The sequence below is a fragment of the Coloeus monedula genome, assembly GCF_965178545.1.
Source record: "Coloeus monedula genome assembly, contig: HAP1_SCAFFOLD_150, whole genome shotgun sequence".
In the NCBI taxonomy this organism is placed as follows: domain Eukaryota; kingdom Metazoa; phylum Chordata; class Aves; order Passeriformes; family Corvidae; genus Coloeus; species Coloeus monedula.
The window spans coordinates 211,440-281,730 of record NW_028120762.1 but is presented as its reverse complement, the minus strand read 5'-3'; the positions used below and the strand labels follow the sequence as shown (position 1 = coordinate 281,730).

Sequence of the window (70,291 nt, the reverse complement as noted above, 5' to 3'; positions counted from 1 at the left end):
TCCTAAAATACAGAGAAAGAAGACAGGGCAGAAAGCAAAGAAGAAAAACAGCTTTGTCCTCATTCACATGATAGCCCTGTAAGGCTTTAACCCAAAAGATGTAACTGTATAGTGAAACATCTATGGGGGACTCTCTTGCCTGGCACAGAGGGGTTCTGCAGATAGACTTCCAGGGTGGGGAAAGAGTACCAAGTCGGCAACACAAATTACTTCAGGCCAAACTCCAATACATAACTAGAGATTCCATAGATACATCCAGCCTTAAGCCCAGGAGCAATACAGGTGGAGAGAACGGAGCCTGGGTGATTAAAACTACCTATTTAAGCAGTTCAAGGCAGCTGGAAGCAGCACTGGTGCCTCTGGGTTTCTCTGTTCATTATTTAAGGTGAACATAAAAACACAGAGTGCAGGAGCCCAAGGATGTTCCTCACTGGCTTCAAGCTGGCAGTTTGCTAAAAGCAGCGCTCCTTGGTTTCCTTGGTTTGCCGACCAGCAGTGCCACCTCCCCTCCCTGCTGCCACGGTGCTCAGCCTTCCCCAGGGTTAACAAAAGGGCACGTTACTCTGCTTCGCCAGATTTCAGCTCTGAGAATTTCATTCTGAACAGTTCAGCATCTGCTTTAGCCAAAACAGTTCCGCTATTTCCAGGAATATTATTAAAGGAAAAATATACTGCTTGGCACACGCTACCTAAATTCAGGCAACCTTTTACATGAGGATCTCTAGCTCCGGAAGGGAAATTTTGGAATCTGGCAGAGAGGTGACCTTTGTGGTAGAAATGTGTCTATCCCTATCAAAACCTACCTACCTTTGGCCAGATTACAGAGCAGGGAAATACTGCAGTTAAGGGCACGGTAACGAGTTCTGAGAACTGCAGTTACTTGCTGTTTCTGCTGTGGGCAAGAGGTCCCTGATCTCCTGCAGAGCTGCAGCTTGTGCTCACCCACTGCCTTGGCCAGTTACGGCTGCACAGGTCCTCCATGGCTGGATGACGAAATTACAGAGCCAAGGGTGAGTGGAGAGACCAGCATTCCATCTGACGCCTACATACATTCCCGTAACTTTCGGATACGGGACAGCCCCATCTGCCACACAGCCCAGGGTCAACGTCAGCATCACGAGTGCTGCGCAGGCACGAGGGCACTGCAGGAAACAAACTGCGACCAAAAAACCCAGGGCCATTACAATACATCGATGCACAGCTGGAAGAATTAATGTCAAGCAGACAACGGCATTGCAGACGTCCCCTAATAACGAAGGCTTGAATCTGCTGTCTCAGTAAAACTCTCTAAACGAGGTTTGTGTGCAGCTTATGGGGAGTTTATGAAAGAAATATAAATATAGGCCATCATTCTGCAAAGCTTCACAAACCCAAACCCTTGCATTCAGGTGCCATCTCTCGGACTTTGCTGCAAAATCAAGGCCATTCACGTTAAAAGCACAGACAAGAACATCTGCTCAAACTGATGTGTTTTAACTGTATTAGTTAATTATCCAGACAACTCTTCTTATGTCATGGAAATGCAGTTTGAACACTGGCAGATAAATGCTCTTGCATTAAAAAGGGAGAAATCAGTATTTGCTGTTGGATGTAAGCAGCCATTAGAAGAAACAGTCCCACCTTTCACCCAAGCATACCTTCTCCCCATCTTCAGCACATTATGCAGTCCTTCTGTGTATCCGTGTGTGGGATCTCAGGACTCATATCCATATACCGAGAACTGGCATGTCATCATCATCCTGGAGAATGATTTCAGTTCATTAAGTGCTGCTAGGAAAAAGATATAATTCCTCTCACCAAAAGCCTCAACAGGCTACAAAGGAAGAGTACAAGGAAAAGTTAACTTCTTTCTTCATTATATGTATGCCCTTTCCTCATGCATAAAGCAGGAGCAACACAGAACTTCTATACATATAAAGAAGTTCTATAGATAGATAGATTATATACTTCAGTACATATATGTACGTAGATAGATATAGATCTATGTATTATTATGTACATACTTCAGGTCTGGTTAAAGCACAGCGGCGAGCAGAGGGGGTCTGTGGTGCTTTCATTCCGTGAGAGAAGAAAACCGTACCTCCTGCAGAAGGCAAACTGTCCGTGCAGACTGCAGAAGGCACTCAACAAACAATTTTGGTTTGTCACTCAAGTGCTTGGTTAATGATTCACCCTGAACAACCAGGCAAGGAAGAAGCGAGCTTGTCCTCCTTCAGTGCACTGGCTGCATTAAGAAGAAAGAGCTCAATGTGGAGCCAGTGCAAGAGAGAAACTTCCCACCTGCACTGCTGCAGGAAACTCTTCCCAGGAGTATGAACTGGGATTATGTATCACAACAGCAGGTATGGCTGGAACTATGGAACCAACCCAGCCACACACGGACCTTGTGATATATTTTTCATTAGCAGAACCCAGATCCTTTACGCAGTAGTTGCCTCCCAAATGTGGAAACTGCAAGATAAAAAGCACATTTGGGTGACTTCTTGATGGGTGACTGCAGAGCCACAGGCTCATCTCAGATCTCCCACAGACCCAGCCTTGGAGTGCCTGCAAATTCCTTTTTTCCTCTTATGCTTCTGAATGGTTAAAGGCAGCGTGGCGAGCCATTTTACAGGGGATTTCAAGAAAATGACACGCTTGATGTTTACATGTTTTTGCCCATGAGACAACTTTGATATGCCTTGTGAAACACATGCTTTCACAGAAATCTGAGGAGGAAAACGACATCACCAAGAACAGTAAAATCTTGTTCTGTTTGGAACAGACAATTTTAACAAGACTGTTTTAACGGGAATAGCATTTGGTAGATATTTTTAAATGTTGGCAGCAGGTTTTGCTAGACAAAATTTTATGATATCATTCCTTGGATAGATTGCTAATCTGCAAAAACCCATCATTTGAGACCCATTCTAACATTACAGAAGTCCCTTGATTTCCATGTACACAAGGTCAGGCCATTTATGAGTGTAAAGTGTCCCCAGTACTTAATTTTTCCAGGTGACACCCGGTGCCACTTGGCTGTTTGAAAGACAATTTGAGCCAGTACACTTCCACATAGGACTGCACAGAATGGCCATGTTCTTCTTCCCTTCTAAGAGTTGCATAAGCAGATATAAATGTTTCTGTGTTCAATAACTAAAATTAAGATTCCCTTTGCTTGTAGCCTCCTTCGAGAATGTCACTATTCTGTTTGAGAAACCACATCCTGCTCTGCATCCTATGTGGATTCATTCTGTCAATCCAGGGAGATCAAGTTCAGCAGCCTCCCCAGGACTGCTGATAATCTCCTGAAAGTCCACAGTAAACATTTCTTTACACACTGGATCAGATCTGATGAACTATACAACTTCACACCAGCCAGGAAAGTGTGTGGGACTGACTTTTTAACCAATGCAGACGTGGGGGTACACTTACAGGCCAACTATAATTTTCCCTAGAGAATGCTGAGCATATATTTTTTCCACTCAGAGCTATTGTTCCATGTTTTCCCAGGACTTCAGAGTATGTCCAGCAGTGACTGGAACCCCCATGCAGTAAACCCACTCAGGCTTACCAGGAAGCTTCTGTGGGAGCCTCAAGTTTCGGTGCAGCTCAGAAGCTGCACGCGCCTAAAGCATCTCCACGGGAACACGAAGCTTCCCTCGTGCATTTCATTTCTTTATCCGAAATATTCTTCCCACTCAGCCACAACCTAGAAAGGAAAAAAAAGGAAAAGAAGGAAGATCAATTAATTTTGACATAAGGAGTCTTGACTATCCCAACACACTGCCAGGTGAAAAAACATCCCTGCCCCTCTAACAAATCCCCCTGATACTGTCTCCATCAAGTATCAATTATTTAAACGCTGTATTAAGGAGAGTAAAGACACAATGCTTGGAATTCTCAACAACGGCTCAGCTTGGCTACTCCAAGCACTTTCCCACCCGGGGAGCTGAGCAGTTCCAGATTTAAACACCACATTTAATACAAATCTGACAGCAATTTGATTTGATTTGGCTGCCAGCATCGGAGCTGCTTCCACACAGACACACGAGGCTGCTCCGAGCTGCCATTTCATCGGCGCCTGGGGACAGGAACAGCACCCGCACCGGCCACCTGGCTCAGCCCGGGCTCCATCCAGCACCCACCGAGAGCCGCTGCGAGCTGAAATCCTCCCGGCCCCTCCTCCCGGGGAAAGCCTGCCTCCGGCTCCGGCTGTCCCCAGCTCCCACCTCCCGGGGAAAGCCTGCCTCCGGCTCCGGCTGCCCCCAGCTCCCACCTCCCGGGGAAAGCCTGCCTCCGGCTCCGGCTGCCCCCAGCTCTCACCTCCCGGCAAACAGCAGCTCCATCCTTGGTGGCCGCTCCCGGCTGCGGGCAGCCGCCGCCCTTCGGGCAAGCCGATGGCTCGGGCAGCTCCGGTGCCCGCTCTTCCTCGATGCTTTTGCGTTTTCCTGCAGCTCCCCGGGCCGGCGGGAGCGGGGGGCGGCGGGGGCGCGGCGAGGCGGCGGCGGCGGCGCGGTGGGGGGGGGGGGGGGGGACGAGAGCCCGGCACGGCACCGCGGGGCGCGGGGACCTCTCGTGGGAGAGGCGCGGCGCGCGCGGCACGGAGGTGTCCCCGCCGATGCCTGCTGGCCGGCGCCCACGCGCCTCCCGCCCGCCCCCGACGCCGCTGACCCCACAGCCCGCAGCAGCCCCAGGTGTGAGCGGCCAGGATGAGGAGGGGGCGGCTCCTGCCAGAGGCCGCTCTCCGAGGGTTCCCCGGGCACAGCTGTGCAGGGAGCTGCTGGTCCAGAGGGGCAATGGGGGCATCCCCAGTGTCCCTCCAGGGACAATGGTCGGAGCATCCGGCAGGAGCTGGGGAGCAACCGGAGGCACCTGGGCACAGAGCACTGCTCCCAGAAAATGCCCAGGGAAAACCCCTCGTGCCAAGGGGCAGCACCTGAGCAGGCAGGGCAGCATGTGGGGTCCCAGGGAAACATTCCACTTTCCCCTTTCATCTTGGTAGCCCTTCCCCAGTGCCCCCAGAAAAAAAGGGGGGTTATGAGGAGAAAAGGGATTTAAACGGAGGGAAAAAAACTTCCATAATTGTCTGTGTTTAAATTGAGGGGGAATCCCCTTCCTCTGCAATTTTAAGGGCATCAGTTGAAGAAAACCCTGCCTTTTCCATGCTCTTAGGGGTATCACTTGACAGGGAATCCCCATTTTCCATTATTCTCCAGTTTAAATAGAAGGGGAAAACCTTGACAATGCTATTTTATTGATTGGAATTGAGCATAACTCCCCCATTTTCATCATCCCAAGGTTTAAATTGAGGGGAAAGCCCGGTTGTCCCTCCTTTATAAGGGTGTGAATTGAGGGAGAAATCCCCCTTTTTCCATCACTGGAGAGACCTGAAGTAAGGAAAACCCCTCTTTTTCCAGTATTTTAGGGGATTCAGAGGAGAGAACCCATTTATTGCTATGGCATCTATTTAAGTAGAGACAAACACTCCCTAGTCTCTCATTTTAAGGGGTTCAATTGAAGGAAGCTCCCCCTTTTTCAGCATTTTAAGAATTTCAATCTGTACTTCAGGGCACTTCTAGCTGTGTACTGGCACCTAATCTCTCACAAGGGAGCAAGCCCAGCACTCACAAAACCTTCCTGCTGCCAGAGAGCCCATTATTTTTTCAGTTTTATTTATAATGAATACATCCCTAATTAGAGACCCCAACAGGAGTTACACCATGTATATTATTACTATTCTTCTCCACCCTCCGTAGTCCTGTGACTCAATAGCCACCAATGAACAATTACAGAACTTAACAAGGAATCATGCAACTCATGTGTCTACGCTGCCAAAACAAGAAGCTTTTTTACCCTTTCAGTGGATGCAGCTGTAGTGAAACAGAAGGCATCTACAGAGCCCTTTAGTCACCTGGAATTTAAGGCAGAGCAGCCAAACAGCTGCAGCTCCTCCCAGTGCTTTTATCCCTTCTGGTAAAATTGCCTCCTCCCTTTTCCCGGGCATTGTGGGAACGAGAGGCGGGCCCGGCCAGGGGTATATTAACCCCAGCCCTGGGTAAAAAGAGGCTCATTCTTTCTGTGGGGTTAGTTGGGTTGAGGGTGTCTTTTTATTTCCATGAAGGGGGGGTCATTCAGGTTTTCTCAGCTTTCTTTCAGCAGGTGCTTTTGGCATCTAAAGCAATAGAGGCTTTGAAGACACTGTGAAGAAGATAGCATTGAGTGCATAGTTTGTGATTTTTGGATCGAGTGTTCAAGGTTGTTAAGGTGCTTGGTGCTTTTTGTATTTTTTTTTCCTTTGCCTTGTTTTTCTTAGAAGCACTGCAATTTCCTGAAATTCCAGATTGTGTCAGTATTACACTCCAAATGTTTCAGCAGGTTCATTGTGCTGCAAGAGGGAGCTACCCTGGGTCAGAGATGACATCGGAGATGGAGGCTTCTGATAGGTAAGTTAAAGACTGCAAGTATGAGTGGGAGCGGGAGCAGGGTCCCAGTTAGTAGCTGACTTGTTGGGATTTGGCTTGTATGCCACTACACTGGTGGATTGATTTTGGTTTTCTTTGTCATAGCTGACTAAGAGGCCAACCTGGTGATCCCAGTGCCTTTGGAGATGGCTGAGGTGGACTCCTTTGCATCCAGTGTGGATTCTCATCACCGGTCATCTGAAAGCTAAGTTGGGGGCCAGGGCCTGGAGAAGGGATGATAGCAGGGTAGTGGGTTGGAAATTGCTGGGAGAGATTTAAAAAGTAGTGTAGGGGAAAGGGATGCTCTCCAAGGGCCTTCTTAGGTAAGCTAAAGGGAGTAGCCCTACTTTTGACTGCAACTGTAGGGTGTGCAGCGCAGAGCAGTTCCAGTGTGTGTTGTCTTGTCCGATGTGTGTTCTGTGTCTTTGGCTTCCCTTGGATCAGATCTCTCTGCCTTTTACCCTTAAGGGGCTCATCATAAGCATTGGCCAATCATCTCTAGCTTCTTGATCTTTCGTACTTCTCGGTAGGATGCCAATATCACTTGTTCTTTTACCAGTGGGCTTGGCCACATCTTGGAATCACATCTTGAAAGCATTGAGTCGCATCTCTTTGGAGGCCTTGTTCCTGGCTGTACTGCCATCCATCCTTTCCAGCCTTGAGCTGTAATGTCCTGGAGCTTGTAAGATTGTCAGGATATGGGAGCATTCTAAATGTGGCCTTGTCTCTCACAGCCATCTTGATCATTGTGACTGACAGTTCTTAGAACAGGTCACTGTTCCAGTCTTTTCTTCTGCTCCTTAGAGCCTCTTTCATCCACCATTGCCATATCATCAGTTGTCTCTTTTGGCGTCGTCCCTGTCCTTGCCATTGTTCTTCTTGCCGAGAGCTTTTTTTATCATCCTCATGTCACACTGCTTGTAGTATAATGTGTTGTTTGAGTTTGTGTCTAGCCTGGAATTGCTCTGCTCTGTAGAGTAGTCTTGGGGGGGGGGGGTTAGGTGGAGAAGAAAGGAGACTTTACAGGGAGCCTTTTGCTTTGCTCAGCCGCCTGAGCCACGCCTCGGATGGAGTGACTGTGGCCAGTCTGTGTGGTGTTCAGTGGAGATGTGGGAGTGGTGCAGTGGTGTCTTGCAGTTTCATAGTAGTTTGTCGTAAGGCCGACTACTGTGGGATCCTAGGCAGTTTGCTTTGAGGAATGAGAACTTGGGAGAGGCTAAGCTTTCCCTGTCTGTCTGGGTAACTTTGACAAATAATTCTTTTGCAGAGGGAGAGCATGTAAACCTGATATGAATGGAGGAGACCAGAGGAGCACAGCAGCGAGGTGGGTCAGTGCCTGAAGTCCAAGCTACGGCCTGACTTTGGGCTCTATGTTTACCTCACTGTTGGGATTTTCATTTTGAAGATGCGAAGCACTTGGCACAGCAGGTTATTGGCACCGGGGGGACCATGAGCTGGATGAGTATTGATTCCAGCACAGAACTGGATGCTACTGGAGTTGTTGTATTAGTGATGAAACTATAAGTAGCCTTTGATTTTTTTTTTTTTTTGTGTTTTACAGGTGGTCTGCAGCATTCAAATCGCTACTCCAACATGACAGACACCCTTGCAGAAAGAGGTCACAGTCGAGCACTTTCAGGTGGAACCTATCTCGGCAATGCAACCCTTTTGGACACTACATGGGCATGTGCCTTTCCATTTTGTTTTGCCCCTTCTCCCCTGGGAAGGTTGGTCATCATTCAGCTTTTCAGGGGTGGTGTTTCATTTTGGTTATGTTGCAGGGCTGTTCTTTGTCTTTATTTTTAGGAAGTAAACCTGGATATCAGCAGTCAAGGTCAAGTGAGTGAGGTAAGCAGTGACCAGTGGATGCAACCAGTTATTGCTCGGGTGCCAAATTCTGGGGCAGCTCAAAGCATGCATTGTCTGAGCATCCATTTGTGTGTTTTAGGTGGCCCACTTGTATTATGCCTACAGGGGCTGAACCCCCTCATGGACCAGCTGATGGAGCCAGTTTATCACCCTTGAGCTGCCTGTCCCTGTGAGCCTTCCAGAAGTATTACAGGGCTCTGCGATGAAGCCTGTACCTTTTCTGTTTGAAGGTGCCATCTGGGCAGCCTTTGGCAATGGCTGAGGAGTTGTGGAGAGTCGGGGAGGGAGGGAGGAGCGAGGGTCCCCTCAAGTTTCAGCAATGCCACATCACCTTGTCTCCCCTTAACCCAGGGATACCCTGCGACGTCGGCCTCGGAGTGCGGCCCCAGCGTGTGAGCCGAGGACCGGGGTGTTCTCAGGAGCCGGTGAGTAGTGGAATTGTTGGGTTTTGGCTGATGTGCTGCTGAGTTCAGGCACTGATGTTTGGTTTTCTTTATTGTAGTAGACTGAGAGAGAACAGCCCTCTGAGGGCAGGAACTTCCCAGATGATGAGGTGGCCTTGTTTTGCACCTGATGAGGATTTGCATCCCTGGATATCTGAGAGCTAAGTCGAGGGCTACACCTCAGGGAGGGGGATGAGAGTGGGGTGCTGGGTCAGGACTTGGTGGGAGGGATCTTTGAATTAGCTTTGGAGATGGGGATGTCCACGAGAGGGACCCTTAGGCCACGTAAAGGCAAAGTCTCGCTGTTGATCACAATGCTGAGGTGTGCACGGCAGAGCAGTCCTGGTGCGTGTTGTGTCACTTGTCTATTGTGTGTTCTGTGTCTCTATTGTGGGCATCTTGTGTCACATGTCTTTTGCCTTACCCCTTTGAGGGGCTTATCAGAAATGCTGGGCATCATCCTCAGCAGCTCCTTTGCGTTCCTTGGCCCGACGCTGGTACCCTTGAACCTTTGACTTGCAGGCTCGGACATGCATGGGAATCGCATCTCTCTTTAGCACTATTGAGTCAGACACCTTTTACAGTCTTGTTCTGAGCTGTATTGACAGCTGTGCACTGCAACGATCCCTTATAACAGATTAGGACTTGGGAGAATGTGAGGATAGGTAGAGGATTCCAACCGTACGATTCTCGGGCGTCCATCTTTGCGGTTCTTGGCATAAGTCCTTCTGTTAAGGTCTTTTCCTGCCAGAGTTCTTTGAGCTTCATCTAGGTCATGTCATTGGTAATTCTTCTTGCTGAGACTTTCCTTTCCTTGTTGCATCCCCTTGTTTGTCATCTCCTGTGTCACAGGTGTCTGTGTGTTTGGCCTGGGGCTGCTTTGCCCTGCTACATAGTCTGGGTGTAGGTGTAATAGGATAAGTCCTAGGGACTTGACATTTGTAATGTAGGGATTAGTTGGACTCAAGATGGTATTTCTAGATTAACACAAAATGTTTGGAGCTGCTAAGTTATGATGCAGTACTTTGACTTTTGTCATCACTTTCTTTCAGATGCAGATGGATTGAATCTGTGGCAGAGTGCCCCATACCAGGTGAGGTGGTTCCCACAGGAAGGTCAGTCACTGTTTGTCTTTGCACGGCAAGTGTAAATGGTGACTATGTTACAGCTTTGTTCTTCATCTTTATTTGTAGGAAGTAATGCTGAAGATCAGTGGTCAAGGTTGATGGAGCGAGGTGAGCGGTGACTGGTGGCCAGAATGAGTTGTTACTGCTTGGGTATCAGTTTCTGGTGCAGCTCTAAGCATCCGTTTTTGTTTGTGCATTTTAGGTGGTCCACTGGGAAGGTGTCCCGGCCCTGGGGATGCTGGAGGCCAGGTGGGTGCAAGCTTAAGCTGTAGGTGTGGTGTACTTGAGTTGGAGCGGGGAGGCTGTGGTTTCAGTCTCTCAGCATGTTTTTTTGCTTTGCTTCTCTGCAGGTGCTGCTGCTGCCCTGGGCATGCCAAGGGACAGAGGCGAGCAGGTGAGTTGGCATTTAGGTGGGGCGACTGATAGGTGAGAGGTACGTGGCAGCATGCGAAGCGTGTCCCTTTTCGCTTTGCGGGTATCGTCCGGGCCACCTCCGGAGTCGGATGGAGATTTGAGGTGAGCCTGGGCCAGTGGTGCAGAGGGAGCCCAGCCCGTGCATTTATTCTTCTGGAGGGCAATAGTCGCAGTTTCTGTTTTGTTGTCTTAGGTACCACAAGTAGGTGCAGAGCCTAAGTTTGGAAACGGCTGGTGAGCGATGAGCCTCAGCAGTTATGAGGGAGAGAGGCATTGTGCAAGGGGTCACTTCTGGGACATGTCATCACAGTCTGAATTTTGTCATTATTCTCCATCTTTTGCAGCCACCCAAGTGGGCTGTGGGCCATGTATTGACATCCACGGTGCTGAAGCGTTCTTTTCTGTTGAGGATGGATTTCGTCTGCTGGTCTTCAGAGAGCTAAGTGTGGGGACTGTTGGTTGGGAGAAGGCAAAAACCTTTGGAATCACAGGAGGCAATTTGAAGTTAGCTGAGAGGAGAGGGCTGTAGTGGGCCAGGCCCCTTGGAGGTTAAGGGAGAGAGGGTTTCTCTTCAGCATCACTCGAGCCTTTGCCGGGCCGGGCAGTTCCAACCCATCTCCATGTTCTCGTGAGCTTTGCATCATTGGATTTTGAGTCTCGATGTCATTGTCCATCTTTTCACCCGAGGAGCCTGCCTTCGGGTCTGGCACGATTGCCATGGTATAAATTGTGCCTACTCTTCAGTGTAGCCACGCTTTTGAGCACTTTTGAGCATAGCAAGCACGTGGACATCTTGCATCTTGGCCATTTGTGGGTCGGTCATGTTTTGTGATGTCACTTCAGCCTTTGGCAGCAGAATCCTTCTCTAGGGATCCCTTTGTATCAGCTGGCAGTCGTTGCCTCCTTCTCTAGGCCTACTGCACTTCTTGAGCATCCTCTTACCAGCTTTGGCACTAACTTCTCATAAGGAGTTTACCTTTTACTGTCACGTGCTATTGCCATAGAGCCTTCTTTCCTTCGGCGTCATCAGCCTCTGGCTCATCTTGCACTAGCAATCTTGGGTCCATCAGGTAAAACTGCTGGGCAGTTTCAGTTTGTGTCTATGTGATGTGGTCTGTGTCCGTTGTCTTCAGTGTCATAGGGCTTTGTGATGTCTCAGTGCTTTACAGGCATCGTTATGGGCCATATCGGCAGCAGGAGCACTTGCATACTTTCCTGGATCGGGCTTATTCTGGCATCTTTCTGGTTTTGCTTTTTGAGACCAGAAGAAGTACACAAGGTGTTCCTATCCATCTTCCTTCTCAGTTTTGGTAGTATCTTTTTTTTCATGTGCCGTTCCCTTGGACTTCTGTATGAAGTGTACTAGACCCTCCTCACTGCAGTAGTTTCGTAGCTTCCGTCGCCTCAAAGCATCCTGGTCTCAAAAATTTATCTTCTGAAGCGTTATCTCAAGTCTTCATGTCATCTTTGCTTATATTTGATGCACTGTGTGTCCATGTGCCACTTATGCTTGGAGCTGCCCTGCCCTGGCACATTCAGTCCTGGCTAGTTTGAACAGTTTTAGAACTCTCCTCTCCTGTCTATGGGCTTTTGGGTAGAAAGTTTATGGGGCTGGTGTGGGGATAACTCCTAGCTGTCAGCTACTTGCAGACTGCCTCATGCTGTCTTGCAGGTCCCTGAGGCAAATTTTGATCCCTATGGTCACTGATGCTACCAATTTTCCCAGGATCTACTGTTCCACATCAAGGAGCAGCAGATGGAAGAAGATGTTAAAGCATCTTCTTTAGGGGGGAGTGTTTCTAGTAAGAGCTGCAGTCAGCGTGTAAGCTGAAGAAGGGGTGTCTGAGAGTGTGTCTGTCTGTGTGTGTTGACTGGCTCTAACCTTATATGTGTGTTGTTTTTTGCCTTTCAGGTTCTTCAGTTCATTTTAAAATTTAGAATATGAAGCACCCAGCTGGTCCTGCCCATGCTGTGGGGTCAGTCAGAGGGACACAGGGTTCCTCTTCTCCTTTGTGCTGGGATGAACTGCCTAGGGAATACCATTTCTGACAGCCCAGTCCTACCTGTGTCCTTTGGACAAGGGCAGAGGTGAAGAGGCGACTGCCAGAGTTCCTTGGGGATGATGGAGTTGTGGTGTTTGGCTGTGCCCAGAGGGGCAGGTTGGGCATTATTTGTGTGTCTGAGGACTGGGGAGCCGAGCTCTCAGTGCATTCCCAGCTCTCCCAGGGGTGGGAGCTGGTGCAGGGCTGGGTGACAGCCTCTGGTCGGGCTCGGGGCAGGCCCTGGCCCCGGCACAGACACGCTGGGGTGGTTTGGGGACGCTTGGGGAGCCGTGGGAGGAAAATGAGGGATGGTGCTGGGCGGAGCGATCGGCCTGTGCTCGTGTCAGCGCAGCCGTGCAGGGCACTGGGATCTGGGTAAAACTCCAGCTCTCCTGGTGTTCAGGGATGCAAGGTCTGAGGGACTGGATTTACCTAGGGCTTTTCAGGAACAAGGGGAAATGTGGTGCCAGAGCTGTGCCCTATCAGGTTGTGTTTCCCTTTGGGGACAGGGAGTCTCTGGGCTGAGGTGAGATTGCTGTGTGAGTGGCAGGGAACAGGGAGCTCAGAATTGCAGGCACTGATGGAATAATTGTCTTAGGTCTGTTTGGTTTGTGTTGGTGAAAACTGGGATTTGGGCTGGAGAGGTGCTCTTGGGAACAATGGATAGAGTACATTTGCTCCATGGATGTGTCAGGAAGGACAGGGAAGGGGAGTATTTATAACCTGTTCTCAGTATTTCATGCAAATTTGGGGTGGAGCAGCAATGCAGGTGGGTGGGTTTGGCCTGGGCCTGTCAGGACTAACCACAAAGAATCCAGCCAAGCCCCTGACCCCTTAAGGCATCTGTGAAACACTTCCACAGCAACCCAAGTCAGAAATCCAGTGATTAGGGAGGTAAAATTATAGGTAATTGCCTATGATCTGTGGGGAATTTCCTTTGGAATTATCAATCAAGGCAGGGCCTATCTTTCAGCTCTTTTCCTGGTGTGCGGTTTGCTCTCTGGTTTAAATGAGTTTGTGTGCTCCTGTTAACAAGCAGTGTGTTTTCACCCTGAAATTTGGGGTGATAGTCTTTCTTTAGCGTTTTTCCCACAACTGAATCATCCCTTCCATGAGTAGTCCATGTTGTTCTACACAGCTGCTTTGGCCGTGGGTCAGAGAGAGAGAAGGGAAATGACTTTTTAGGGCATTGAAATTTCTCCAGGCAGGAGTGGGAGGTCGTCTTCCCCCTCCCCAGAGCCCTGCAGGTGCATGGGAGTAGCTCAGTGCCAGCGCAGCTCTCTGAGCAATAACAACGCTTGGGAGGTTTGAGTGTTGATAGCAGCTCTCCTGTCTCCTGGTAGCAGTCCTAGGCAGAGGAGGGGAAAAAAGGAACTTGTGTTATTCATGGAAAACTTTCTGCTGTTTCTTGTGCAGTGTTTTAGATCTTTGTATGATTTACTATCCAGTGTCTGTAGGTAGAGAATGACTTATTGGAGGTAAAAATTGAGATAATCACTAATGGAAATGGTAGGGAAAACTTTTGAAGTGAACTTGAGGTGACCTGTAATGGAGAGCATGAAGATTTTGAAGTAAACTATAGCAATCAGTTGTGCACAGGTAGGGAAACCTTTGGGGGTAAAATACAAGGTCACCTCTAGGTGAGGGAATGAACACTTTTTGAGGTAAACTGAGTGAATCAGTTGTGGAAGTATTAGTAAATTCTGGGGGTGAAACTTGATGTAACCTCCATGGTAGAAAATAAATCAATCTTTTGAGGTAAAAAGGAAGTAATCAGTGTTGGAGAGGCAGGGAGATTGAGAGTAAACTTGAGTCTGTAGTCCAGAGAATGAACATACTGAAGTTAAATGGAGGTAGTAACTTGCAGACAGGGAAAAAATGTGGGGGTCAAGTCTGAGGTAATCTCTAGGGGAGACAACATTTTTGAGGTAAACTGAGGCAGTCACTAGGTGACAGGTTGGACAAGTTTTGGGGGGTAGAAATTAAAATGACCTGTTGGGCAGAGAATGGACATACTGAGGTGAATATCAGGTAATAAGTAGTGGACAAGTAGCAATAATTTTGGAGGTGAAAGCTGGGGTGATGTGTGGCAGGGAGAGCGTACATCCTGAGGTAAAGTGAGACAGTACTGGAAAGATAGTGAAATATTTCAGGGTAAAACTTGATGAAATCTCCAGGATAGAAAGAGAATATTTATAGGTCAAAAAGAGTAAATAGTTAGTGGGCAGGTAGGGAAAATACTGGGGGTAAAACCTGAGGTTATCTCTAGGGGGAGAGAATGAACATAGTGAGGTAAAAATCAGGCAATGACTAGTGAATGTTAGGGCAATTTTGGGGGGGTAAAACTGGAGCTAATCTCCAGAGTAGTGAATGAATACTTTCTTGTAAAAAAGAAGAAATCAGAAGTGCACAGACAGGGACAGCTTGGAGGGAAAATCTGAAGCAATCCCCAGGGAAGAGAATGAACAGCATGAGGTAAACTGAGGTAGTCACTTGCAGAGACACAGTGAAAATTTTGGGGATAGACACTGAGACATTCTGGAGGACAGAGAAAATTACTTTTGGGGGTAAAAATGGGATGATGGGTAGGGCAAAGCTTGTGGGAAAAACTTGAAATAATCTGTAGGAAAGAGCATGAGCATTTTGATGGAAAAATGAGATATTTATTCTTTGCTTCCCTTTGGGATAACTTAATCTGCACCCTTCCATGAGCAATTCCTTGGCTTCTCCTGGAGAAAACCCCCATGGCAGAGGCAGTGTGCAAAGGAGCCCAGAGCTGTGCTTGGAGCAGAGAGTGCTGAGAGCTGCGTGTGCCTCTGCTGCCCCAGGCTGGCAATATCCCCATGGAACAGACTGGGCAAATGGCATTAGAGGGAGCACAATCCCTTCCTGGAAGAGGTTTTCTCCTGTGCAGATCAGGCACAGGGCAGGAAGGGAACTTTGGAGATCAGCTGCTTTCCCCCAGAAAGCATCACTCACACCAGCATGGATGACATGACCTGTGCCCACTGCTCACCATGCACCTGGCCAGAATCAAGAGCAAAGGTGGGTTTGGGTGTGAGCACTTGAAATAACTTTGAAAGAGAAGCAATCACCTTTTGCTGCTTCTTTCTTTCTTGCAGATGCTGGGATTGCCTCTGGGCACATGTGCTGAGCTCTCCCTGCAGGGAACTGTCAGCCCTGAATGCCTGTGCAATAACTGCAGCTGCCCAGGCAGACACAGGAAACTATTCCACACATGAAATTGCCATGACCCAAGGCACTCCTGGAGAGAGAGTGTAGAGAGTTAGAGCACTGATCCTGCTCCCTGCTTTCCCAGTAGTGCATGAACATGATTTCATCCTGATCCTGAGAGCTCCAAGGACAGTAACAACTGAGGTGCCACTGATGCTGCCACTTTCTGATGGGCCTGGCCCAGAACCATAGCCCAGCAGGGGTCTGTGGGAGCAGTTCAGTTCCCCCTCCCTTCCTGCACTCTGGGCAGTTCCAGGAGCCATCTGATCCCTTTCTGAGGTTGCCACCACAGCCTAAGCTCCCCCCCCCCCCCACTGGGCCATGATGGCATCTGCGTTCCCAGAGCCAGCGAACGGCTCCGGCCCTCGCACCACTGCCGCACATCAGGCCCGGCCAGGGGAGCTGAAATAAAGCCTGGAACTCTCAAGGGTAAACTGGCACCACAACCACAAACCTCCCTCAGTTGAGAGTAAAGAGGTGTCCCTGTATTTACACATGTCCAGGAACAATACTTCTCTAGAGCAGTTGTGGATTTACTTTTTTATCAGTTGAACTGGCACTGCTGCCACCTGATGCCATTAAATTCTCCATCCCCACAATCCCTGGTTCCCCTTGGCTGTGGGGTTTTTGCTGTCCCACAGTGAGTTAGGAGGGATCTCTGGCCAGCCTTGTTGCCCAAGAGCATTCAAAATCCTAATCCTCACTTCTCTGACTACTGAATACCTTAAACGCCACTCTGCGTTGTGCAAAAAAGTGCCTTGGTCCCACTGGGAACTGCACATCTCTAACAGCTGTTCTCAGTTATTCCAACTGAGTAAAATAATTATTAAGGAAAAGAGGAACCAGTTAAACCTAACAACTTTTGCCTGATGTTTTCCTCAGGAATGAGTTAGGAGCGCAGTAGCAAGGCCTTCAGACAGGCACAGTGTCTGATATAAACTATATCTGGGCACACATAAAAAATAGGTTATATATAAATAGATAGCTATATGCCCTAATATATAATACATATTTATATTACAGAGTTATGTAAGGCATAAATATCTGCCCTACATCTAACCAAAAATATTTATCACCAACTACCTCTAAATTACCCCCTGACCCCTGATGCTAGGAATGTAACATTTTTAGGGATCCTAAAATCAAACAGATGCAGGAAAATAAACCACGATTTTATGCCATTAATTCCAAGATGTTTCCTGGATGTGTGCTGCTGCGTCTGTTTTTCTGTAAGATCTTGTGCCTTATCCCTGAAGTGCACTCAGAATTGTCAGGATCATGAAATCCATTTGGGATTTTACTGTTGCTGCAGTATCCAGTGAGATGAGTTTTTTCAAAATTATTTCTCTTGGACCGAGCACATCTCCTCAAGTTCCTTCTCACTTTCTGCATCCTGGAAATGCAAAAAGGGAAAAGATCAATGTACAGCTCAAGTGAAACAAATAAAAAGCATCATTTCCCTTCTTTCTCTCCAACCCCAAATCAGTTTTTAAGCATATCATGGAATCCTGGAATGGTTTGGGTTGGAAGGAGTCTTGAAGCTCATCCAGTTCCACTCGCTTCCACTGGGCCAGGCTGCTCCAAGCCCCGTCCAAGCGTGAGTCTGAAAAACCCCAAACAAGTCCCAGATCTAGACAGCCCACTGGAAGAAAACCCAAAATTAATTAGAGCAGCAGAGCCTGGCTTCAGTCTGGCACTTCTCCTTGACAGCACGCAGAGCTGAACGGAGTGGTCAGGGCACACCCGAGGGCAAACTGGGAGAAATCACGGCGGGGTCTGCCCTGGGATGGAGACCCAGCGCCGTCCCGCTCGCCCCCCCTCCGGCCCCAGGGTGGGTCGGTCCCCGCAGCGCGCGCCCCTTCGGCCGGGCTCGCCCACTCTCCGTGAAGAGGGGCGGGAGAGGGGGCTAGGCAGAAGCTGCGGAGACAGGATCCCCTCATGCCGCTTCTCACCGTTGAAGTCCCCGGTGTCGCCACCACCGTGGTGTGGTGCTTGAGCTGGTCCAGCGCCGACTCCACCTTCTGCCGCTTCACGGGGGACACCGACACGTCCGCGGCTCCGGGGGACTCGCGCGCCCAGGAGGGACGGTACGTGCCCGAAGAGCACCGGCCCGCGCGCTCCCGCCGCCCGCCGCCAATCCCAGCCTGGCTGGGCGGCAGCGGCCAATCAGGAGCGCGGACAGGAGACGGACGAGGCCGCGGGAGGGAGAGCGATTCTGATTGGCTGGTTCGTGAGGGCCGGGCGGGGGTTCGCCTTGGCGACCGTGACGCCGCCATCGTCCCCGACGGAGCGTATCGGGGGAGTCTCCTGGCCCCGAGATCTCTCGGGCCCGGAACCTCCTGTCCCCGGAGTCTCCGTGTCGCCAGAACCCCCGGCAGTCTTCCCCGCGGCCGCTACGGCGCCCGACCCGCCCCTGAGCCACCCGTCCCTCGTGGCCGCGCGGGGCCCGGGCGCGGCCGGTGCCGCAAGGTGGCGGCGGGCAGCCCCTGAGGGAGGCGGCCGTGAGGGAAGGCTCGGGGCCGCGTCGGTGGTGCCCCGCTGCAGGAGCTGAGCGCTCTGGGCTCCCTTCCCCGCCGTTGTGGCAAGGTTCGAAATGGTTTATCGAGTGCAGCTCCAGGCGCTGAGAGAGCCCTCGGCCCAGTAAGGCAGGTGTTTTGGGCTCGTGGTTCGCCTGAACTTTATTTAGGCTGTAAAAGAGGTGATCTTGTTAGTGTGGGCCCACTTGGAAATTGAACTCCCCAAAACATCTACAGAAGGAATTACCAGTTATTTCAGCTGGGTAATTTAATTGTTAAGGAAAAGAGAAGACAAACTTTTGCTTCTGGAAACAGGATGGCTCTTGGCTGGAAATGTTGGAGAATCCGTGTAACAGGCTCCTAGTCATGGGGTTATGCTGTTCCCTCTTTCTGTATGGTTCCACTTGGGACAGCTGCCACAGTCGTTCCCCTTCCAGAGAGGCAAGAATGTGCTTTTGTGCAGCCTTCTCATGCTTTGCCCCTATTCTTAAGACACAGCTATCCAGGCCGTAACATCCTTCCTGTTGAATGTCAGTCCCCAAACCCAAAAGGAAATGTGTGGTTTCAGACATTCTGCTGCGTTTCTGAGACTCTCAGTGACAAACCATTATGAAAACCCAGTGAAAGAGACGGAGATGGAGTTATAACTTAACTATTTTAATAAATCTTGTACAGTGCATGGTTATATCATTGTCTCCTTTGCTCAGTTACATCAATGTACAGTACTTTATAGCAGTGTCTGCAGGCAGTACAAACAGAACAGATGCACAGCTCAGTCGCGTGGAAATTTGTAAAAGTGGCCTCTGCAATAAGGTCTACTGAGCTATTTGTTTTAGGAAGTGCTCCTGTGGCTCCCGGCTTTACAGAGCTGTCATGTACACTCCTGTTAAAATCCCAGATAACTGTAATTCCCTGTGATTTGCTTTCCTCTACACCCCAGGACTAGAAGATGGTGTGTTTCCTAGCTCAACATTCGTTTTTATTTTCATTTTAGAAACTTTTTCGCCTCCCGTGCTTGCCATCCTGCCTCCCATCTCCACCCTAATCCGGAGCCAGGGCTTCTCAGGAGGATTGTCCTCTTCATCCCTCCCTGACAAGGTGAGTGCCCTTCTCAGATCCTAGCAGGGCTGTGACTAAACCCAGGATCCTCCCCTGCCTGCACCCTAATTCTGCTGGTGAGAGCAGTGTCCTGTTTCAAATGAAGAAAACAGATTATCCATTGGAGACGCTTAAGAATGAAGCCAAAACTAAGGTGCACTGGTGTTCTCAGTTTTAGACATGAGCTCCCCAGATGCTGTTTTAAAGCTTTTTCCATTAAATGTGCAATGACAGGCACAAATTTGGACGAAGACTCAGCATGTGCTGAGAGAGAAAACCCAGCTGTCCCTGGGCTGTGGGCAGCTCTGGAGCTCTGTGTGCTTCACTGCTTTGCAATCAGATTGGTCTGTCAGTCAAACAGAGCTAGAAATGCAATGTGCCAAACTTGCTGTGGACAGGAACTACGCTGCTTGCTTGAGTTTTGAAATGGTGAGTAAATTTTGGAAGCATAATCACTTAATTCTGCTTCTAGGGAGAGGGATTTTCCTCACCCCTATTTACAGATTGCTATATACAAATGCACATAACTTTATGAAGGAAAACGGGAAGTAAAGAGCAACACCCTGTGCTAAATTAGAGGGGTTTTTTTCTTGTGGCCATTTAATTTGTGTTAAACCTGCCTTTCCCAGTGTGCTTTGGGGTTTCAGCTATTTGGGAATCATTTCAGCTGACTTTTTGCAGTGAAAACGTGAAGATGGGGACAAGTGACCAACACCCTGGGAAGGGCTGTGGGTGTGCCTGGGTCGGGAGCAAACGGTCAGGGCTTATCTTCTCCTGGTTTGAGGCCCGGTTTGGCAACACCACCACAACATTCCAGTGCAGGATCCGTGCCCCAGGGAAGGGCTGCACAGCTGCCCCCAGCCCCAGCCTCTGCATCAGCAGCGGTGGGCGGGTGGAACTCACCTATTTCCAGATTCAAATCCCTTTGTTTGTCACTCCTGCTCATTTCTAGGCACTGAAAGCTCATTTCAGCTGTTCAGAGATAGCACTAGCTGGTCCATGGATTTAAGGAAGCAGCCAGACTTTGGGAATGTGTGTTGCCATTCTAGCCTTGTCCAACGAGGGGGCACAGGGGGACAGGACAAGGACAGGCAGTTGTCACCAGCCCTCGTGGGCTGCAGGGGACACCTGCACTGAGGAGGAAATGGAAATGGAAATAGAAAGGGTTAGGTTGCCCAGAGAGGTCATGACTCACCATTCCTGGAAGTGTCCGAGGCCAAGTTGGACAGGATTTGGAACAACTTGGGCTTGTGACAGGCATTCCTGCCCATGGCAGGGGGGTGGAATGGGATGAGCTTTAATGTCCTTTCCTTAAAACCAAACCATTGCAGGGTTCTAAAGCTTTATTCCTCTGGTCCAGGCTCCAAGCCTTGAGGCTGGCCTCTCTTGTGCTGTGTGCCACGCCTGCTCTGCCAGGGGAGAGTGGGGAGCAGGGGACAGCCCTTGGAGAAAAGCTTTGGGGGTCTTTTTTTGCTTGAAGCCAGCCCTTGTACATCCAGCCCCGTGTGAATCCTGCTCTGATCGCATGCACGGAAAATTTCAGTATAAAATGTATAGTTATAAAAAAAATACTTCATGCAAAATTAAAACACCTTTCCCAGTGGGACATGGTCTTATTGTCAACCCTTCCCAACAGTGTTCAAGGAATTGTCACTCTGATGGCAGCTGGACCCCAAGGGGAGCTCTGCTGCATCTGGCCTGGGCCAGGAATCATTGCTTTCATTCCCTTTTTTTCTGCACTACTTAGGGCTAAGAGCTGAAATAAAGCAGAGAGACTTTAATTTGCAGAATCAATCCTTTCCTGGCGGCGCTTCGTGATTTCTTGGAGCTCCGACTCCCCTCTGCTTTTCTGGAATGGAAACAAAACAGGCAGTTTGGATTTGAACTTCAAGCTGCAGTTAAGTGACAGTATTTAATTAATGCTGTAAAAGTAGAGCTAGTTTCACAGAGATAAGTGATATCAGTAAAAAGCAGATTAATTAGTGGAAACAGGGGGATCTTACAGATTTGCTCAAAAGACACTTCGGAATTTTTACGTGTGTTTTATTGCTGGTGTAGGTTTGGTTGCATTTTTTTTCCCCACAATTGTATTTTTTAAAATGCCTGTTTAATGAGCTATCTGACGCTGCTGGTACAGCCCCCATTCCAGCAGGAATTATCCAGAAAAATGCTTACCTCCAGCTGGTTTTTCTCCACTGTGATCTTGCTGTAGACTCTGTTTCCCTCATCACCGCACACCTTCTTCAGCTCCTCTCTGTTGAGGGAGAAGAGCTGAGCTCCGGTGAGGATGCCCAGGTGTTCCACGGTCCTGGGGAGACACAAAGTAGGGAGGTGACGATTGTGCTGCACGTGGCCTCGTGTCAGAGGTGAGGAGTTGGAGATGGGAGGCCAGGAGCTGCAGTGGGACCATATCACGGGGCCCTGGGGCTGTTCCAAGGTGGCAGCTGCAATTCCAGTAGCATTTCAGGCCTTGGATTTAGTTAGTTAACTGTTTATCTCCAAGAAAATATTTATACCAGAGAAAGGGAGTGACTTTGGGCTCTGAACATTCTGGTTATAGAGCCTGGATTGAACAGGGTTGAAATCTAATTTGCAACACAGGCTCTGTAAGTAAATCCAAGTGGCTTGTCCCAGGTGAGATGGTGCCGGTGGCCTCCCCCGCTCCTTCTCCAGGGAAGGACGAGCATTGCACGTGGCAATAGGGCAAATCTTACTCTTTGCTGAATGACTTGGCCTCCAGCCAGGCTTTGACTTCTTCAGTGCTGGATTCAAAGGTGAGGGGCACGAAAACTTGCTGAGGCTTTTCCACTTTGAAATTCCTGTGGGGAGGCTGAATTTTATTGTTTGTGATCTTCTTTAGCAGCTCGTCGTTCAGCTCATCCGTTTGGTGAATAAGTTCTGTAGAAACAAGTAGGGAATGAAAGCAAGTCTTCAGTCAAAAATGCCATTAAATGTTTGTGGGGAAACTGTAAGGCAAATGGGGATGTGGCTCAACATTCTTATTTAAATTCAGCCCAGAAAAGTGATTCCCATTTTCCTGTGCCCCTGTGTTGCCATTTATTTTGCTCCCATCACCCCTTGGCTGTTGCCTGATGTGGAAGCACAGTTCTGTGAGAATCTACAATTGGAGGTTTGGAATTGAGACCTTTTCAGTCCTCTCTGCTGCTTCTAGTCACTAATTTGCTGATCGCAGAGCTCCAGGTTTTGCTCCGCAACAGAACAGAAGCGGCAGGAAGCACAAACTGGGAATGAGCAACACACTCATGATGGGATGAGCTTGAAGGTCCCTTCCAGCCCAGGGCATCCTGTGCTTCTGTGAAAACTCCAGTGACTCTTCATCCAGTATCGCTTTCCCCATGAAACTCCTGAAGACTGTGGAGAATAACTCAGTGATACGAACAGATTTGTGTCCTTGTATGGTGGGGCTTCCTGTCGTCCCAGAAGGGCTCCTGCTTCCAGGAGTGGACAGGGTGGGATAAGGGGTGAGGTGAGCAGGGCCCCTGATCTCTCTCCTGCTCTGTGAGCCCCACAGCACGTGCAGGGTGAGGGAGTGATGCGGATCTCCTGTTTGGCCGGGAATTCTGTGGAACCACATGAAGGAAGCGGCCAGGCGGGCACTGTGTGTGTGCCGGGAGATGAGCAAAAGGAAGTGAGAGAAAGGGATTGACCTGAGCTGTTCCTTAGACACACTTAAACATTTTGGAAGAGAAAGGAAACTCTCTCCTTGGGAGGAGGAGGAGGAAGTTAGAACTGGAGGAAGGAGGCATGGGGTGATCACTTATTGCCCTGCTCGGCCCGGGCCGCCCGAGAGCCCCGGAGGTGTCACAAGCCCCAGGGCTGCTCTCTTGGCTCTTGTCCTGCCTGGAATGGCCTCCAGACACAGTGCTGCTCCATTGCTGTGATCAGTAAAAGGTGCAGGGGAGCCCCTTGGGCAGGTCTGGTCCCCCGAGCGCCCAAACCCAGGGGAGCCCAGAGTGGGACACACACGTGCGTTCTTTGGCGCCCTGTGCAGAGTGGCGCAACAACATCTCACTGCCCCACTTATCCCCGGCGTAGCTGGCAGGCAGCTTGTGGGTTGGGCTGGATGGGCCATAGCCCCTGGGGCTCAGGTCTCCTTTGTACCTCTGGTTAGACTGGTTAGAAAGGGAAAGAAAAGTAAGAATTTTTTTTTGGTCGTTTTTAATGTTCTTAAGCTTTCTGCCTCACACCCACGGAGGGACAAACTGCCGTGTTCTCCTTGTGCTGATGTGGGGCTGGGGAGACCTCAGGTGGAGCTGCATGGAAGAAGTTAATTTCTGGGAATGAAGAACCCAAAGCAAAGTCTGAAGTTTGCGCAAGGGAATTCCTAGTTGTGCCAAACGTGTTCGATCTCATTGGAAGGCAGAGCCTCACTGCTCCGTAGCTGGGATGTGAAGCGGGACCACTGCCAAGGGCCTGGAGCGGACTGGAAAGTTTTTTGACGTTTTGATTAAACTAGCAGGGATTTATCCAGAAGCCTGCTGGGCCGCCTTAGGCTTTGCCCAAACGCTGCAATACCAAAATGGGGAAGCAATTCCATGCTTCCCTAGGGTGTTTAGAACACTCCAGCTCCACATTTCTGCAGTGCAAGTTGCAGTATTCAGTTAAATCTCACTTAGATGGTGTTTCCATCTGCCTCCACTCCAGTAACGTGTTCCTGGTGCTGAACTGAACTGGCTGAGGGAAGTGTCCATCTTTAATTTAACCCCCAAGAAAAATCTTGATGTGGAAAAATATGGAAAGCAGGAGGCTGGTGCACAAATAGGAAGGATAGGCCTTATTTGGGAAGACGATCGTAGCAAAATGTGAATTTTATCATAGGAGACTCAGGAATCTCCTGGCTTTGTCTACTTCTGAAGGTCTGTCCTGATTGGTGCATAGTATCCTAAGAAATCAGGGAGGTCTAATGCCAACATTATTCCCAGAGGCAGATTGTGCCCTGCAGCTGATACCAGTCAGGTATTACCTGACTACAGACCTGTTTGAGCTCTTCCAGTTTCACCACATCCAGGATATTGTACGGAACATAACCGGCCTGCCCACTCCGGTTGAGCAACTTCCACCACTGCTTATTATCTTCCAACACCTGAGAGAGGGACAAAAATAAATCTGCTGTGGGAAAATGGGATTTCAGGCATAAACAACCAGGATATAGCGGGGCCGAACCATCCAAAAGGTGAAGTTGCCAGAAGGACATCACTGAGGCCAGGAGCTCTAATCGGATCTGTTGCTCTCAGATGCAATCCAGGACTGAAACTTTTCCTGGAAAGCATCAGAATGTATCGTAAGGATGAACAGGAGAGCACCTCTGCGTGCTGAAGAACTCATAGTTCCTACATAATGTCCCTGTTTCTCCAGACCTTTTTTTCCTAATGACTGAGTTTCTGATGTCTTTTTGCATTAAAATAAATAATTAAATAAATAAAAAGCCACATTTTGCAGAGAAACCTTTTCCTCAGGTCACAGATCAGTGTCAGCCCAAGTCACGTCTCACCTTGTCCAGCTGCCAACAGTGCTGCAGTAAGAGAAAGGTTATGAGAAAGGTGCTTTTCAGAGAAAACAAATCCTCGTGGAGGAGGAAGTGGTGATAAGGAACCGACCCAGCGGGGGATGAGCAGGGCTCTAGAGCGAGTTGTTGTCCTCCCTCCTCACTGTGGTTAAAATGGGACCGATGTCTTTGAGCTGAGGAAATGACACAACACAGCACAGGCAGCCTGCTCCAGCTTTGGGTTTGAGCAAAGCTTTGTGTCACTGCTGAGATACCACCAGGGAAAATGGAGTTGGTGCTTGTTGCTATCCCGAGCTCTCTCCTGCCCCTGGGGGACACACCTTTTCCAGGAACGGTCACGTACCTCCAGGATTTCATCCTTCAGCACCGAGAGCTCACTGGCGTTTCGCGCGGTGAAATCGTAGCGGATTTTGGCAAATCTCTTGGGCACAGCCACCCCCTGGGCCTCGAAATTCCTGCAGAAGAGAAGTGTCCTGAAGTTCATTAACCTGAGCTAGACTGTTGGAAGGACTCTGTGTGGAAGCTGGAATTGTATTAGAGGATCATCATAAACTAAAAATATATGTGACAATGTGGCCAGATTGCAATGAATCTAAAGACAGGACAGGGTTGGCTCGAGCTCACAGAGCTGCTGCCTCCAGTGTAAACTAACCGCCTTGTGAAAGCAAATGGTTTTTCACAGACATTATTCAAATAAAAGGGGAAAGGGGAAAAAAAACCCAACCAAGAAAAAAGGAAGGTTCCCATTAGCAAAAAAAGCCTACATGAAAAAGTGAGGTTGTGAGCTATGGCCGAAGGGCCGAGTTTGGTGCTGATTCTCAATCAATTCAGCAAATGACAGTGCATTGATGCAACTGTTTTTTTAGTCAAATTTAGTCCTGATTCTTCACAGTAATTTGCCTCAAGAAAATGAGCCCCATATCCTTTGGTGAGTTCCCTGTTGGCTGAGGCCCAGACCTTCAGGCCGTGACTTCTCAACATACTTGCAGTGAGACTGGCTCCCTCTTAATTGCTTCTTTTTGAAGTATGGTTTGTCACTATCATCCTGCTGAAGATGAACAGGGCTGGTGTCTCATCTTCATATATTCTTCCCCCTCGTCCCCTCTCCTTCTTTTCCCCTTTTTCACCTCTAAATAAATTTCTTCAAGGCGATTTAACCCTGGGATAGTCTAATCCACTTTAGTCCTTCGTGGTCCACCCTCAGATAGATGTGTTGGCACAGAAGAAGTAAGGGTGTTCTCTTAGGATCTGATACTGTAATAAAGGGAAGAGAAAGATGAAACAGGCATTTCATGTTTGTCTGTTTTCTCTCCATGTCATTTCGTGAACATGTACTCACACTTGGCCAAGAGTAGTGCATTCAGACACTGAATATGAGTGTTGAAGAGGGGACTGAGAAGGAAGAAGCTTAGTGTTCTGCAATAGGAATTATGCTTTGGGGATTTTATGAATTGTTTCCCTCTTTTTCACCATCATGCTCTTCTTGCACACTTCCTTGTCTTTTGCTATTGAGCGAAAGTCTGGAGGCTCAGAAAGCCCAAGTTTCATCTGAGAAAGATTTCCTGTGTCAGAGAGAACGGAAGGGATTCTGTTTCCATCCTTTCATGCCAGGAAGGATGAACTGCCTGTATCAGGAGGTGCCGAATTGGTTCTGGGTGCTGCTGTAGCTCACAGAATTGCAAGACCCAGTGCTGCAGGAGTTCAAATAACAGACCGGTGGAAAGGCTCAGGGGCCACAAGCTGTGCTGCATCTCTCATGGACTTGCAAGGAACCTCTCCTTTGGTGTCTGTGCAAGTGCTGGCTGATGTGGGCACTAGGATTGCTCTTTTAATCAGGCAGCTCCAGTACCTTTCAGAAAAGAATTTTCATGGCACATCATGAGCCATTAATCTCTTGACTAACCATAACATTTCCTTACTCCTTGGTTTTACAGCATTACTCAAACACTGACATTTGTCATTTCACCAGCCATCTCCCTTGACCTCTAGCATCAGGCACTTGCAGGGGGAAGGATCTGGTCTCACAAATATTTTCATACTCTGATCTCTGTGATTTATTAACCATGAAGTTTTGCCTTCAGAATTCAAGATGCCATTTCAAATAATTTCATGTGCAAAAGTCGAGTTATTGGGCAAAAGGGATCCTTGATAGCTGGGCACAAAGGACAGCAGGACTGCTGTTGCTGTTTTCTTTTCAACTACTGTGCTTGCTGTGTGACCTTGAGGAAGTAGGTTCACTGCAGCTTTATGGTTCCGTTTTTGCATAGGGAAAATAAGGGCAGTGATAATTGCTTTCAGTTGTAAAACACTTCAAGATTTATGGAATATGAATGATTCTTACTAAGTGAAAAGTGTTGCAAAGCTGGCTTAGTTGCACACTGTGCTAACAAAATCCCGTATCAGCCTATTGACCCCAGCCTGAAACACTCATTAAAGTTTATAGGACATTTTGGTGGATGAGTTGAGGCAGTTGTTCTGCTGGAAATATCATACTGAAAGCACTTTTAAATCCATCATCCGCTTTGACATTTTTCTCTATTAAAACTAAACACAACTGCTTGCTCTTTCCAGTTTTCTTAGTTTAGTTTTTGATGGGTAAGTACTCACTGTTAACTCAGCTTGTACCCCCATGGCATCTGAGACATTACAGTTCATTCTAGTCACAGCATAAACACACAATAGCTGTTGTACTGAGACAAAAAGAGTTATAAAACATGTAAGATATCCAATGGACTGGTATTAACTATCAAGTTGCATGGTCACTTTTGAATGTCAAATGTTCTTTTTATGGATACTGCATTAATTTAATTTGTGCTTAAACGTTAGCTAGGCTAGACATTGGTGTCTGAAAAGTACATATTTTTCCAATGTCAAAATGTGTAAATTTAGTATTAAAGAAACAAAACATATTTACTTGTACTAGAGGAAAAATACTTTCGTAGCAAAGAAATTAACTGAGGTGCTCTTTAGAAATAGGTCTGGCTTGCTTACAGAATTGTTGCTTATGCAGTAAAGCAGATCTACAGATGTTTTCTTTTTTTCTTCCAGATAAAACTTGGATTGTTTGAAAAGTGGGGAGATATTTCACCATAGTACAAAAGAAGATACAGAAGAGGAGAGCAGAATGAGAGCTTTGCAAGTGCCACGTGCCTGCAGCCTGCTGTCTTTAGCGATGCTGTTCCTTCCAGTCACTGGAACGTCAAAACAAAATATCCCAAGACTGAAGCTTTCCTATAAAGGTAAACTTTTCAGTAGTTTTTCTGATTCTGGCACTTTGGTTTCGATGTGATACTGCCAGCAGTTCTTTTTGTATTACTAACCAGGAAATACATAATAGAAGCCTTAAAGATGGATGAATTCTGCCTCGGGGCAGTATTAAAATCTGGGTTTTTTGTTGTGTCGGGGCACATGTTTCTGAAGTATAAATGTCTTTTAAAAGTATTATTTCTGTTTGCTCCAAGAGGATGTTAACAGACTATACATAAATTAGAGGGGAGTGGTCCTTGAAAGGCTCTGAGGTGCATTGGAGACATTCCTGTGTGGCTGGTGTGGATGATGTGACACATGGAGGACATTCACACCTTCCTACAGCATCAGAGAAAGTTGAGAGAGCTGACTCAAGTGTTTCAAGGGGACTGACATTTATTTTTGTAATAATTCTTTTTCTATCACTAAGTGGATATGTTAAACTCTTCATATGTGGTTTTCTTTCTCCTTGCCTCTTTGGATCACAAAAGCGTGATTCTCTGCAGAATTTCTTAGTCTTGTGTGTAGTTCTTGTTAAGAATGGTACCGTCTGAGGGATTTCAACACAGATATATTTATGTATTAATGGCCAATTTTTTAAAGAAGGTGGATTTCTTTTTGCTTTGCATGTACAGTACACCTCCACAGGCACAGAGATGTGTCACTGACACTTCCTTCTTTAGTGGAAACAAATGCTCTCCAGTTAGTTATGTTTCAGCTATGTCAGCACCTTGCCCTTAGGGGAGCTATTTCTGCTCTGTTTTTCAAACTTATGTCTTCCTATGCATTGCAGAGTTACACTCAGGATGGTGTGATGGGACAGGCTGTAGAGCCTTCATCGGGGCTTATGATATGTTTATCATGAGTTTAACACCCAGAGAAATGTATTGAGTAAGCAGAATGACATGCTATTTATTTACAAGCTTCTCTTTTGCTAGATTTGCATGCCACTGTGCATGCTATTCCACTGTGTATATAAATGTGTTTGGATGTGTTTGTGCGAGAGAGACAGAGGAAGCAAGATCAAGGGATCTTGACAACATTTTTATAAATTCAGGGAACAGTTGCACTCCCTGAAGCCAATGCATACAGAAACTGAAAGAGCTGACATGAGTTATGAAAGTTAGCAGTAAAACCCTCCTGACATACAGCCGGCCTTCTCACAGCTAGGCCTTTTGAGCTAATTCCCAAAAGCAGCATATACCATATGGCCATGGCATTTACTGTGGATTTGACACTCACGATTAGTGAATTCCTCTCAACTTCAAAAGCAGATAGCCTTTGGCAAAATCCTGATGGATGCCTTTGGCAGGTAAAGAGGGGGAGAAAGAAAAATTATTGAGGTCAACACAGGGGAAAAAAAATGGCTGAAATCTTAGTTTAAAATAGTGGCAGAGACCTGCTGGGAACAGTTGGGAAAATGCCTGAGCTCGTTTAAAAAGACAGTGAGCAGATGATTGATATTTAGGCCCTGACCCAAACTTTTCTTAGCAACTTCATAAACCTTTCAGTTTGGCTTGAGGGATACCGTTTCCTGTCCAAACTTATTCACCTATATCCCTGTAGGGGGGGAAAATCAACAACAGATACAGATGCAAAACAGCACATAAATCTTAGTTTTGAGAGCTGTGATGGAACTGAAAAGTCAGAAGAAAGAGAATTACCAGAATTTATTGTGCCTTGTCTTACTTTCTTGGGGGGTTGGAAGGTGTATATTTTTCCACATGGAACAAGAAATAATTTAATGCTGTTTTTTCACATTTATGTATTGTAAATGATTCCAGTATGGCTTATCATAATTAAACTATATTTTGCGTGTTGACAACAGAATATCAGATGTACTGAATATTTAATATAGTTGTGAGAATTAAGTCCACCTTCCTCCCCCCAAATCTTTCAGACAAAACAATTCCAAGGTTTCTGAGAATAAGATGTAGGAGAAATGAACTGTTTTGCCAGTTCTCATAAAATTGTTAGTCATGTCACTGACAAGTCCTGGCATCTCTGTTCTTTGGAATTCATACTTGAACTATCATGAAGAGGAGAATACAGGGCTCTTTTCCTTCTTTATGGAAAACAGATGAGAACTGGCCACATCAGGCAGTTCCAAAAACCTGGTCACATGTGTCTTTGAAGGGAAGGTTTCATCTCCTTTCAGGTGCAATGTGCTTATGGCATAGCTCCATCTTCCCAGAAGAGCTGAGCATTTGCTGGGGCAGGAGAGCTGGAAGTAAGCGGGACTTTGCTCTGCAGTTACTGAAGCTTCCGGTTGCATCAATCAGTGGTGGATGGAGGAAGAGGGAGAGGGTAGGGTGGTTAAAGATGTGTCTATAACTGCAGGAGTGCTTCAATAAACCACAGCATGTCAAAGCTCCTTTGTGTTCAAACAGCAATTGAAATTTTAGACCTTCTCTGAATGGCAGTTATAGGTTTCCTTCTTCTCAAGGTTGTCATCTTAACGAATGGGAATCTGTGCAGGAAATGTTAAGATATTCCAGTGAGTGATGTTGGGATCAATGTAAAGTCATACAATGGATTTCCTTTATTGTTTGTCCCAGTCTAAAGATGTGTTCTAAAAAATTGTGCATGTATAAAACTAAAACAACACACAAATCAATTAAAATATGTTGTAGTACAGAATCAAAGTCATATATTTTCCACCTGTGTTAACCGAATACACTATGATCTTTAATCACATATCTCATCCTTTCACATTTTCCCTGATCCATTAGTTGAAAAATTCTCTTATTCACTCAGACTTAACGTTTAGATACTCGTTCATGTCATTACTATCCCAGAAATTGTCACTCCTCTTGTGATGTTTTTAGGGTGCTCTCACTGCATATACCTTACTTATTCTGTGTATCTTAGATACTTCTACAAGATTGAGGTGCTTTTACTATTACAGCTTTACTATTAGGAGAAGGTAACAAACTGTCTTCTAATAGAAGATTATGATCTTTAGAAAACCAGGGGATGATTTTGAGTAATATTCCATATTTTGACTCTCTTTGCCTAGTACTGCTTTCAGTCTAAGACCAACAGTGTGTATTTATCACTCATTTTCATGTAGCTGGAGATAACCTGTGACCTTCATCCAAACTGCAGAACTCCACAAGCACAGAAGTGATATTCAGCTTCCCTAAGCAGCACGTCCTTGTTGTCTGCTGCCTCATTTAACATCCTCATTCCAACCTCTAGAGCAGATGCAGGTTTTCATATACCAGTGTAATTCATTAATGTCATTTTCAGGACAGCATCAGTTCTGTTACTAAAGAATGGAAGGCTCAGTGTCCTAATTCATGTATGTTTAATTCATACAGTGTAGACAGTCTTGTTTCTGTTTGATCTTCTGAGTAATAATTTTTCCTAATTCATTGGGAGGTCCTTCCATAAATATCGTGTGTGTGTCTTTTTAGATTTTACTTCATAGGGAGAAGTAAAGAATAGCCAGACCAGAAGGTTGATTGCCTTCTGAGAAAAAGAAGAAAAAAAAGCAAATTTTTCTCAATTTGTGGCTATCCTAAAATTTTCCTGCCGAAAGAGAGAATCCTAATTGCAAATTTAACCCTATTGATTTGATTTACTTGGCTGCTTTTCATGGACATTTTAGTAAGTGCAGTCTGTGTTCTCAGTGAATGCATTTATATTACAAAAGTGTGCACCCTAGTTTCTTGGCTGGGGGGCATGCCCTAGCCCAGATTTGGACATTGTCACCAGTGACATCCACAAACATCTATCATTCCCGTGTGGGAATGTGGCCATTCCCCAGAGCAAGCCATGCTTACTGTGACAGCGGTGACTTGGTCAGAGGACCAGGAATCCTGCATTGTGACACAGTACAGAGGAATAAGCAGGACTGAAGGCAACGTTTGGCTTTTAAAGCAGGATTTACTTAGCACTGTTAAAAACGACTGTGGTAGTAATTTACATCTAATAAACAAAAGCATTATTCTCAGCTGATTTGTTTTTCTCCATATAGAATGAATTAAGATGCAGTCTCACTCTCACTGAAGTCATGGCAAGAGTTTTTCCACTGAAGTAAATTGAAGCAAGATCAAATTCACGCTCTTCACTTTTTTCATCTTACCTAAATAAACTAAAGACAGGTAGTTCTTTCTCCTCTGCTGAAGGATGACAGTGCTAAATCATCAGCTCCACATGGAAATTAGCCATGTTTAAGGATTGTTTAGTTTCACGCAGTGTTTTGCGCACAGGATTTTCTTCCCCCAGAGTGATCCATTCTTAAAACATGGTGAAAAAGCAAACAGAGAATATTTTGGTGCCAGGAATTCTTTTGAAAATTTGACTGGGTGAGTGCATTTCCTTAATGTTCAAAAATTATCCTTTGAGTATGCTATTTAACAGTGTCAAGCATTCTGTTCTCTATATTGTTTTTGCTTTAAACCTGTTTCATTTTAGAACTGATGAGATGCTTAACTGTTGCATCAGAGCAGTTAGTTTGTTCAGTTTCAGTACAGCTGGCTTATTTCCATGTCATGCATCATTTAATTATACATATAAAACATAGTTAAAATTGTACAGCTCCATGAGCCTCACTTAAACTGTCTGTGGCACTGCAGTAATCCCAGTACCCTGACGGGGTGTTGCACAGCTGTGACTGGTTGGAATGTGGTAAACTGGTGATGTGTAAGAGAGCCTAGAAGTGAGCTTGCATTTTGCAGCTGTGCTTGCTCTACTGGAAGAGGAAGTTAAACCAGAAAAAAACTGCTCTTGTGGCAATATCAGCATCTGTAAATCTGAATGCTTAATGAAAATCAAGGAAAATGTGCTGAGTGAGGAAGTGGTGCTTTTCCCTTGTTTGTCATTTAATTAATTTTTGGTGGTTTGTTATTTCTCAGAAAAATCTATCTCAGATTCCTCTGTGGAAAAACATGAAGTGTTTATGTGGGAGTGAAGATCCTAGTATTGGATGATTGTCTAGATATGCAAAAGACTTTGCCTGTTTTGTCTCAAAAATGCTTTCTGGAGGCAGTGATCATTGACACTTAAAATGTACCCTAGCTTGAAGATGGATGGGCACTGCTGTCCATGTGTATATGCTGTCGACTGAGTATAAACTTGAAGGCATTTATTACATCTTAGTAATGGGAAAAGCAGCAAATTTCTTACAGACACTTTTTTCCTTTTTTAAGCTAGTGAACTTGAAGGTCAGATTCAACTATATGTTGCATTTTCTGTCATATAATTATCATATCTATAATGTCCTGAAGAGCAGCCTCCAGTCAGTGACATCAACAGTTTACACAGCAGTTGAACTAAGAATAACCTTGGAGAACTGACCCATGTCAACCTCTTATGAGTGTAAACTGTAGTTCACAACAGTTTCTGTTTTTTCATGATCACAGAAGGGCCTCAGTTGGATAAAAGAAGAATTGTGTTCAAAAAATACAAAACTATTCTGCTGAATGTTCACTTTACTGTATCTCAGAAGAGGAGAGGAAACAAAACTGAAAGAGTAATACTTAACAAAGTATTTTTGCTCCCTTATAAAAAGAAGGACAGGACAACATCAAAAACAGCTTCCCTAGAAGAATGCAGGGAAGATACATGATAAGTGGCATCAGCTTGGAAGAGGGATCAAAACTCTTTCTTTGATTGCTTTTACTAATGACATCTGTTTAAGCAAATCCAATTCAGAGCAGTTTCAGAAATCCCAAACTTGTTCTCTTTCTGAGCACTATTTGGAGGGCATGATCTGCCTGACATCAGTGTCTGTCTAGCAGTGGACATCTGTGGTCACTATGCAGGTGCTCGATTCACATCCTGTTTCCTTTTCCTCCCTCCCCATTTCTGCAGTTCCATTTGTAGGTGAGTTCCCCAAAGAAGAGCTGAGGAACATAAGGGATGACTCTTCCATACTCACAGTCCTTTGGAGATAAATACACAGAGATAGCAGAAAGAGTCAGAATTTCCTTTAATAAACCAGCGCAATATCAGACAAGTCAGAGAGATTGGTTAACTCTGTTTAAGGCAGACAATTTTGAAGATGGTGGGAGTGACAGATGTACATCTTTGCTACAAATTTGAAAAATGAGACATTCTACTTTCTGAACAAAATCCTGGCTATCCCAGAATTTTGCACTGTGTTGAACCATAGAGTTTTAAGAGCTGAGAGGTTGTTGAAGACACCAAAATTTTGTAATTAACTTACTGGGCCTCTTTAAGGAGGGTGTTACGTCTTCCTGTGCATCATTCAAGCAGCCTGGATTTCTTTCAGAAAGATTTCTCACTAAATCTGTAACAAAACATTAGCCTATATGACATCCTGCCCCAAAAGTAATAAATATAAATATTATTAATAAAAAATGTCCCCCTCCAAGATTAAATAAAAGCTTACACCTATATACCAAGAGCATCCACGGATCATGTCACACAAATTTATATTTGACAAGGGTTTGTGTGGGAGGGCGCTTGTGCCTGCTTTGTACAGGGAAGCTCTGGGGTTCCCAGGTTCACGACTGATGGGTCTGCACTTTGTGTCTGTTGAGGCTCTGGGTGCCCAGGGCCATGAGCAGTTCCCGGGCTGGGGATGGCGGGTGGGGCTGGCCTGTGATGTGCTCTGGGGCCTGTGACAGCACAGGGGCCGTGTCACAATGGGGGCAGCTATAAAAGGCCCCATTGGTTGACGCTGCCCCCAGTAGAGCCTGGGCAAGCGGTGAGTGCCCACAGGCGGTGGGGAGGCAGGGCTGGGGGAGGGCTGGGGCAGAAGCGCTGGCACCCGGGGCGTGTGTTCTGTCCCTGCGTCCAGGGCCCAGCCCCTGGCGGGAGCGCCTTGCTCAGGCTCGGTGCTTGCTGGGGCAGCGGTGCAGGCCTTGCCTCCTGCCAGCTGCCGGGGCCTCTCCTTCCTGCTGCCACATCCCCGTGGCTCCTGCCCTGCACTGGCTGCCTCCATTCCGGCCCTACTGAACCCCTTCTGTGTGTCCTCTTGCAGACCATGGCTTTATTGTCATTGCTCTTCGTGCTCGTGCAAAGCCTGATCCAGTACCCCCAGCCAGCTGGGGATGGGCTGGATGAGGCCACGCACCGGCGAATGCAGGAGCGTGAGGAGCTGCTCGACCGCGAGATGGCTCGGCTGCTGCAGGAGCTGGAGCAAGGGCCCCCGGAGCAGCAGGACGAGGGCTGGGGAGCCCTGCTCTTTGGTGCCCTGCAGCAGTGGCCATTCTGGGCTCTTGCTGGACTCCTGCTCCTCTTGGGCCTGTGGTTTAGCTGCAGGAGGAGTCCTGAAGCCAGCAAAACCAACAGCAGCGGCAAGGACCAGACCTCCTGCAAGACCTTGGGAGAGGAGAAGGAAAAAGAAAAGGAAGAAGACAATTTGGATTCCGAGAGAGATGGAGAAAACATTGATGTGACTGTGGAGGCAGATGACAGTGGCAGCGGAAATGAAGGAGAAGGCAGTCCTGTGGCTGCAAATGAAGGAGACGACAATGATGCCAATGAACGAGATGAAGATGTGAAGTTGAAGAAAGACAGTGATGTTAAAAGTGATGATGGCCATGACGCAAGGAAAGATGAAGGCTGGAGTGATGGGAATATGCCAGGAGACAATACTGCTGAAGGAAATGAAGAAGAACCTGGCAATGTTACTGGAGGTGTGGAAGACCTAGATGAAGCAAATGAAGGAGAAAACAAGGATGTGAAGGTGGAGCCAGACAAGGATGCTGGAAAGGAAGAAGAAGGAGATGGAAATGAAGAAAAAACCGATGATGCGTATATGAAAGCAGGCAACGATGACGTACGTGAAGGTGAAGATGGAAAGGAAGAAAAAGCGGATGTGAAAGTGCAGGAAAGCAGTGATGCCAGTGAACAAAGAAGCAGTGATTGGACAGGACAAGAAGACAGCCGTGATGGTGAGAATGCAGTAGACCATTGTGGTTTTGCTGCAACTGAGGAAGAAAAGAAGGACATTGGAAATGAAGAAAGCAATCTTGGAGACAAAGATGAGAAAGCCAGTGCTGCCGATAGGAAGGGAGAAAAGAATGAAAATGGAAATGGAGAGGAACATGGCAATGTTGCTTCAACTGAAGAAGGTGTTGATAAGATAAATGAAGGAGAAAGCAGCAATATGAAGCTGAAGGAAGACAGTCATTCCAGTGAACACAGAGCCACTGATTGGAATGGGAAGGATCAGGAAAACAGGGATGCGAATGTGAAAGGCGAGAAGAATGAAGATGGAAAAGAAGAAGAAGGTGGAAATGTGGCTGCCAGTGAAAAAGAAGGCAGTGGTGCTGCTGGCAAGGACAAAGGCAGCAGTGGTGGAATTGAAGAGGAAGAAGACGCCTGTGACGTTGGGAATAAGCGAGGGATCCTTTTAGTGGATCGCATACAGTGTCCTGTCGAGGACGTGGAGAGAGGTCGCTCAGTGGCAGCTGAGCTGATGGAGAGCTTCACGTGTGTCTTTATTGACAGCGTGAGCAATAGTTTCTACCCGGTGCCTCAAGAAGCCATCGGGGTGGGCAGTGCCTTTGAGGGTTGGAGTCCCCGTGAGCAGGATGTGGTGTACCGCGTGCTGGTCCCACTGAATCCCCCACCGGGACACGCCTTCCACCTGGAGCTGAACAGTGCAGGGCAGATGGCAGCAAGGACCTTCTGCGTCCGTGTGGAGCTGGTGTGCACGTGCGAGAGGGAGCAGCTGGGCGAGAAGCTGTTGTGCTTCCTGCACCACTCGCAGGAGGAGCTGCGGCGGAAGCAGAAGCCCAGCCTCCTAGAGACACTCTGCACCGGCTCCTACCTGGACGTGGAGAAAACCTCCCACTGGTTCTACCAGCTGGTGAGATGCTCGTGGCTGCATTTGCCTCAGTCGTACTCATGGCACTTGGTGTTTCAGCCCTGCAGCCGGTCCTGCCAATTCCGGCTGAGCAAAGGCAAGAAGAGCCTGATGGTGGAGATGCTGTTTGGGGTGCGCCACGGGGACTCCGACATCTTTGTGGTCAGCCAGCCCACAGAGGCCCAGAAAGGCGGCTCCAGCATCTTTGTGAGCAGCCAGCCCGCCGAGGCCGACTCCATCGCAAGCACAGCGTGGCCTGAGACGTACGCTGTGGCAGAGGCAAAATTCTTCCAGCACGTCGCCAGGCAGGTGCCGTGTGAGAGCTTGCACCTGAAATGCCTGCAGCTCTTCACCTGCATCCTGAGGGGCACAGGTTTTTCCAGCTTGACCTGGAAGACTGTGGTCATGCACGTGCTGACCACCGTACCGCTGTCCCAGTGGCGCAGGAGGGAATTTGCGCGGCGGCTGTGGGACATCATGGCATACCTGCGCCGCTGCCTGCAGTTGAAATGCCTGGAGCACTTTGTCCTGGGCAACCAGAGGCTTCCTGAGGAGATCAGCTTGCCGCCGGCAATGCGAACGGTCGAGCCGCTCAACCTCTTTGAGCACCTGGCCCGAGATCCGGCCGCCCACGCAGAGGCGATGCGAGCTTACGGTCAGCTGCGATTCCGCCTCTGGATGCTGCTCTCCAACCACTGAGAGGAATTCCCTGCACAGAGCTGTGCTGGGGGGGCTCCCACCCGATGGCAGCCACGTGAGCACTGCATAATTCTTGCTTTTTTCACTGGCAATCCTGAAGCTGCTTTCCTGTTCCTGCGGAAGGAAGATGCTGTGGCACATTAATTCATTGTGCAGACACACATCTCTGCGTGGCCTTGCCCTTCACCTTTCAGTTTACCACGGTGCTGTTGCAATGTTCCTGCGTCTACGAGGCAGAAACTGGCTTCACCTGCACATCCTTACAGAAGACTATGAACTGACAGAGGTTGCTTGGCATACCTCCAAGTCCAAAAAACGAGCCTGTTAGGGACTTAATGTAATTCTTCAGTAAGCTGTACTTATTGTAGTTTTTTAAGGATGTAGTTTTTCTTAGTATATGAAAGTACAACAGGTAGTTTTAAGTCACACTACCATGGAAGAATAGGTAGTCCAAGTTTTCATAATGGGAACTGGATATATTATCCATGCTTCAAGAGGCCCTTTAGTATTGTCAGTGGGTAAACTATTTTGTAAACTTACCCTTAGTTTAGGCAATTAAACTACACTGCTGTAGTTGCTTGGCTGCTTTTCAGTAATATCCAGATATTTATGTTAGGAAAAACAATAAAAGGAGAGAAGTTTCTCAAATTGCCTGAAAAGTGTCCTTCTTTATATTTAATCCAATGGTTCTTAGAGAACGTCCATCCATTGCAGCTACCTGAAAAAATGACAAAGTGACTCAAGCGGTGATTGTGTCCAGCAGTCACATCTCGGTATTGCACTTCTGCAACTCACTAGAGCAGGGGATTAATTTTGTCTCATGAATGCAACCAGAAGTCATGATGGTTGAAACAGCTAAAATATTAATTAATCCTCCCAGTGCTGCTTCAAACCTGCCCCTCCTCATTCAGAGCATGGGAAAGAAAGCTGCTGTGGCCCACGTCAGAGAGGGAAGGCCTCTGAGGGGACAGGAACAAGCAGCTCCATGTGAGGAGAGCAGGCAGGAACCTCCCAGAGGAGGATCGCTGCCAACAGCAGAACTCGCTGTTCCACTGAGAGGGAACTGTGCTCGCTGGGGTCCCTGCCTTTTGCTTCCTCTGCTGGGCAGGCACTGCTCCCACCACAGCCCCTTTGGCCCAGCTTGTGGAAGGAGGAGAACACCCTCCCTGCTCCCTTCTCCCCAAACACACACACCCACTTTGTTCCCCTCTCCTCTGCCCCCAGCTGCAGAGACCTGCCCTTTCCCTTGCTCCAGCGCTCATCAGCCCCTTCCACAAGGACATGTGCTCTCAGTGGGTAGGACTTGATCTCTGTGTGCCATTGAGCCTTACGGCCTGACCGCACAGCTTGTGTGGCCTCTGGAGCGATGCTTGGAGTCAGGGAGAAGCACGGCCCCCATGGCTTCTTGCTGCACAATGCACCCAGGGCTAGATTGGCCAGGGCCAAAACTATTGCAGGTGGTTAAACTGTGGGTGTGGCTGTGAGTTTTGGTGCAAGTGTGCTGTGTGTCTGAGGAGCATGCTGGGAGAGGGGAAGGGCAGAACCTACAGCTGTCCAGTGTTGCCACTGAAATACTGCTGTGCAGCTCAGGTGCTGATTTTAACTGGTCAGTAGTATGCAACCCCACTAGGATGGAAATTGAAAACAGTGCTCCATAAGAGCAAGCATAGCCAAATGATCTGGATGTCTTTCTGGCACTGAGCTGTTCTTTCAGGCCTTGAAAACAGGGGCAGCTCTGATAAAGTAACTGAGCAGCTGGTTGGTATTAACTCTCCTTTGCACTGTCAATTCACCTTCTTTGGGAATAGCTCACCCTGCTCTGTGTCTTTCCTAAGCCTGTCAGTATCGATGTGAATGTGCTTTTCACACCCATGCCATCTGGCACTGGTATTACACCAGAGTTCCTCCTGCCACTGCAGTTCAAGGTCTTTCAATTTTTGCATGAAAGTCTTGTCTCCTATGTTATGGACACTGCACTCCTTAGGAAGCTGACAAATACATTTGAACATAGTGGGAAAAATGTTGAAGTGGAAGCGTTGCGAAGATGTGTGGCCAATTTCACAACATCTTTCCTGTGGAACTGCTGCAGGCTGAACGGAGCAAGTCCTGCTGTCAGATGTGCATTCGGAGAAAGCAGGTTTGAATAAAATAAGTCACAGCCAGAGAACTGTCAGCGCTTATCAATAGTGTCAAGATACGAGTTTCTGTAGCCAATTGTCCTTTGGATTTACTGAAGAAAATCCCTTACTGGTTTACATCCTGGACACTGAAATCCACAAGAAAATTCCCATTTGCTCCAAAGCGAAGTCCCTTTCCCTTTCTTCCTGCTTCCTTCATCAGTGAAGCACAAACTGAGTTAGAATTTAAAACTGTGTTCTTCTCTGTACAGCCCCTACCAGAGAGGATGAGCAGAAGTATCAGGACAACCTGGTGGTGTCTTCTCTGGCCTTAAACATCTGGGCTGTAAGATGTAGCGAAGTCATTTATCTTGCCTCAGCGTTGCCGTGTTCATGTCCAGAGAATGGCCTGTTGTCAGAAGCCTTTCTGAAGACGCAGTTACTTGAAAATTGCAGGTGCAGGTGCTTGCAGCTACTCTAACCTTTTGTGCATCCTTCTGAGGGAAGCATAGTCTGAAATGAAGAAGTGGCAGTATTTTGAAGGCAAGTGCAATTAGAAGGAGGGTAATTTGTTTGGAAAGGTGGGGATAGCACTGCCTATAATTTCACAAAGCATACTTTGAGAAAGGAAGAGCTGTGTGCCTTAAGGTGCTAATCATGATCAGCATGTTCCATTCTGAACACCTGGACATGCTTGCAAAATACAGGACATGTCTCCATCCAGGCTGGAAAGAAGGAGCCCACTGCTGCAGGGTGGAGTGGGTTCCTTTGTGCAAGTCAGCACAAGTCCCAAAGCCTTGAGGTGGACTGGAAGGTAGAGAGCTTCTAGACACAAGCTATTGCCACAGAGTGTTTGGTTGGTGTTGCCTGTTCCTAAGAGTGTGGACTAATCTCCACTCTTCATTCCCCGTGTCTGTTTCCTTCCTAAGGAAGATTCACGCCTTTCTGGTTGCAGGTCATGTGCTTATGCAGCTAAAGGTAGCTGGGAGGCTGCTGAGCTGAGCTGAGCTGGTAGGCTAAGTGGAGCAGTAAAAGTCTTTCCCAGTCAGTGAGTTGACCTCAGGTCCTTCAAATAATGCAGTCCAAGAAGATTTTGCCAGTATTTCCACTGGAAGCCTACCACGGGTCTCTTGCTTTTTCTGTGTTTGACTGGCTGGTAGATTGGGAGGGACAAGGGGGTGTGAAATGCTTGACCAGGGCATGAATGAAATGACTTTTTTCTTTAGTTGGTCCTAGGCATCTCAACCTGAAGTTCTAAGGAGAGAGAGTGGGAGTAGCAGAGTTTGTTTAAAGCTGCCTTTTCTCCAGGGTTAGCAAATTAAGAGGCTCTTTACTACTCTGCATCTGGTAGTGTGGGCTTTCTGAATAGCTTTAGCTACAGGTGAGTTTATGAAACACCTTCCTTAGAGTAGGGCGGAGGTTTTCTCTTATCTGCTTGATTCTCAGGTGACTGGAGGTCAGAAGAAATTTTCCCTCTTATTCTGCATCTTAGTTACTCATGTGGATTAGGAGAGCACTGTGAAGGGACTGGAAGGTAGTGATCAGTAGAGATCTAAAAAGAGGAGGATGAGATGCGCTGCTGAAACAGAGTAGCCTGTGAAATTCCTGACTCTCTCCTCTTTCTTTGTGATGATGCCTGTGAATGACTGATCAGTGGCTGCTGTGATCCTGTCTTCCTCTTCTTCCCTCCCTGCTGGGTAGCACTTGGGACACGGAACTGTTCAATGGCGACCTCATCTAGATGGCAGAAATTACAAGGCATTGATTGTTATTATATAGGATGGTTCAGAAAACTGTTTTCTGAGTGCACCCAGCTCTTGTGTCATGGCTGGAGAAGAGAAGGGTGATTAATCAGACATTGTGTGTTTTGTCAGCCCTCAGCTGATAAAGAGTATTTCAGAGATCACCCAAGAGGAATTGGAGTAGCCCAAGGGAGCAAAAAGGGAGCTCCTGCTGTGCTGTGCTGTGATCGGCATCAGAGCAACCCTTCCCAATAAACAGCACCATCGTATCCAGTAGCAAGGATCTCCAGTCAGAAAAAAGCAATGGAGGAGGTTTGTATTGAGGATGGTGTCTAAATGCAGACACGTCTACATCCCTATACAAAATAGAGTTCCTCTCGGAACGGCAAGAGAGAAGCCAGTTGCTGCAAGTGTCAGGAGGAGCACATTAGAGTGGAGCGAGCCAAGCTTCAGGAGTTCTGTGGTTTCAGGACTTTTCTTTTTCCTTTTCCAAACTTGTATTTCTTGTTACAGTGGCTTGTCCATTTTTCAGCCGGGCTATTGATCAGCCACATCTAGCGTAAGAAGTAGTTTGGATGGGCCTGAGTATTTTTATCCTGCTTTGCAAAGCATAAGTTGGTTATGTGTGATCTTTTGTCAGTCAATAGACAGATCTTTGAAAGTGCTCCTAATTCTTTCCCTGCTCCACACTGCATCTCTACCACCTGATGTTCCTACCAGAATCAGTGATGGGGTGAATGAGAAGAAGAGTTATTTTGCTGATATAATTTGATTTAAGGTACTTGCCTGTGGATTTGAACTCTTGTAGTAAAGCTTATAAATCCTTTAGATTAGAACAGAAAAGCATGGAAAAACAGTCTGGCTTGAGGGTTTTTTCCCAGACTCGAACTGGCATCAGCAAAGTGGATGGTCAGCTGAAAACTTTGAGTCAAATCCCTGTAAAGTGATGTGTCAAATCACGGCAGAGGATTCGCGTGGAGTTTGAGAAGAGTTTGGTTGCGCTCCGAGATGTGACAGTTTCCAAGGTGTGAGCTCATGTAAACAAGGAAGCAGATGGGGCTTCTAAACTCTGAACTAAAAGTACTTTGATGAAGGTTTTGTACCATGGAGTAACCGGTGATGGGAAATGAGTCAGGGCTGTTAGAAGGTGGAAGAGCCATCTTTCCCTTGGGGAAAAACCAAAGGCAAAGGGGTGGCCTTGTTTGTTCTGGCTTTGGAAGTGACCTTCCCAAGACTTCTGAAGAAAGGGGACGGGTTTTCCCCCATTTTCTAGAATTCTGTCTCATTAAGAAGAGTTGTCTGAACCCAGCGCCCTGTCGGTTCCCTGGGGGAGAGGTGGGCAGGACTGAAATACACTGTTCTATTCAGCCCCTAAACAGTGGGTTTGCCTTTGGTTTTGTCTAAAGCCAAGGGGGAGCTGCTGTCTCCAGTGAAACAAAGCTCCTTCCTCAGCTAAAATGTTTTCCAGCAGTGCTGGGAGGTCGGGCTGCTCTTCCCTGGCCCTGTGTTTCCAACAGGGTGAGGTTTGTGTGTGCCCTTCCCTTAGGGCAGATTCCTCCTGTAGGCAGATTCCTCCTGTAGGCAGCTTCTGTCTGTGCAAGCTGGGGTGATTTTGGGATGGATGGAGAGATCCTCAAGGGAGTCCAGAGGAGGCCAGGAAGGGCCAGGAAGTGCTCCAAGAGCTAGAGCATTACACAGACGGGCTGGGAGGGCTGGGAATGTTCAGCCTGGAGAAGAGAAGGCTCTGGAGAGCCCTTAGAGCCCTTTCCAGTGCCTAAAGGTGCCCCAAGAGAGCTGGAGAGGGACTTGAAGAGCCTGGCGTGAAAGGACAAGGAGGAATGGCTTCCCGCTGCCAGAGGGTGGGTTTAGATGGGATATTGAGAAGAAATCCTTCCCTGTGAAGGTGCTGAGGCCCTGGCACAGGTTGCCCAGAGAAGCTGTGGCTGCCCCTGGATCCCTGGCAGTGTCCAAGGCCAGGCTGGACAGAGCTTGAAGCAACCTGGGATAGTGAAAGGTGTCTCTGGCCATGGCAGGGGGTTGGAACGGGATAATCTTTAAGGTCCCTTCCCACCCAATCCCTTCTGTGATTCCATGATTCCAGCATCTCTACACACATGGAGAGCCAAAGCGCAGTGCAGCATCTTTGGCACCTGATCCTTAAGGTCACTTTGCTGGGCTGATGTTGGGAAACAAGACCTATGGATGGACTGATGAAGTCAGTCAATATTTTTGCCTCCTGCGGTGGAAAACACCTGCGATTCCTTTCCTTGCAGAGCTGCTGGGGGTTAAACAGCAGACAGTGCTTATGGGAATAACCCCTCAGCTGATCTTTGTCTTCCCTTGGTGGTTATTAACAGTGGCAGGGAGTTGTCTCCAGGATGCCCAAACGTCCCAGTGTCACTGTACGTGTCCGTGTGCGTTCATGAGGTTCCGAGGTGGGAGCCAAAGCTCCGGGCGTGCGGATCCATCACCTATTTCCATGTGGAGTGATGTTCTGTTTGAAGGCATCCCCGACCTGTGTCTGCTCAGCCGTCTGGCCACGCTTGAGTGAGGAGTTCCAGTAAGGATATCCATTGGCTGAGGAGAGCTGGAAAGGCAGACATGGAGTCAGTGTTACCAGGAAAGGGGAAAGCTGATCGGAGAAAAGGAGAGGGATAGTGGTAGATGAGTCATGGTCTGGCAGATTTTGGTCAAGGTGTTCTCCAGGGAAGCCTGTGTCCCTGGAGCTCAGTTACGCTGTAGGGTGCTGTTGCCTTGGATTGGGAGAGGCTCATTATTGCTGCCCTTTTCCAGCCTCATTTGCTTTCTGTATTTAACTGGGGCAACCAGATCCAACTGAGTTTTGAGCCAACTACTTGTTGCATGCCACCACTACCCCTGCAGCTCCATTTCTCCGGAAAAGGGGGAGGGAGAGTGAAGAGACAGGGACACAGGACTAACCTCCTCTTGCAAGTGTCCAATGTCTATTTCCCAGGGAGCTCCACGGAAGATTTCTGTGGGCGGTTCCCAGCCGTTGCGGAATTTGGGGATGTAGGTGGGGACATTCGTGTCTCGGGGCCACTCGGCTCTAGGACAGAAAGTGGGAATATGAGGTGACATTCACGAAGAATGTGTCTTTCAGGGCATCCCCTGAAAGAAGAAGCAGGAGCATCAGGGAATCCAAGCATCCCGTCTGCGTGGGGAGCCTGGGGAGATGGCAGCTCTGTCCTTACCTGGATCTGGTCCATGTCTCCCCCAGGGAATCCCAGAGGTTTATCTCTTTGGGTGTCAGGTGTCCTCTCAGGAAATCGGTGGTGTCTTTAGAAAGCAGTGGGCTGAGGACAGACGGGGCCAGCTCAGGGCCACCGCAGCTGTTGATGATCTGAGTCACACACAAACCACACAAAGAGGAGAGAACTTGCAGGAAACGGTCAAAATGTCAAACCAGGGACACACAGATGAGCAGGAAGCGAAGACAAAGCTGATCCTTGGATCAGCACAGTCACTGCAAGAAACATCAACCTAAGTCTTTGAAGGAGACTGGACAGTTCAAGGGAACATGAGATTTTTTTGGATTGGAGTCAAAGGAAGAGCTGATCTACAAATGAGCTGTTGTTACAGACGAGTGAAGTGTCAGAAGCTGACACTTCAAAAAATGGAAAGTATCTTGCTATTCCTTTGTGGCTCCTTTTCCAAGTTGGGATTTCTGCTTCCAAGCATTTTCAGTGCAAATACCGAGCCGTATTTGCCTGAAGGTGAGACCAGGCAGATTCCCAGTGGGGATTCCAGCTGGCTGCCCCTTTTGTTCACAGTAATGCCTTATTGACCCGGTGGAAGGATTCATATTTGCTGGGATTCCTGTATTTACTTCAAGCTTCAAACTGGATCAGAGGCCAGGAACAACCGGCATCGCTTCTGGAAGTTCCTGAGAAAGCTGTGGCCAGGTATGAGCAGTTTTCCAACCCTGTTGCACAATCTATCTACTTGTAAGTGTGAACTAGAAATAAAAGGAGTTCCCAGTGAGACCTGGGAATAAGATTTACCAGTTCCAGCGGCCTGAAGAGGAAATGCACCAACTCTGAAGCACGGGGGTTTTGGATGTGCTTCCTTAGTTTGGCCTGAAAAGAGAACATAAACACAGTTTAACCCTAACCTGAGTGTGCCTTCTCTTTTCTGTCACATGGGGCGAGTGTTGTGGACTGATGAGAAGAGTAAGGGATGGAGGAGTAGGAATCATTCATTTTTATTTTGTGTCCATTTCTAATTCCTTATGAATTTCAGGAGGGGGGGGGAATACCCTCTCTGTTAAATCAGTGCCTTTAAGCTAATTTGAACAGACACAGAAGACCTTGGCTTATTTTGAAAGTCCTAGTGAGGAAGGGCCAGGATTGTTGGTGCTTCTGCCTCTTGCAGGGTTGAGAATCCCACTAGTTCCATGGATGAAAACAACAGGATAGGTGTTCTGAGGGTCCCCTGGCAAACTGCTGACAAGGGAAAGTCTCCACCAAGGTCTTGCCTGGGGCACCTGGAGCTGCCCTGGCCACTGAAAGGCTCCAAATCCAGTGGTATTTGAGGTGAGCTGTGGCAGAATGGAGAGCAAACACTTGGGATTGATTTACTGCAAGAACTGGGTTTCAGTAACAGCAATCAGCTGAGCTGTGGTGAGAAACCTCTCCAGTTTGTGCTCCCATTCAGCTCCTTCTCCTGTCCTGGACTCCTGGCGCTGTTGCCATGGGAGACAGGCTCCCCGCTCCTACCGAAATGCAAAGCATTTGAAATGCCGGAGATGAAACATTAATGTGGAGTGGGAAACAACTGCTGGCAGCAGGGTGACCCAATGAACGGGCACTTCCCAGGGACTCGGCAGCCCCATGGTGAGGAACGTGGCAGGACCCCACCACAGTGTCCCAGCTCTGCTGCGTGCTCCACCCTGGGCTCTTGCCAGGAGATCAGCTGCTCCTTCTGATTCTGAGCAGGCACAAATTAGCCATATTTGCTTCTCAAAGAAAAGGCTGGAGCTTGGTATCCTGCTTTAAGGTTGTTTACAGTCTCTTGGTTTTCCTTATTAATAACTGCCCAGGAAGGAGCTTGTAGGATGTGTTCGCTGGACAAGTTTGGTCACAACTGACAGAATTCCTGCTGCAGTGGTGAGGCAGGGACTGAGCCTGGTTCACTGTCCCCAGAGCTCAGGTAGTACAGGACAGTCAGGCCAGTAAAGCCCCTGCTCAGGGCTGGGAACGAGATCCTGGCCAGCTTTCCCTCTCTGCCCCTCTCTGCAGTCCTGCTGGCCTATGTCATGCCCTGGGGCCACTCTGCCGTTGCTCAAATGGCCAAAATCCACTCATCCAGGAGTGGGAAAGGGAGGGAGGGCACAGGAATTCATCTTAGGTGGTGAGGCCTGGAAATTTTCAAGGCAACAAATTGATCCTCCTCCTCCTCCTCCTCCCCCTCCTCCAGCAGCTCTTCCTCCTCCTCCGACTTCGACTCGGATCCAAGCTCCTCCAGCAGCAGCAGCAGCAGCAGCAGCAGCTCTGAGGATGAGCCCCCGAAGAAGAAGAAGAAGAAATAGCTGGGGAGCTGCAGGACTGGTGTGGAGTGGGGGACAAGCCCCTCCCAGGGGCTGGAGCACACGGCTGCCAAACATTCAATGGTCAACATTTCTACTGCTCACACTTTCCAAGTGTTTTGCCTAGTTGTTCCTAGGACATGGAAGGTATTAAATGGCTTCCTGAGACGTACTGAGAGAGTATTTTTGTGCTTTATCCTTTTATGGAAGATTTTACTTTTTTAGTTCCAAGAAAAATTTTAAAAAAATCTATCATCAGATTCGTTTCCATGAGCTGAAGTCCAGTAACCTGGATGCTTACATGCTGGAAAGCAAAAGCTTTTTATTGCAGGTTATGTTGTGCATCGTGTGCTGTTCCTCTGTTAATGACAGCTTCACTTCCATTGAGAAAATCCTCTCCAACTGTTAAAAGCAGAAGTTTTTCAGCGCTGCTGTGGAGCTGTGGCATTGTTGAAGCTGAATGCACAACGTGTCCCACACAGAGCCTCCCATCTCATCAGCTGGTGCCAAATGGATTCTGTGCTGCTGAGCTTGTGTTCCAATGGCTTTTCCTGATGCTTCCAGGTCCAGTCTTAAGTGCACCATCCAGCTGAGCTGTGTTGGTTTGTTACTGATCAATGGAGTGCTTGTCCTGCCCGCAGGCTCTGGGCTTTTCACTCCCCTGTGGCCTTGGCTCGTGCGTTGGAAGTGTTTGCTGAGACACAGAGTGTTGGTGGTGGGAAGCAGCAGCTCAGTGACTTGGGGCTGCTGCTGCTTTAGGAGTTTCATCTTTGTGCCTTTTTTTGTCAATTCGGTGTGCCCCAGTGAGACAAGGGCTGCAGTGGGTGTTCTGCAGAGCTCCAGCTCAATATTGCCACGCAGCAAAAGCAGAGAAATAATAACAGCCACAACTGGGCACTGTTCTCACTGGATGCTCAGTAAAAAAGAGACTCCTTGAAATAAAGGGCTCAAAGGAAAGTGTTTCCCTTTGCATGTGTGAAATGCAGGATTGCCGAGTGACAGTCTGCAGAAATTCAGTCATTCTTTGTTTGTGGGAACTGCCCTGGAGAAGGAAGTGAATGCAAAAGCCCCACAAGCCCTACAAAAGCAGATGCAGACAGGCTGCAGAGCAGGGATTGCTGGATGCAGAGTGGGAATTCGTTGTTCTTCTGGTGCATTGAAGCAGTTGCCATTAGGATTTTATTTGGTGATGCAGTCTCCTGAATTTCTTCTTGTCGGAGTGCCCTTTGTGGGGAGGGGGCATCACTTGTGGAAGAATTCTCAAGTATCTTGGTTTAGGTAGAATACAGTAACTAAAGTATTTTTAATAATTTTTATGGAAAAAGTAGTGCGTAGACTTCCTTTGGAATAAACTGTACTTCTTTAAATGTTTGTGCGTGTGTGTCTGTGAGCACTCCTGTGTTTTACAGAACACGCTGCAGACTGTAAATAAAACTACCAGAAAGGTGTTGAAGTCTTGTGGACTGAATGTACCATTTAATGGGAAAGGGAATAAATTATTAAGCAGCAGTTGCTAAGTGGATGCTTCCTGCAAATATCTGAAATCTTTGTGGTGTTTGTGTGCAGGTTTCAGCTGGAGTTGCCCTGGCATTGCCTCCCAGAGGGGCAGGATTGCTCCCCAGGAAGTTCTCCAGCCAGAAGTCCCTCTGGATCCAGATTATTTTTTTTAAAAAGTTTAGTTTGTCTTGGCTTTTTCTTTTTTTCCTGCCCTTTCTGGTTTGTCTCTCCATGTTCTTCTTTTACAGAGGAACCCCTCCCCAGCCTGGCCAGAGCCGCAGCCTCCTTCATGTGCCGCTGCCTCACTCGCTGCTGCTGGTGCTGGCTCAGGAATGTGCTCAAAGCCCGGCTAAGCAGGAATTGTTCCGGGCCTGCTCTGTTGAATCGCTGCCGCCGCGAGCAAAGCTGCCCCTGCTCCTTGAGGGGAGCGCTCGCTGCAGCCCGGCAGGAAAAGAGCCCAGGAAAAGCCGCGCCCTTTGCAGGAGAAGCGCTGGGAGCAGAGGGGAGAGCGGGAAAAGGCAGCGAGAGCAGCTGGGCGGGCGGGGCGGCATCAGCGCTGATCCCTCCGCGGGCAGGAGCGCATCACAAATAGTCCCTCCGGCGGATCACTCCGCGGGCGGGCGCCATCACCGCTAATACAAGTATTTATAAATTCAAAAGAACTCATTAACACAGAAGAAAGCAAGTATGCTTCATGCTGGGTGGGAAACATAGGGTCTAAGGGATAAGAATTTTAAAGTTGTTTATTTTATTTATTTTTTTTTTTTTATTTTATGAGAGAACTACATATCCCATGGCACCCACAGAGTTCAGGACGGGTAGAGAGGATGAAACAAACTTTAAAGAGAACCTTAACTGAATTAATAATTGAAACTCAAATGTCATGGGGTAGGTAGTTCTCTCATAAAATTAAAAAAAATTAATATAAAATAAACAACTTTAAAATTCTTATTTTATTATTATTCCATGTTCTTCTCCCCCTCCTGGATGAGGAATAGGGGTCGGTATTTGCGGCTGTGCACTGTAAGGAAATAAACGAGGAGTGGCTGAACCTGCCATCGCAGGTGGCTGTGATCTGGCCACTGGAGGAGAGGGTGCAGTGGATCTGGGTAGGGTACTGCCAGCATGCGGGATGGGTGAGGGGTGGGGACCCAGTGCTGCAACCTCTGGAGGCAGATAATCTGCACGTTCTCTGAGTCGGAAATAAAGGTGACGAACAAAGTCATCCGAAAGCTGAAAGCGACGGTGGAAAAATGAGGGATCAGATGCCTGTTGTGGATTTCGAAGCTGTGAAGAAGGCATATGAGAAGTTGGAGTTGTATTGGTTGTTGTAAAAAAAGGAGATGAAGCTTGGGAAGATAGAGGAATGCTTTCTGAAGCTGTGCTGGTCACTATATCCTTCTCACTGAAGTGTTGAGCAGGCATTTGAGGATGAAAAAGTCCCATAAAATCAGCTGAATGTCCCTGAGAAGTTCGAGAAGAATGTGCATGAAATGGAATGTCTCGATGCGAGACGTCACTATTAATAACACGTGCTTGGTCCTGTTGTGATGGAAGAGGTGTCCACGTATAGTTGAGAAAGTCCTCTTTCTGTTCTGGAGATAAAATCGTATTTGTTTCGCTGAAATGGCACGGGAAACATGGTTCAGCATCGTGTGATTGTTGTGATAATCCTCTGAGTGGTGTTATCAGAGTGATGATAGGGGGTACATGCCGTGGTGACACGGCAGCTGTTGAAATGTCTCTGCTGTGTGTCCACGGCTGTGGCTGCGGTGCAGACGGGGGCTGTGTGGACACAGAGCTGGTAGGAGGTGTAGCTGCCGAAAGCTCCTAGGATGGAACTGCAGTAGCCGAACGAATTGCACTGCTGGCTGGAGGTGCTGTGCTTATCGGTCGTATCGGCGTGGCAGCTGAAGCGTCCGTGTGTGGCTGGAGGTGCCGGGCGGGCGGCCGGGACCGTGGGCGGGACCGGGCTGGCCTGGGAAGCGCTGGTGCCGGGCAGCGGGGCCGGGGCTGGGCTGGAAGCGGGGCCGGGGCTGGGCTGGAAGCGGGAGCGGGAGCGGGGCTGGGCTGGCAGCGGGGGCGGGGCTGGGCTGGGTTGGAAGCGGGGCCGGGGCTGGGCTGGGTTGGAAGCGGGGCCGGGGCTGGGCTGGCAGCGGGGCCGGGGCTGGGCTGGCAGCGGGGCCGGGGCTGGGCTGGCAGCGGGGCCGGGGCTGGAAGCGGGGCCGGGGCTGGGCTGGCAGCGGGGCCGGGGCGGGGCTGGAAGCGGGGCCGGGGCTGGGCTGGAAGCGGGGCCGGGGCTGGGCTGGAAGCGGGGCCGGGGCTGGCAGCGGGGCCGGGGCTGGGCTGGCAGCGGGGCCGGGGCTGGGCTGGCAGCGGGGGCGGGGCTGGGCTGGCAGCGGGGCCGGGGCTGGGCTGGCAGCGGGGCCGGGGCTGACGTCCCGGGCAGGGCCGGGGCCGGGCCAGGAGCGGCTCGAGCCGCGAGCGGCGTTGCCGGGGTAACCGGCACTGAGGAGGGGCGGCCGATGCCGCGCCGCGCAGGCGTGGAAGCGAGGGCTCCCGAAGGCGGAAGTAAGGCCGGGATGGAAGCGGCGGGAGTGATGACGTCAGCAGCAGGCGCCGCCGTTCAAACGCGGAAGCGGCCGCGAACCCGGGCCGCGTGGGGATAGCGGGAGGGCCCGATGGAAGCTCCGGGACCGCCCCTGGCCGCGCGCATGGCTCATCTGATGGGAGGACCCCAGGCTCGGGAGGTAGGGACCTGCCTCTGCCTTGCGCCGTAACACATGGATCGGGCGAGATGGAAACCGAGAAATATTCTCGGCACTCTCGGTTCCTACACTCAGGTGTATTCCTAGTTCCTGACATTCCTTTAAAACTACCGAATTCTTCTCTCAGGTCCCTGGCAAATGGGGCTTTGCAGCCTGGGGGAGTTCTTGCAAAACGGGGTCTAGTGAAGCGCTCTGCAGGAGTGGTTGTGCACCTGAGCGGTCATTAATTGTCTCCTCTAATGAGGGAAACGTGATTAAACTCCCGGTGCTGTGCTGCTGTTGTGTGTCGGCCTCGAGGTGTGAGACAGTCCCTGTGTCACACTGGAGTTGCTTAGTGGCTGGACTGGGACTGGGACAGGTCTTGTTGGTCAGGAACAAAAGGGAAAATTTATCTTTTGGCTTGCTTAATATCTTGGCTTTATTAATGTATCAATGTCAATTGTTGTCATTTGCTGCCTCCTGCACAGTGTGTTTGCAGCTCTGTGTGAGAGCAGACTCTCCCCTGTTGGGGAGTGAGACAATCCTGGAATATCCTGAGCTGGAAGGGACCCACAGGGATCACCCAGTCCCACCCCCGTCCCTGCCCAGAGCCCCCAACAGCCCCAGCCTGGGCATCCCTGGCAGCGCTGTCCAAACGCTCCTGGAGCTCTGGCAGCCTCGGGGCCGTGCCCATTCCCTGGGGAGCCTGGGCAGTGCCCAGCAGCCTCTGGGGGAAGAGCCTTTCCCTGATCTCAGCGTGAGCCTGCCCTGGCCCAGCTCCAGCTGCTCCCTGGGTGCTGTCTGTGTCCCAGGGAGCGGAGATCAGAGCTGTAGGCCCCGATGTGTTCTGACCTCACACTTCTCTACCAGAACAAACCCAGTGCCCTCAGCAGCTCTTTCATGGTCCTTCCACACCCTTCCCCATCCCCATGTCCCTTCTTTGGATGCTGTCAGCTTTGTATCTTTTGTATACTGTGGCGCCCAAAAGTGCCCCCAGGACTCCAGTACAGTTTAACAGCAATGAAAGAAAACAGTAGATTTCAACTTTGATCTCAAAAGCTGTCTCAGGCCCCTGATACTGCCTCGAAATGTCTTTGCAGTTCTTGCTTTATGACTTGTGTCAAACACGGAGAGAGTGAGACTGAGCCCCTGGGGTCAGGTTCTGTGTGAGAAGCCACACAGCAAGCCAGAAATCTTTGCTCCAGATCACCAGAAATTTACAGTATTGAGGGCGGAAATACTGAGAGTTGAGTCTTGGGAGCTGAGCCAGGAAAGCAGCACCTCTGCCATGGGCAGATTTGGCACGTGGAGAGAGCTCGAGCAGCTTGCAAGAGGTCCCAGCAATGTGTGTGTGGAGCTGGGAGGAGCATGAGTTGCAGTGTCGTGTTTGGAGTCCCCCTGGGTGAGGATGTAGGAATAGACTGGAGTTTTTGGTGACTGAGGTTTCTTTTCTGTGGCAATAATTGTTCTTGGCCACATCATTTTGGTTTGTTACTCGCCTGTGGTTTGTTCTACAGGCCTGTTTCCTTTCTCTCCTACTATGGTGTCTCAGTTATCTTCAGCAGAGGCTCAGCAATAACTAAACTTGAGCTTAGATACTTAAACTTCAGTTCAGAGTAGATACATGGAAGAAATCCTTCCGTGTGAGGGTGGGCAGGCCCTGGCACAGGGTGCCCAGAGCAGCTGTGGCTGCCCCTGGATCCCTGGCAGTGTCCAAGGCCAGGCTGGACACTGGGGCTTGGAGCAGCCTGGGACAGTGGAAGGTGTCCCTGCCCTTGGCAGGGGTGGCACTGGATGGGCTTTAAGGTCCCTTCCCACCAAGGCCTCGTCTTCCTTTGCCTTCAGTGTCTGCCTCAGAGTTTGTACCCAAACCAAAGTGAGGTTGGTGTCACCTTCTCTAAACTGGGAGAACAGATCACTCCAAGCTGTGGGGAGATGGAGAGGCTGTAGGATGGAGAGGGTGCAGCCCTGCAGACGCCGAGCTGTGGGGTTGCTGCTTTCAACAGCCTCGTTGTTGCTGCGGACACAGCTCAAGGTGGGTCTGAGAGAGACAAACTCTGCTTTTGGGGGTTTGTGTTGATGAGGAGGGGAGGGGAGGTCGCTGCTCTGCTTCTTGTAACTGCTGTGGCAGAGCCAGGAGCCCAAGGCAGGACAAGGGCAAAGCAAACCTCTCCGAGCTCTTGGGTTCTCTTCATTCCCAGATATTCTGATTCCTGCCCAAGTCCAAGTTCATTGTGCTGTGCAGGATGCGAGTTTAATCAGGTTTTAGTGCTGGTTTAGCTGAGTGTTTCTAGGGCTTGAGGATGAAGCCAAATGCTCTGCACTGAAAAAGTGATGGATGTTCAGCACGAGATTCTCTTCAGGAACTGGCACAAAAAGTGGTTGCTGAAGCTGAGGGAGGAGCAATTCACAGCTTGGCTGGAAGAGGGAGAAGTGCTCACTGCTGGTCTGTCACTTCATCCTCATGAGTGAGTGTGGGAGCTCCCGAGATCGGCCAGGCTGCAATTTCAGATAGTTTAGATGGGCTGGCCTTGAAAAAATCATATTTTGGTGCCTGGAGCAAAAGCTGAAGGTGGCAGGAAGTGGCAGCAGTGGCAGGGAACTGAAGTGACACCACCCTGAGCTCAGAACTAATTTTGGTTGTGACCTTGAGCAGTCCCTGGGCCACACCAGAGCTTTTTGTGTCACCTGCTTTGGGAGGTTCTTCCTTGCCCGTGGAGAAGTTGGGTCTGGCACAGGTCTGCTGTGGAGCACCTGTGCCACCACCTTTAAAGAGCCACCCTGGAGGTGTCAGTGAGCCCCTCAGTGCCTGCCCAGCCTAGAGCAGGGCTGGGAGGGCAGGGGGCTCAGGGAGTGCTCATTCCTGGTGGTGTTGGAGCTCTGAGCCCAGCCCTGAGCTGGGTTTGTGGCTCTGAGGGCATGGGGAGTGTCCGGAGCAGGCCTGGCCTGGGCAGAGTAGGAACTCCTGGAGTAACTCCTGAGTAAGCCACACCTTCCACGCGAGAGGGAGGCACTCCCAGAGTCAGGCGCTGTCTCCTCAGAGGTGCTTTGGGGTTTAATTCTGTTCTCACAGTGACTCCTCTCACCTGGGAACCCCGTGGTTACCTCCAGAGGGTCTGAGGCCTTAGGGATGTAAATATGGACAGGAGGGGTTGGAATCTGCCTATCAGGGAATCTTCCCCTTGCCCAGAGGAGAGTGTGCAGAACTCTTCTGTGTGATGATAATGTTTTCATACTTTAGGTGTGAAAATAAAAAATGGGAGAAATCTCGTTTTTCTGGCAGCACGCAAAGAACTTTCTTCTGTGTCACCGCTAAAACTCTGTGAGGGGATGAATACCTGGGAATCTGAAAGAGACATAGCTGGAAAGCATCAATATGAATGGATTTTTCTGCTTCTTTTTGCACTTGAAAGAAAGGTGAAAGTTACAGGCTGAGTCAAGCTTTTACCCTTTATTTCAATCAATTCAGTTATTGCTAAATATGGCTACACACAGGTAGCCCAGGTGACAGAGCTGCCTCCAGCTGCTCCTTGGCCCCAGTGTCCCACGCAGGATGCTTGAGTTATCCACTGAGAGCCCCCTTGAGACTGGAGCACAGGTAAATCTGCCTGTCTGAAGGGCAGGATTGTGTCCTAAGTCCCTCCTCATTCCTTCCTTTCCTCAGGCCCCACCATTGTGGCTTGGGTGGCAGTGGCACATTGGAAAGGCCTGGGGGTGCCAGCTGGGGGTGAGAGCTCGGGGTGCCAGCCCAGGCTCCACCAGCACTTGGCCCACACTGGGGCACAAATTGAGAGATGAACTCTTGGAAGCTTGTCCTGAGGAGGATGAGTGGTACCTGCTGGCGAAATTCGGTGCTTTCACAGAGCTGTGATAAACCCCAAAGTCTTAGACTGCCAACCTACAGCCTCTGCACCGTCACATTCCCCAGTTGCATTTTGTATTGGAATTTTACCTGCTCCCACCTGCGTCCTCCTGCTGGCAGTGCCAGCAGCCCACGTGCTGCCTCTCCTGAGAGCAAGTTCCTGCCTGTTTCCTCTCCCAGCCCCAGCTCTTGCTTCCCTCTGGCAGAGGCAGCTTTAGGTGCAATATCCTGATGTTTCTGTGAGTGGGTTTTGGAATAAACCTACACACGGGATGTTCACGGGTTGCTGCTATGGATTCTGTGAAAGGTGATCAGGAAAAGCAAGTTCAGAGTTACTCAGGGGATTCTCTGATTCCTGCCCATCTCACGGAGCTGCTCAGGGTGAAACTACTACTCCCATGCTTTTTATTTTGCTCCTCTTAGTGCTGGTTTTTCCCCAGGTAAGTCAGTGCTGGAGCAGCCCTTGTGGGTTTATCTGTGATGAGCAGTGGTTGTGTCTGCACACGGAGATAGCAGATTCCAGCTGTAGTGTGCAAACGTCGGTGCTTTGTGCCTTAGTGCACAGCCACATTTGTCAGCTGACAGGGCTGATGCGATGAGAAAACCTCGCACTCTCCAATAACCTGAGCACAGGCACTTCCTGCGTTGTTACATTTAACCAAAGCTCTGATAAAAAATACTACATTAATTTTTCTAATGGAGACCAGATTCCGCATTATCATCATTTACGTTTTTGGATAGTCTTTGATTGACTCTGGTGGGAAGGGAGGTGAATCAGTATCTTGTACTTTAGGGAAAGATCATGGGGAGAATTGAATTGTACTTCCTTGGAATTCACATCACCCGCCCTTAGTCGGAGATGTTGATCTTGAGAACAACAAGCAGAGAACAGCCCAGGAAGGGCTGAACGTGACAAAACAGTGCAGAGCATACAGAAATCCTCTTTGCTGTGTTCATCATTCTGTCTTCATCTTGGATTGTTTCCACCCTTCTCCTCCACCTGGAAGTCACAAGCATCCTGCAGTGGCAGGTACTCTGGGTTCTTCTGCCAGGAGTAGTCTAAGAACAGCTTTTGCTGGGAGCAGCTCTGACCTTGCTGAAATCACTGCTGAAACCTCCCCTGACTCTTGCAGTGCCAGAATTTCAGGGTGCCAGTGGTGAGGCAGGGACTGAGCCTGGTTCATTGTCCCCAGAGCTCGGGTAGTACAGGACAGTCAGGCCAGTAAAGCCCCTGCTCAGGGCTGGGAACGAGATCCTGGCCGGCTTTCCCTCTCTGCCCCTCTCTGCAGTCCTGCTGGGCTATGTCATGCTACTATGTTACAGCATTGTTCCATGTCTTTTTTTTTTTTTTGGAAGTAATGCCGGATATTGGCAGTCAGGGGCGATGGAGCGAGGTGAGCAGTGACCGGTGGACAGAATGAGTTGTTACGGCCTCGGTCTCAATTTTTGGTGCAGCTCTAAGCATCCGTTGTTGTTTGTGTGTTTTAGGTGGTCCACTTGCAGGATGTCCTGGCCCTGGATGCTGGAGGGTGCAAGCCTAAGGTATAGGTGTGGTGTACTTCAGTCGGAGCAGGGAGGCTGTGGTTTCACAGTCTCTCAGCATGTTTTGTGTGGTTTTGCTTTGCTTCTCTGCAGGTGCTGCTGCTGCCCTGGGCGTGCCAAGGGCCAGAGGCGAGCAGGTGAGTTGGCATTTAGGTGGGGTGGCTGATAGGCCAGCGGTCTATGGCAGCGTGCTGAGCGTGTCCCTTTTCATTGTGCAGGTTTGTCCTGGCCACCTCCAGAGTCAGATCAGGATTTGAGGTGAGCCGGGGCAGTGGTGTGGAGTAGCCCGGGGATGCTCTTCTGGAGGGCAACAGTGACGTTTTCTGTTTTGTTGTCTTAGGTACCGTGAGCAGGTGTGGAGCTGAAGTTTGGAGAGAGCAGGTAAGCGCTGAGCCTCGGCAGTTTCGAGGGAGGGGGCCTTGCGGAAGGGGTCTCTTTTGGCGTGTGTTGTCAGAGGCTGAATTTTCTCCTTGTTCTCCATCTTTCGCAGCTGCCAAAGCGGACCGTGGGGAACGTGTTGACATCTGAGGTGCTGATGCATTTTTTCTGCCAAGGATGGATTTTGTCCGTTTGTCTTCAGAAAGCTAAGTGTTGGGAGCGGTGGTTGGGAGAAGGGAAAGGCCTTTGGAGTTCCAGGAGGCAATTGGAAGTTAGCTTAGAGGAGAGGGCTGTTGTGGGAGGGCCCCTTGGAAGTAAAGGGAGAGGGTTTCTCCTCAGCATCACCCGAGCCTTTGCTGGGCAGGGCAGTTCCCACCCATCTCTGTCATCGGCCTTTGAGTCTCGCCGTCATCGTGGATCTTTTTGCCCGAGGAGCTCGCCTTCGGGTCTGGCACGATCGCCACGGTCTCCATTTCACCTACTCGCTGGCGTAGCCGCCCGCGGGCATCTTGGCCACTTGCTGGATGGTCAAAGGTAAGGGATCAAAGCTCGGGTTGTCAAGGAATGGGTCAAGGGGTCAAAGGTCAGGGGATAAAAGGTCAAGGCTCGGGCTCAGGATTAGAGGTTCCAGCATGATTTTCCGTGGTGGTTCCCAGTGTGGGGACACGGGGTGTGGGGTCAGTGGCGCCGGGGGCGGGCAGGAGCCCCGTGGGCAGTGGCCGGCAGCGGCGGGGACGCCTCCGTACGGTCGCGCCCCTCCAGTGCCAGCAGAAGCCCCCCTGCGCCGTGCGGTGCCCGGCCCCACTCCTTACCCTCCCCGCCGCTGCCTTCCCGCACTCCCACCGCACCCCCTGCTCCCCTCCAGCCCAGGGAAATGCAGGAAAACACAAAATCATTGAGGTGGAACAGTCACCGGAGCTGCCCGTGCCATCCCCCCGCCTGAAGGCAACAGCTGCCCAGAGCCAGGGGCACCCAGCAGGATGCAGCTCCCCTTTCCCAGGAGCTGGAGGCAGGGTTTCCCAGGCAGGGGGAGCAGGGAGAATTTCAGCTCCCAGCAGCTCTCTGTGAGTGCTGGATGGACTCTGGGCTGAGCCAGGTGGGAGGTGTGGGTGGTGTTCATGTCCCCAGGAGCTGCTCAAATCCACCTTAAACTCCTGGAATGGTCTGTGCTGGCAAGAACCTTACAGACCATCCTGTTCAGCCCCTTGCCATGGTCAGGGACACCTTCCTGGGGTGTCTGTGCCAGAGTGGTGGAATGGGCAGGACTTTCTCCCTGAGCCCAGTCCCGGGCAAGATTGGGGTTCCCATGGGAAGAAGCCTGTGAGCTGCATTTCCGGAGCTGGGAGCCTCCATGCCCGGGAGTGTTTCCAGTACTGCTCTTTGGCTTTTTCCATAACTGGGCATGATGTTTCTCCCCAGAGCAAGGTGGTTTTCCCTGGATTGTTGGGGTTACACACTGGCTGTTTGACAGCTCTGTTGTCTCTTTGTCCTGAATGGAAGAGTGAGGAACGGGGGATGCTCCCGACTGTCCCAGGGATGTGGGAACAGCCCAGTTCCAGTGAGGAATGTGACGCCCAGCTCATGGCGTGTGCCCTGAGATGGTCTTTGCTGTTGTTTTGTCCTTAGAGCCTGTTGGAGTGCTGGCCTGGATTTGGGAGGAGCCAAGTAGCCTGGAGCAGTGAGGTTTTTCCTGTCAGAAATCCATGCTGGGGATGTTTTCCCTGGCTGTCCCAAGGGGAAGGAACAGCTCTGGAGTTTTTGCAGCCACAGGCTGGGGATGCATCCCCTGAAAACCAGTTCAGGCTCGTTCATCTGACTCTGTCCCTGACCTGTGGCTTCCAGGGAGCCTTCTGGTCTTCTGGATATTCCCAGGAGAGGATATTCCACCACCTGACTTTTAAGCCAGGAATTCCAAACCCAGTAAGTTGGTCACATTCTATGGGAGCTGCCCCAATGGTGGGATGGCAGAGGGCACACCCCACGCTGCTGTTTGGGACATTCCTGACTGGAACGGGAGCCAGCTGGGCATTTTGGAGCACTGAGGCCACCAGGGCAGCCTTGAGTGGCATTCCCAGGCAATGCTGAGGCATCCCATGCCTGTGGCAACACATGCCTGATGTGGAGCAGAGAGAGGAAGGGAGAAATTCTGAGTTGATGGGAGGAATGGAATTGGGCTTTCCAGAATGGAATTGGTATAGGTGCTGATGGTATCATGGAATCATGGGGTGGCTTGGAAGGGACACAAAGACCCTCTGGGCTCTGTTATCCCATCCCGTGGCAAAGAACACGTCCAAAACGGCCTCCTCACCCCCATGGAATGGCAGTGGGTGTTGGGAGCTCTGGCTGGAGCACCTGGAGACCAGGTAAGAATAGCAGTGGCATTGTTTTGGCTGCTGCTGGATGTGGTTTTCTCTTGTCAAGATGTTCCTCTGATTGATATTTTCACAGTAGCTTGCTAGGCCTCATTTGAGGATAATTCCAAGAATTTGGAAGTCGTTGGAAAAGAATGAGGAAAAAAGGTGAACCTGATCCATTTCTAGTAATTCTGAACTTCTCTTGCAGCACCGTTCCAGGGGAAAGCTGGTGAAAGGATAAAGATGCAGAGGAACAAGTGTTGTAAACCCCCTTGCCTCCCTGACAAAGCAAACCTTTCTGCAATCCCAGTAAATCTCTTGGAGAAACTGTGGGATCATAAGGTTTCCTAGGAAAGGAAAACTAAGGACAGAGATGAGGAAATAGGCTTCCAATTAACAATGATTTGATGGAGGTAGGAATGATTCTTGTATGTTTGATGCACCCCTTTTTATTCCTGGGATAATTTTAAATGATTTCTTTAAAAAATCATTTCGATTTGGGAATTCAGATTAGAGAGGAAACGATGCAAAATAAATGCAGGGAGAGATCACAGAATCATCCTGGAATGGCGGAATAATTTGGGTGGGAAGGGACCTTAAGGATCACCTCATTCCATCCCCAGGGTGCTCCAAGCTGCGGCCAGCCTGGCCTTGAACACTTCCAGGGATGGGGCAGCCACGATTTCCCTGGGTTTACGGGCACAAGAGGAAATTTCCAGCAGGAAATTTCCCTTGCTCTGCCTGGCCCTAGCAGGGCTTTGGGAGGCAGAGGCTGTGGGAACAGGAGCTTTGTCCACTGCCTTGGAGGAGTCTCTGATGTCCCAAAACCCAGCAGAGCAAGTGGTTGTGGTTTAACATCCCGTTCAAAGGAGATGCCAGGCCAGGAACGGGAATGGACTGCAGAGCAGGGATGGTGCCCAGCAGAGGGGTGAGTGTCCAGGGGGTCCCAGCAGTCCATCCCTGCTGCCCAGGTTTGGGATGAGCAGGCTGGTGAGTGTCCCTGTGCTTGCTCTGCAGGATGAGGAAGCCAGGCCTGCTGAGGAGGAAGATGAGGAGGTGTGGGAGGATGGAGACAACGGCCACCAAAGGCTGGGGAAGGCACAGATCCAGGTAGGAGACGTTGCCTTGCGAGGAGAGGGACTTGTCTGTCCCGTTGGAATTTGGGGCGTGAGGCCAGCGGAACAAAGGCTTTGATTCCATTTTCTTGCTCGGGTTTTCACGTGCCTTAAGAGAGCTTTGTGAAAATGTCATTATCCCTGATTGAGTCTCTGAAAAACAGGGATTGAAGCTTTCAGAAGGGGCCCAACCCTGCCTGCATGTATCCAAGTGCAGCCCCCACTCCCTGTTTTTGTGTACAGCTGGGATGAGACCTCAGCTGCTGTTACTTGCCAGCTCACAAGTTGTGTAGCTCAGAGCCTCAGCCATGAAGGGCCAGGCTGTGTTTAAAACAGCCCAAGGTGCCAGAGAGCTGGAGTCATTTCCTAGCAGGTAACTTGACTTGGAAGCTGCATTCTAAAATTTGTCCGCATTTAATTGATGTCCCACATGGAGACACCTAAAGAAGCAGAGGTGGGGTGTTCCTAAGAAAAGAGCATCTAAATTCTTTGGTGGTAGAGGGCTTAAAGTCTGAGTGAGGTGCCTTTAGGACACTTCCATTCCAGTATCTGAATAGAATTTAAATGAAGTAGCCAAATCCTGACAAGCTTGTATGAACTCCAAAGCCTCTGCAAGTGGTTTACAGCCAGGGAAGGAGATAAGAGTCTGGAGTCTCTTCCCCAAAACCTGGCTCCTGGTTTCTTTGGCCAGGCGTAGGAAGAATTGTGTATTCCCTGGGGCTCTCCTTATGGGGAGAGGTTTACTTATGTGCCCTGGGTTTATTCAGTGCATCTTCAAAGTGATGGAAACTGATTGCATTGAAATGCCAGGGGTGCCAAATGTTTTCCCCAGGCAGAGCTCGGAGCCAGCCCAGTGGGAAGGGGTTTAGTGGCCATTTTCCCGCTCCCTCGGGGCAGCAGCACTGGAGCACTCGCAGCCACCCGTGCCCGAGGTGCCGAGTACTGGCAGGAGGCAAAGCCAGGGACTGGGCAGGAGGAGCTTGCAGTGCTCCTGGAATCGCAGAGCTGGAGCTGTGGGTTAGAACTGCCAGGAGCTGCTGCCTCACTCAAACCTTGTTTAAAGCTCAGCATCCCTCCTGCTCCCTTGGAATGATTGTTGCTTCTGTTGTTGCTCTTTCCCAATCCATTATGATTATTATTGTAAATTCCCACTCCATTTCTTCCATAGCCCTTTGCTTCCCAGAGGTGGTGCTTTAGGCAAGCCCCTCCAGCCTGGGAAGGGGCTTTTGGCTCCAGACTCAGTCCCAGTCCCCATGAGCAGCTGGAGCTGTGCTGTCCCCAGCAGGTGCCTTTCCTTCCTTCCCTGCTGCACTTTGGCTTTTTGAGGGCTCTCTAGGGGGCTGAGGGAGAAGTTCTTTGTCATTCCAGGGCACCATAAGCCCTGATCCCACTCAAAGCAGGAGGAATCATTCCATCCTTGGTTTTGGATACACCTTTGGTGTTCTCTCTCTTTTGCTGACACTGTGTGGTGAAGCAGCAGCTCCCTGGAATAACTTTTATTTGTAAAACAATGAATTCCCTGCTGGAATCCCAGTCCCAGCCCCCCAGATCAAGGTGCAGTTTAAGGCCTTACACCCTGACCAGGACAAGTTCCTGTCCTTAGACATGGAAAACAGGGGAAAACTCAGACTGGATTGGAGCCAGCATCCAGAATGGGGAGAGTGAGGCAGCGTGTGTTCCCCATAGGATGACACCCGTTTGGAGCAGATGCTTCTCTTCCTTTGTCCAAAGTCCAATGGCAAAGGAGTGAAGAACCCACAAGTGGGGCCTGGAAGGAAAACAGTTCTGTTAAAATTAGGCAAAGAATGCACTAAGAAAAAATGGACATCCTTTTTAGGTATGAAAGTAAGTAGGGGAAAAATGTTGAAAAAGAGCTCTTTTATTTGGTGCCACCTCTCATTTTTTTATGGATAAAACCCTCTAGTGAGCAATCAGAACAGGAGTGGGAAAGCCAGGAGCCTTTGACTTCCACAGTGGACTTAATTGCCATGCTTAATTTCAACAATTTCTTCTCTCTCTCAGGCCAGGAAAACCCACTTAACTTGTCCCATCTTTGCCAAAAGCTTTGGTGTTTGAGCAGCCAAACCCAAGGGGCTCTGGCCCCACCAGCCTGTACTGGAGGGCCCCTGGTCCTGCCCATGGTGTGGGATGAATCCCCAATTGTCCCCAGAGGGGGCTGCCCTGGTCCCTGCAGTGCCCAGCACCTGAGACACACAGAGAGCCCTGTCCAAAGGGGCTCCTTGTCAGGAATGTGGCAGCAGCCCCAGGAGCAGGCTGGAGGTGAGAACTGGGGCTGTGTTTGAGACTGACCAGCTCAGCTCAGTGTTTACCTGTGGGGGGAGTTTGGCCCCCCATGCTGAGTTGAAGCTGGATCAGGGTGACAGATGCTGCATTTTGGGCACCCTGAGAGTTTCTCTCCCCCTTGGAGATTTCCTGCAGGGATGGGGCAGGGCAGGGAGCAGAATTAACCCTGCACCTCCCGTGGGCACTGCTGGCCTTTGTCTCTCTGCTGTGCCATCAGCCTGTGGGAATTTGCTGCTGCCGCTGCCACCCCACCTGGGGGCTGCGTGCTCCTGGCAGCCCTTCCCAGCCCCACACCCGAGCTCCAGCGCTGCCTCCAGGCTGTGTTGGGAGAGTTTGCTGGGAATGTGCCTCATCCCTGGGAGTATCCTTTCCTTCCAGAGTGGCTGGATGGAGCTTCTGGGCTTGTCAGCTTCAGAGTTTGCTTGCAAAAGTCACTGCAGGGAAGAATGACAAGGAGGTTTGTCAGAGTGCTGCTGTCAGACCCCACCTGCCAGTCTGTGCTTTGGCTTGGAGGTTGTTGTGTATTGGCCCTGCAGGGAATGAATGTCCCCTTCCCACCTCAGCCCAGCAGATCCCAAGGGCTCTTCCTGGAGTACTTACTCTTTGCTTCCCTTTGGGATAACTTAATCTGCACCCTTCCAGGAGCAATTCCTTGGCTTCTCCTGGAGAAAACCCCATGGCAGAGGCAGTGTGCAAAGGAGCCCAGAGCTGTGCTTGGAGCAGGGAGTGCTGAGAGCTGCGTGTGCCTCTGCTGCCCCAGGCTGGCAATATCCCCATGGAACAGACTGGGCAAATGGCATTAGAGGGAGCACAGTCCCTTCCTGGAAGAGGTTTTCTCCTGTGCAGATCAGGCACAGGGCAGGAAGGGAACTTTGGAGATCAGCTGCTTTCCCCCAGAAAGCATCACTCACACCAGCATGGATGACATGACCTGTGCCCACTGCTCACCATGCACCTGGCCAGAATCAAGAGCAAAGGTGGGTTTGGGTGTGAGCACTTGAAATAACTTTGAAAGAGAAGCAATCACCTTTTGCTGCTTCTTTCTTTCTTGCAGATGCTGGGATTGCCTCTGGGCACATGGGCTGAGCTCTCCCTGCAGGGAACTGTCAGGCCTTAACAGCTGTGAGGTTGTGTTCTTCTCAGTGGGGAACTGGAAATAATTATTAATTAATTGCAGAAATGTTTTCTGAACCTTTCCCCTTTCCTGGTAGATCTTCTCTCTCTGCCTCTGAATTTACAGCTGTTCCCTGGTGTCATTGGCCCTGCCTGAATTCCTTGCAGCTCCTCACTGGGAAAACCTGGGATGACTTTGAGGGGACAGAGGAGACATTTTCAGCTGAAAACCTGGGGTGACTGAGAGGGGACACAAGAATTGTTTGTGTAGGAAAATGGGAGGGGATGTCAAGCAGAGCAAGGTGGCATTTTTGAGGGAAAAGCTGAGGTGATGTTTAGGGGAAAGAATGCACATTTTTGGGGCAGAAAAGAGTTAATATTGTACAGGAAGGAAAAACTGGGGGGTAAAACTTGATGTAATCTGTAGGGGACAGAATGAATATTTTGGAGCAAAAATGAGGTACTCAGTAATAGACAAAGAAGGAAAATTTTGGAGGCCAAACTTGACAAAGTCTCAAGAGCAGAGAATGAACACTTGGAGGGAAAAAGGAGGTGATGAATACTGAGCATGTGGGGAAAATTTGGGGGCTAAATCTGAGCTAATCTCTAGGGGAGAGCATGAACACACTGAGGTAACATGAGGGAATCAGTTGTGGGCAGATAGGGAAACTTGTGTAAAAATAATATTAAATAAGCTGTAGAAAGAACATTTTGAGGTAAAAATGAGGTAAGCAGTAGTAGACAGATGGAAAACTTTGGGGGTAAATCTTGATAGAAGCTACATGGTAGAAAGGAAATAAATATTGAAGGAAGAATGAGGGAATCAGTAGTGGACAGGTAGGGGAATTTTGGGGGGTCAAACTTGAAATGATCTAAAGGTTGAGAATGAATCTTTTTTGGTAAAAATGAGGTAATAAGTTGTGGACAGTTCAGGAAAATTTTGGGGGTTAAACTTGAGGTAATCTCTAGGGAGAGTGTGACCACTGACATGAACTGAGGCAATCACTGGGGCTAGGCAAGGAAATTTGGGGTGTAAAACTTGGGAAGATCTGTAGGGCAAAGAATGAACATATTGAGGAAGCAATGAGGTGATCAGTAGTCAAGATGAGGTAGAATGTGGGGGGCAAACCCTGAGGTAATTATGTAGGAACCATAAGTGGTTTTGAGAAAAAATCTGACCTAATTTGTAGGGGACAGAATGAACATTTTGGGGGTAAGACGGACATAACCTGCGTGGTTTGGGTTTTAAAATCTAGTCAGTGCACAGGGGACAAAATAGACATTTTGGTGATAAAATCCGAGTTCATCTGTAGAAGAAAGAACTCATGTTTTGAGGTAAAAAGGAGGTGATCAGAACTGGGCAGGTAGAGAAAACTGAGGGGGTAAAATGTGAAGTCATCTCTAGGAGAGAGCAGGAGCATCCTGAGGTAAACTGAGGGAATTGCTGTGGACAGGTGGGTAAATCTGGCAGGTAAAACTTGAGGGAATCTCCATGGTAGAAAATGAGTATTTGGAGGTAAAAATAAAGTACTCAGTCAGTGGTGGAGATGTACGGAAAATGTTGGAGGTAAAATCTGAGGTGATCTGTAGCAGAGAGAATGCACTTGATGGGGTAAACTGAGGTAATCACTTATGGACAGGTAGGGAAGTTCAGAGGGGTAAAAATTGAAAGCATCTGTAGGGCAAAGAATGAAAAGATTGAGGTGGGAATGAGGAAAGAGGTAGTGGACAGGTGGGGAAAGTTTTGGGGGCAAATCTTGTGGTAATCTCCAGAGCAGAGAAAGAATGCTTCCTTGTAAAAAATGAGGAACTCAGAAGGAGGCAGATGGGGACATTTTGGGGGTAAAATCTCAGGTCATCTCAAGGTGAGGGAAGGACTATTTGGAGGTCAACTCAGCACTCACTGTGTCTTCCTTCCTTGGCAGCAGCTGGCAGGGAAGGGAGAAGAGGCCTCAGGCTGGAGAGGGGCAGGAGAAAGGCACTGTGGGCAAAGGCACCTCCCTGGCATCCCCAGGGCACCTGTGGGGAACACAGTGGACACTTTGGGAGCAAAGGGAGGTGATGGCATTGTCCCTTTGGGGGATGCTGGCATTTAGATCATTCCATCCATTTGCCAGCCCAGGGGCTTTGGCTGCCAGGGCAGCACAAAGATTGTTCCCTGGGTGGTGGGCAGATTTGGGGGTTGGCTTTGCTAGTTCAGATGAATTCTACCCAAAGCCCTGAATTCCCTGCTGAATTGCCACTGGCATAGCCTCCCAGCGCCTCCTGGAGCATGGATATTCCCATGCAGAGCTGCCTATTTAACACCAGCTGTGGCAGGAACCAGCAGAGCTTCCAGGGAAGCTCAGCAGGGTCAGGGCAAGGACAGCTTCATGTTCCATAGAATTTGCTGTTTGTAACCCTCATCCCCCAGCCCCCCCCCCCCCAATGTCCCTGGGGGCACCTGACAGAGTTCCCTGGAATTCAGCTGCCTGCACCCCCCGAGCTGGGGCTCCAGGTGATATTTGAAAGCAGGAACAGGCGCTGGCTGGACACGCTCCCAGCCTGTGCTGAGGCAGCCCCTGTGCCCACGGGAGGACTTCTCTCCCTGCAGGAGTTGATTTCATTCCAGAGCCTCAGGAGTGGCCTCTGCAAGTTCTTTTCCCTCAGGAAAGGGATGCACATCCCTGCCTTCAGGGCACCTGCAGTGGGAGCCACCTGGGAAAGCTTTCCATCAGTTGTGCAGTTCCAGCTGGCTCCCCAAAAACTCCCAACTCAATCCAAAGAGATTTCTCTGACTCTGACCTTTCATTTGAAGGCATCTCTGAGGGCATTGCTTGGCATTTCATTGCTGTGGGGGAAGCTTGCCTTGGCTTTAACACTGCTGAGGGATGATGGCCTCAGGCTGGAAGGGAAGGCATTTTGGGTGGCTGGGACATAGCTGGCAGGTGTGTGGGAGGTCAGCACTGGGAATTGCTGTCTGAGCCCCTCTGCAAACAGCCCATGCTGACATTCCCCAGTGCCAGCTGTTCCTTGGGGCATTTTTGGGGTGTCAGTGGGGTCTGTCGGGACTGAAGCATCTCTGGGTGCCTGTTCAGAGCAGCCCCTGGCCGAGGGGCCGCGGGCAGCCCTTTATCCATGTCCATCCCAGCGCTGCCCGGGCAGCCCAGTGCCCGTTCCGGGGATGTGTGTTTGGCACACTGCGTGCCACGGGCAGGACACTGCAGGCACAGCTCCTCTCTGCAAATCCAAAGCACAAGAGCTGCTGCTTCCCTTCCTGGGCCTCCTGGCCTTCTCCTTCCCCCCATTCCCTGCCAGCTGGGACACACGGAAGGAGCACCAAGGAACACTCCTGGCAGTGAGCAGGAGTTGCTGAGAGCTCTGTGCAGCTCTGGGCCACAAAAGCTGGCCCGGCCTCAGCAGCCCCTGGGATTTTGGGCTGTGAACACTCACCTGTGGGAAAGGCCCCTCTGCAGGCAGGAGCAGCCCTGACCTTCTCCAGAAGAGCTTTGGCCGTGGACCAAGTGAACCCTCAGGACTTGCCTTGCTCATTTCTCCCTGGAAAGGGCCATGGAACAAGCACCTTTGCAGCTGTTGGGTAAATCCTGGAAAGGGCAGGAAATCAGGGTTATGGGAAGAGTTCAGTGCTGTCACACAACTGCTCACCTGTGTTGTTGCATGATCAGGTGCTGGCCATGGAGCTCTGCCCTATGGCAATTACAGGGGCTGGTGTGGCAAGCAGCATTAGCATAAAAGAAGGAGTTATATTTGCATAGGAATGATCTTGCTGGCACTTGGCATTCCTATCCCAGGCAGGACATTGCCAGGAGCTGAGATTGGCTTGGCTGGAGCAGGGTGCTGAGAGTGCCCAGGTGTGGGTTCAGTGGCCAGAGGAGCCATTCACATAAGGGTTCGACTTGGTGGTCCTTGTGTAGCCATTGCCACTCAGGATCTCCTGTGCTCTGGAAATAAAGAAGAAACATTTTTCCCTGGCCTTTTAAAGCCAGAGGTTTTTGCAGTGGAGCGTGCAAGCCGCAGAGAAAGCGGGGGGGAGGAAGGAGAGCATCAGGTCTCAAGCGGCAGTTGTGGGATGAGCGGCTCAAGCAGCAGCGAGCCCCGGCGAGGCCCCGGTCCCGCAGCGGGCGCAGTCAGAGCAGGAGCGGCAGCAGCGGCCTCGGCGCCAGCGGCCGGGCCGGGGGAGCGGCTCGTCCCGCTGCAGGCGCGCTGGTTGGGCGGGGGCGCGGCGGGCGGGAGGCCCCGGGGGAGCGGCCCGGGGCAGGGGGTGCGGCGGCCTCGGCAGTGCCGGGGCTGGGGGAGCTCCGCGTCCCCGCGGGGGCTGCGGGCGGGGCCGGGCCGGGAGCGCCGGCGCTCCGGTTGCGCCAGGGGGCGCCCCACAGGGCGGGCGGCGCTGAGGGAGCGGCGGCCTCGGGGGGTGCCGGGGCGGGCACGGGCGGTCCCCGCGGCCCGGCCGCTTCCAGGCGCGATCCAGCGCCTGCTGCGGGGAAGCGCCGCCCTCCCGGCGGGCCCGGCACCGGCACGGCCCCGGCTCCCCGCGGCCGTAGCGGGAGCGTAGCCGGAGCTCCGGCGGGAGCCCAGCCCCGCGCTGGCCGCAGCCGGAGCGGCAGCGCCGGGCTCGGCGCCAGCGCCAATCCCGGAGCGGCACTTGCCAGCCGCGGCGATCCCGATGCCTAATGCCATCCCCCATCCCACCTCAGTTCTCCGAGCCCGGCAGCCGCACCCCGCCCGCCGAGAGACAAGCGGCTCGGCCCGGGACCCCCAGCAGACACCGACAGGACCCAGCCCCGAATCCCAGGGCCCGGGTCCCGTTCCCACCTCAGCGCCTCGGGCTCGGCGCAGCGCCGGGAGCAGCCCCCGGTGCCGGGCTCCGCACAGCGCTCCGAACGACGGTCCCGCCACAGCCCGGGAAGAGCAGGATGAGCATCCACCGCACAAAGCGGAGCGGGCGCGGATCCGCCGGCATTTACGGGCGCGGGCGGGGCGGGGCGGGCCCGGCACAGGTGTGAAGGGCGGGGTCCGCACAGGTGCGCGGGGCCCCAGAGCGGCTGCGCGGGGCGGGGCCGAGGGGATTTAAGCCTCGGGAATCGGCGGCGCCGCCATTTGCTCCCTCGGCGCTCGGTGGGAACGGTTGTGGCCGGACCGGGCTCTAGATCTCTGTATTTCCGTATTTCTATGTCTCTGTAGTTCTTTTCCTTTATATTTGTGTTTGTTTGTCTTCTTCTAACCCTTCTCCGTTCTCCCCCCTCTGCCTCCCCTCCCCCACCCCCTACACCCCCCCCCTACCCCCCCCCTCTCCCCCCTAGCCCTCCCCTCCCTCCCCCCCCGGCCCGGTCCCCCCCATCCCCCCTCCCTGTCCCCCTACACACCCCAACCCTGCCCTACCCCTCCACCCTCTCTCCCCTTCTCCACCGTTCCTTCGCCCCCATCCCGGGTCCCCCCTGCCCCCTCACCCTGCTCCCCTTCCCCTCCCAGTTCCCCCCACCTGCCCTCAATCCTCCCCCTCCGTCTCCCACCTTTCCTTCCCCCTCCACCTCCCCCTGTTCCTCTTCCCTCGTTTCCCCTCTGCACCTTGACCCCCCACTTGTGCTCCGTCCTCGTCTTCCCCCCGCCTCCTTTCCTGTCCCCCCATCCCACCTCTCCCTGCACACCCCGAACCCCCCACCTGCGCTCCTTCTTTGACCCCCTCTGCTCCCTTATTCCCATCGTCTGTCCCGTCTTTCCCCCGCAGCCGCGGGGCACGGGGCGCCGGAGAATAAAGCCCAGAGGGCCGGAGCCCGGCGCCCCTGCCCTCGCTGGAGCCCACACGGGCCGGGCCCGCTCGGCGGGTCCCCCGTGCAGTACAACAACAGCGCCGGGGCTCCGGCTTTCCACACATCACACTGGGGATCCCCTCCTCAGGAGGGGTTCCCGGGGGGGTGGTGGGTTTCAGGGAGGGTGGTGGGTTGGGGTGGGCCCCCTCCTCAGGAGGGGGTCCCGGGGGGTGGGTGGGTTTCAGGGAGGGTGGTGGGTTGGGGGGGGCCCCCTCCGGAGGAGGGGGTCTCGGGAGGGGGTCAGGGTGGGCCCCCTCCGGAGGAGGGGGTCCGGGGGAGGGGGGTGGGGCGGAGGGGGGACTTTCCCCCCCTCCAGTCCCCGCCCCCTCTCCCGGACCCCCTCCTCCGGACAGGGCTCACCCCAGCCCCCTCCCCGGGACCCCCTCCTTCGGACCGGGGCCTCGGGGTGGGGGGGGGGAAGCAGAGGGGGTCACGTCACTCTGTGGCATGAACAGACATAGAGCTCACAGGCCAAACCAACAGCCCCTCCCGCCCGGACCCCCCCACCCCACCCTCCCTCCCCCCGGGGCCCCGGTCCGGAGGAGGGGGTCCCGGGAGGGGGCCGGGGGGAGCCCCGTCCGGAGGAGGGGGTCCGAGAGAGGGGGCGGGGACTGGAGGGGGGGAAAGTCCCCCCTCCGCCCCACCCCCCTCCCCCGGACCCCCTCCTCCGGAGGGGGCCCACCCTGACCCCCTCCCGGGACCCCCTCCTCCGGAGGGGGCCC

General features: G+C 50.2%; 1 protein-coding gene and 1 pseudogene across 2 annotated transcripts; one reads left to right on the top strand and one right to left on the bottom strand.

Annotated features, from left to right (window-relative positions):
* Nucleotides 1-20,963: 20,963 nt before the first annotated feature.
* LOC309585713 (epidermal growth factor receptor kinase substrate 8-like protein 2) lies at nucleotides 20,964-45,417 on the bottom strand (annotated as a pseudogene). The gene is made up of 10 exons: nucleotides 45,328-45,417; nucleotides 44,518-44,666; nucleotides 44,246-44,372; nucleotides 43,777-43,892; nucleotides 25,057-25,168; nucleotides 24,171-24,290; nucleotides 23,172-23,319; nucleotides 21,901-22,084; nucleotides 21,362-21,494; nucleotides 20,964-21,035 (listed from the first exon to the last, which is right to left on the bottom strand). The product of its transcript is annotated as an epidermal growth factor receptor kinase substrate 8-like protein 2 (transcript).
* Nucleotides 35,695-37,446, top strand: LOC309585714 (inositol 1,4,5-trisphosphate receptor-interacting protein-like 1; the record flags this gene model as incomplete). Its single annotated transcript, XM_082303611.1, is given in 3 exon segments — nucleotides 35,695-35,926; nucleotides 35,929-35,932; nucleotides 36,120-37,446. Coding segments are annotated over 3 exon segments (1,563 nt in total).
* Nucleotides 45,418-70,291: the final 24,874 nt, after the last annotated feature.